At 34.5% G+C, this 72,089-nt stretch overlaps 2 long non-coding RNA genes and 1 pseudogene across 3 annotated transcripts; all 3 read left to right on the top strand.

Annotated features, from left to right (window-relative positions):
• The first annotated feature begins 1,613 nt into the window (after positions 1-1,613).
• On the top strand, positions 1,614-4,249 carry LOC148619428 (uncharacterized; annotated as a pseudogene).
• Positions 4,250-7,785: 3,536 nt separating this feature from the next.
• On the top strand, positions 7,786-11,326 carry LOC148619427 (uncharacterized). 2 transcript variants are annotated; one of them, XR_015921599.1, is made up of 4 exons: positions 7,786-7,815; positions 8,865-8,973; positions 9,468-9,571; positions 10,143-11,325. It is a non-coding gene; the product is annotated as an uncharacterized LOC148619427 (long non-coding RNA). The 2 variants fall into 2 exon arrangements; XR_015921600.1 differs by lacking the exon at positions 7,786-7,815 and adding an exon at positions 7,887-7,906 and having other exon boundaries at positions 10,143-11,326.
• A 49,469-nt stretch (positions 11,327-60,795) lies between these two features.
• Positions 60,796-69,737, top strand: LOC148619426 (uncharacterized). Its single transcript, XR_015921598.1, has 2 exons — positions 60,796-61,105; positions 66,795-69,737. It is a non-coding gene; the product is annotated as an uncharacterized LOC148619426 (long non-coding RNA).
• The last annotated feature ends 2,352 nt before the right edge of the window (positions 69,738-72,089 follow it).

The following is a 72,089-nucleotide window of genomic DNA, read 5'->3' as shown; positions in this document are numbered from 1 at the left end:
AATATATATAAATTAACTTTCAGTTAAATGATGTTTAGCTTATTTCATTTAATTATCAGTTATTTATGCTCCAAAATTGAGTTAATTCATTGATATTGAATTTGCAAATAAATAAAGAATATGAAGATTACATCTTTGTAATAAATACTTTGATAACAACTTCAGTAGTTTTATCCAGTCATATGCATATACACCCTTTAAATTTATTTGAAAATATCATATTCAATGTTTGAACTTAATTTTGTTTTGTTTTTTTTTTTTTATTATTTTCTTTAGTAGCCCATGAATTGTATTTGTACTAATAATTTAAATTTTTAAAGAGTTCCATTCAAGTTTCTAATCTACTCTCTTATTTCTTTTGAGAAATTAATAGCTTAAAATAAGCAAAAACAAACTATTATAAAACTTTTATAATTATTTTGTCTTAATCATTGTAACAACACCTCGTCTTGTTTTACAACAAAAAAATCTCATTTCGACTTAGTAAATTTTTACCTTTTTCAACTGTAATTCACAGCCAAGGCGAAATGGGAACGCACCCGTATGATGAGTGTATCAGCAAAGTAATTGAATTACAATTTAATAAGTTCTCCGCAAGTCTAAAAAAAAACTGTACAATGTAACATGTACATAGACAATTTCTTTAATGTCCTTAGAAAGTGTGATAAACAAATAAATAAGGTTATGGTGACAAGATTTCGCCTTGACACTGATAACTACCAGATATATGCACCAGTACGCAACTGCTAAAATAGCTGTCTGAAATAAGCCTCCACCAAATTACTGAAATGTGAATTATGGGTCAAATTGACCTAATTTCACCTTGACATTGACGGACTACTATAGAGGCACGTTTACGCAACTGAACATGACCCAAGTTCTATTACATATATTTGCAAAAATATTGCAAAGTTGAACGTAAACCTTGAATAAATCACTGAAATCGAAAATCCCATAGATGCACGTGTTTGCAGGTTTTTATGTTTGTTATATCCCTTTCATAATTGATATAATATCGAGTATATTAAACTGTATTAAACAATTATAAAAGCAAAACCTATACAAGGACTCAATTGTTGATGATCATTCATTGATGTTTGTTTTTGTTTGTTTGTTGGGGTTTAACGTCCGAGCAGCAATATTTCAGCTATATTCAGACAATGAACATGAAATGGATGATAAAATGAACATGAAATGAAAAAAAGAAAGGATGGGTCACAAGGATAATAGGGTCGACAAATTTTGATTGCCAATGGAAAAAGGGGGGATGGGTAAGGTCGGGCAATTTAGCCTCCTGTGGCGGAGCGCAAAGGTTCCTACTCCTATCGAATACCACAGCAGGGTTCTTTAACGTGCGAGGAACGTGGCATCTTTCCCAACACGGTGCACCACTATGGTTTGCGGTCAGGTTTTCCGTATTATAGCCTGACAACCCCAGCATGTAACACGCCAGAGGTACCCCATTCCACCACCTGGGGCACATATCCCAGTTGCTCTGTGGGCAAGAGCGCCTAGCCCCCGGCTAGGTTTCTGAGCACTATTTAGTCGCCTTATACGACAAGCTTAGCGCTGCTGCAGGCCTATTCTTTTAACACCCGGACCTGCACGGGGCCATGGCTGACCACTTTCAGTGTTCCGGGAAAACCGTCTACAAGAGACTCAAAGAGCAACAACTCCAACTTAGTACACTGACATTAAAAACAACGAATTAGACGACCGTGTTGCTGAAATGAAAGAATCGTTTCCTCAGTCGTGGGTTCAGATAATGTGTTAATCGGAATCGACATTCTATACAATAACTGCTGCACACTCAAGCGGAAAACCGATAATCTGAAGTCCGCAATAAACTTTTGCATTAACGGTAATTAGAAACGCAGCAAAAACAATAATTCTACGACGCTGACATGTATAGGATAACTTTGCTCCCTAGTCGAAATCCATATAAAACCAAATGTAACCATACATACCTACCCTACCCGTGTACCTGGTCAACACTCCCATTTTACAGTGGAGTCCGGGTTGCTCATCTTTTGTTTTAGTATGTACTTTTTTAATTCTCTTATGGTCTTTGTGGTTTGTGTCTGTTTTCCCTGTCTTATATATGTCCATGGACATCACCCTTCTATTCATGGCTCGCTTGATCCCTCCTTAATATGATAATAAATAATTGTTTAAAATTTCAATGTGGTGTGAAATCGTGTCTATGTTTTAGCACTAACACAGACATACAGAAGGACGGACAGATTGAAACTATAGAGACGTACAGATGCGCGTCCTTATCAGTCAAAACATCTATACTATAGCTAGTCCCGACACTGCTTGGTCACGGGTCTAACAACACGACCGTCAAATGATAAAACGAGGAGGGAGTCCGATGACAGTCGGTTAACATTGGAAAGCGGTCCGTCTATCGGTTAACAAACTTGGTCTCGTGATGTAAAAAACAAACAAGAAATTTTAGTTTTTCCTTTAAATTCATATAAAAATAAACGTTAAAATCCAAAAGCCTCAAAATGTTTACCAATGTTCCCAGACTCCTAATGAACTCCTCGGTTAACCATTTGACGGCCGTGAATAAGAAACGACATATCGATGCAAACATATGAATGCTTAAGAGTAATCAAGGGAACCAAGGTTATAGCGGTAATCAAAAGAATGTAATCCAGGGACAAAGACCAGACATGGAAAACAGACATACACAACAAAGAACATAAAGTAACTAAAATCATACATACAAAGTAACAAAAGTAAATAAGCGACTCGGACTCCACTAAAAACTGGTAGCCAGGAAGACACTTAAGACAAGGAAACGGATTAATAAATATATAAATCCCAAACATTTTGTGTAACTTGAATTCAATCAAAATTAAATTCTATCAGAAGGAGCACATGAAGGTTTTTCACAAAGGGTCTAATGACACAGTGAAATAAAAGCTATTTGCAGTGAATAAAAATAAAATATGTCATATTTTTAGATGATGCAAGGATACCTAGCAAATTCTCAGGTAAAAGTACAGCGCAGAAGCGTTCATGAATCGCTAAAAAGGGTAGATCCGGATGGTTGTGCTATTAGATGGTCCCGAGCTGTATATAGACTACCATACAATGTTCCAATCCCAAATGACCTTTGGCATCTAGATGGACATATAAAACTTTTCTTGGACACTACTTAATGTCCGAATGAGTTCTCGGAGATGTGTTTAACCTGACATTCACAGGATTTGTAACATAAGAGAATTAGAAACGGGCACGTAAATGAAAGTATCGCAAGTGCTTGAGTCTATGAGTTTAATTAAATATATTGTCCAAAATTCGACAAAAATGCCATTTTAACGATTTTTTTGTATGATAATATAATCCATGGCCCAAAACAAAAAAAAACGTGGTTTTTGTTTTGCCATACACTAAAAAACCGTGTTTTGTTCTTTGTTTTTTGTTTCTGTTTTTTAGCGTCATTGGCTTGAATCGTCTTGTATTTCTTTCCAGATGGGCATTTGTGACACATGGTTGCATCGATGGATTCAGTAGGATTATAACATTTCTAAAATGCAACGTTGACAACAGGTCTTCCACGGTTTTAACCGAGTTTGTAAGGGCATGTCCCTACTATGGTTTACCATCACGAGTAAGATCGGACCATGTTAATGAGAACACACAGATGGCTCTTTTTCTAAACCTCCTGAGAAATGGATCTCACCACATCACAGGGAAATCGACCCATGACCAGAGGATCGTACGACTGTGGTGAGACATGCACTTCCAAGTCAACAGCAAATACTATCATGAGTTTTTTTAATTAGAGGAACAGTATAATTTAGAGGACCCCATAGAAAGAAAAGCGTTACACTACGTGTATTTGCCAGCTATCAACGCTGATTTAGAGGCATTTCGAAAGGGCTGGAATGTCCACAAACTACGGACAGAAAATCATAAATCGCCACAACAAATATGGCTATCTGGAATGCTCGATAATATTTCACGGAGGTACACGTCACCTAATGAGTTTCTCAGTGCCTCACAAGATATAGGGGAACGACTCGCCACTGGTTTATCTCGGTTTGGCATTACGCTGGATGATCTTGGTGTGACTGGTGCCGATACGGAACCTGTAAGAATCGTAAATGACACAGAGCTATCCGCATTGCAAGAAGTTTTCGAAATCCGGAACGGTTCAAACAAGGAGAAACTTAGAAAATGCATCCAAGTTTTAAAGGAAATGTATAACTATGATGTTTTGATAAAATTATAGAAGGCATAAAAGAACAGAAATCGAAAGTTATCGTTAGTGTAGCCCTAAATTGTATGCCAATAAAATGTTACGGTTTCTTATGTTCAATAAACTGAAATTAATTAAAGTATTACTTACTAGTAGTCCCTCCATCATTCAGACAACAGATGGCAACTCAATTTGTTTTTTTGTTTTTTGTTGCGGTCTGGTTTTTCGTATTATGGCATAACGACCCCAACATGGAACATGCCAGGATTACCCCATTCCGCCACTTGGGACACACAACCCAGTTGCTCTGTGGGCAGATCGCCCTAGCTCCCGGCCAGGGTTCTGAGCAATATTTTGCCTCCTTTAACAAGCTTAAAAACAAATTTGTGAATGTTTTTTTAATTTTGCAACGGAGCGAGCGTGGGTATTAAATAGGTTTCACCCTGTCTGTCTGTTCCAGATAGCTATATATGTTGTCCAGAAATCTAATTTGTAATATTAGAAAATGACTTTGTAATATTGAAAAATCATTTTTTAATATTAAAAAAAAAACACTTATTTTGAAATATTAGAAAACATACTTTTTTATATTACAAAATAGTTTTTTAATATCAGAAAATATTTTGTAATATTAAAAATTCATTTACTAATATTACAAATTCCTGATTTAGTAATATTACAAAACATCACACATTTTGTAATATTAAAAAATGAATTTGTAATATTAGAAAATCACTTTGCAATATTGAAAAATCAGTTGCATTTTTTAATATTACAAAATGATTTTCTAATATTATAAAAATCGTAATTGAATACAACAAACCCATTTTATAATATTAGAAAATTAATTTCTACAGAACAAGTGATTTTGGGTAAGGCACAAGTCTTGCCATATTTAGCCTTCGGATTGCCAATATTGAGACGGAAATAGAACAAATTTTAAATGTGACAAGAAATTCGAGGGCAGCATTAGATAATAATTGATCTAGGTCACAATCCCCAAGAACTGATGAGGCCGACGATTTTGTAAGAGCCACCCAAAAACTTTTTCGAAAACCGAGAACCACGTGTAAGTTTTTGTTCTGATTTAATGCTCCTTACCATGCGGTCGAAAGGTCGAACCATGACAGGAATTTACCAAGAAATTATAATAACACAAGACAATTTAAATTTGCAAAACACTGAATTGCAAATCTTGCGCCGCTTTTTCTTCAACCTACCATGTCATGTGAGTAATCATTGGATGCAGATTTGCATGGGATTTAATAAAATGCATTTTGTTTTACAATATTTACTAAAATAAATTTGTAGTTACAATTTAAAATTCATGGGATTTTTTTATCCCATGGGATTTTCATAGAATCCCATGGGATTTTTTTGTGTCCCATGGGATTTTTTTCCTCCCATGAGATTTTTTTCTCCCATGGGACTTCTTTTCTCCCATGGGATTTTAATTTCTCCCATGGGATATCTTGTGTTAAAATACAATGATAGTCATAGAGAGTGTATGCCTTACATATTCACTTAGTGCATTTTTCTTCTGTGCAGTATGAATAAAAAAGCTGAATGACTAAAAGAGAGAGGTTTTTTGTATTGTTTTGGGATGTTTTTGAAATTTTTAATCTTTTATAGCTTTGAAATAAAATCACTTTGAAAATTCACTTATCAACCACAAATGTAAAACAACGAAATTGAAAAAAATATTCAAATACACTCTGACTATAAATATGCTGTTTAAGAATATAAACTAAGAATGCTGTATGATCAGTACTTTTATCTTAGTATTTAATTAAATTATAAAAATTCTAATGGAAGTCTAAATTCAGGTCCATAATCAGCTTTTTGGCACTTCTTTTTCTTCTTGGTCAGCTTCAACCCATGAAACATGCTTCATTTCTCGTCTCTGTAGAATAAAACAAGTAAAAATCTTTATGCAAACAAAATATATAAAATATTTTACAATACCATTTTATTTGTAATCAAAGTGATCTTATTTTTTCTTACTTGATATATGTTCATTTCTAATATCAACAGCTGAAATTACTTGCAATCAGACATCTAAAAGATAACATGAACAGACAAACAGACACACAGATAAAGTGCTTTCTATATAAGTTCGTGGCAGCACCTTTGATTTATTGTGCAAAGTATGAAGAACAGATGGACGGACACCAGTATGCCATAATATGTGCCGTCTCAAAAAGCAGGAGTACAAAAATTCTGGAGAACAGTGTATACCTGATATGATAAGCTATCAAGTTTGCATATACTGAATTAGTCATTCACCATAGAGGCAAGCAGGTGGCTGGTTCCTGAAATGGTGAAAAACAAATCTGCATGATAATACATATGGTACCTTTGAATTTAGTTGAATTAATTTTCATTGCAAGCATCCTTAAAGCAGTTATCTTGGAATGCACATAAGTAACATTCGATGTTAAGTCCAACATGCTGGGGGTAAGTTTAATCAAAATTAATTAAGAAATTGTGGAGAAAGCTGTCATTGAACTTTCAAAAAATGTAACAAGTTTAGTGTAGTCTGAGTTGCTCATTTGCTTGATTTTACAGTCCATGCTTTAATTTACATTACAAAACCGAATTACTGCAGCCCGTGAAAGAGGTTCGCTTGCATGGAAGTTATTTTCTGATATGGCACCATCCTATGGACGAACGGAAATGCCAGCATCTTACGTTAGATCTGGGTATTAAAATGTACACGTACTATGTTTAATCAAGACAAAATCCCGAGAAAGTACAGTTTCATTCGTTAGCCCAATGATTTATATTATACATAGCATTTACCTAAATTTAACTCCTTCGCTAGCTATGAAATAACTTTTTGTACAACTATTTACTACGTTACTGGAATGCTCATCTTGTGCGTTCCTGCATCGATATAACAACAAGTGTTATACGAAAGGATAATTACAGAGGAAATCTCAGATATGTATTGTCAGTCAGTGGCGAAACGGGGTGCCGAAATCACGCATGACACAAGACGCTTTTGTATACGGTTCATTCCCCGCTATGACATCGTCCCAGCAGCGAGATAAGTGTTGAGGTACCAGTATCGTATTGCATATCCCTGAGCGGGTGTACGTCAAAACATGGATGCCATAAAAATATAGTGCATTTTCTTTTTGCCTCTCTACAAACTAATGTTTTGTCAAAAGACATGAACAATGACTTAAAAAATAGAGCAAACATCACACTGTAAGATGAAGAACTTTTTTAAAAGAAAATCTAACATAATATCATAAAAATGTTCCACTGAAAAGGTTGGTTAGGTGAGTGCAAAACGAAAGTGAAAGTAGGGAAAATGGCTATTTATAGTTCAAGACTACTTTTCTGTCCAATCTTCGTGGACTCACCCTATTTTCTTTGCAGGAAATTATTTTTTCACATGTCCTTAGAAATGCTACATAAGTGAAAGTTTTATTGAATCAATTTACATATTTTTTAAAAAATCCTAAAAATATGCACTTCACTATAGAGGTCTATGGGAAAATTAATACGATACTGAGACCTTGATGCTGCAGTCGTTCAGAAACTAACGAATTCAATACAGCAATTAATGCATACGTCAAGTTCCGACTACAGTAAGTTAGGAGATGTACTGCTCCAGAAAATCTTCATGATTTACTCTGACTACTCTGCTCCTGAAACAGTTTCCTCCTTCCACAGTCACAGGTTGGGAACTACAGCTGAATTCTCGTGCGGTGTTTACCCATTATAAAATTAGAATTTTTTTAAAAGTATTTTATTTGAAGGGGGAATATTTATTGTATCTGAAGAATCCTTTTTTTCACTGTAATTGTAATATTTAATGATTAAGTTACCGTGGTCAGGGAATTTATATTACAGGGACTGGTCACTCCTTATCAAGTTTATAATATGGAGTAGGCATTTCCTAAATCAGCGAGCATCGTGAGCTTTACTGTATATGTACCATCTTTGCAAGGCTTATAAAATAATAATGGACATTACAAAGAGTGGGGGGGGGTGGGGGGGGGGCGACCCGGATGAAAATTTTTGCTTAGCAAGTGCAATATTTTTATTTATATTTAACCAGCAAGCAAAATCAATATTTCTACTTAAAAATATGTCTTGTTAAGTAATGGGGAGTTTTTTTCAGCTATACTTATTTAGTGAAAAAATGAACACCCAGCCCTTTTTACAAATTTCTGGATCTGCCCAGCATATAGCTACTTATCTGTCAAAGAAGAATTAAAGTATTTGTAATCAATTCAACCTCATTTGAACATTAATTACAAGAACAAGTCACAAGTTTTCAGTCAGTAGAATAGACTTATAATTTGTTTACTTACAGTACAAAACAGGCACTACCTGACAATCCTGCAAAAAGTTTTAACTGGATTTGTTGCTTAGTATGTGTTCCTAATACATGTTAGTTCTTAAAAGTTCTTAAATAGAACTTAAAATAAGATATGCTGTGTGCAAAGATTGAAATATGTTGATTGGCATTTGTTTTTTGTTTTTTTGTTTTTTGTTTTTTTTTGGAGGGGGAAGGTTCAATACCAACAGAAAATTTTCGACAGAACCATATTGAACTCCATCTTTACACATGTGGCTGGCATTTTAATACTTGTACAACTAAATTTGTCTAGCTGTACTTTTATTTTTTCAGAACTTTAAGTGAAGACTTGTATTTAAAAGAGAGACACTTACACATTTCTTAGAGAAGAATATTGACCAATTAAAAAGGGCGATTATCATTTGACACATTTACTGTAGCAGTAAGTACTTATACATGCAATACTCAATGATTATTAAATAATTAAACAAATTTTTTTCATCCACAGGTATACATTTTTAACATAATCTTGATGACATTGTAAATAGGCTGAAACAGTTTTGCTTTGAATATACAGGAAGCTTTCATGACGCACATTTTAATAGAAAGCACACTTAAACTCGTAAAATAGTAGTGGAGATGTTTGATTTTGTTTTTCGTTTATCAGACTATCAGAAACTTTCACACATACTGTTTGAATGATTAAAAAGTCATCTAATTTTTTATATCATTAAAATTGGAAAGTTAGGCTTTATGTAAAGATATAATATATTCACTAGACCCATAAAGGGAGATAATTAAACTGATTGGTTTTTAATGTGAAAACCTTGTTAGCACAGCTCCTCCAAAACCACTCAAGGTATTTAAAAATAAAAATATGTGAAGAAATGCATCAGTAGAGATTCAGTGCAGTACTTTTAGCTTTGTATGTTGTAGGGACAACCTGATAATACCAGATGACTATTAATACATTGACCAACCTGATGGATTGGGTTTTGGATCCTGTAGTGAGAGCAACATATGATAACTTGTAATTACAGGTATTCCTATATATGCATGGTAAAGCATTACTTGTACATGATTTTGATGTTTTTTTTTGGTAATCAGTTTACTTCAAATTGTTATTAATGTTGTGCACTCTGTTAGTTAATTGAGCACAAGAAGCATATTACTTGTAGTTAGATTTTCAACTTAGCACATTAAGTTCTGTCTTTATACATGAATGAGTTCCATATAAATCAGAATACATTAATAAGTTATAAATATTTGTAAGAAACCTTTTAGAGTTGAAGACCCACAGATTATGCTTTGCATGGCTTTGAAAAGTGAGGGGGTAGTTGTTGCCTGCTGAAACTGACCAATCACCCTCATAGTAATTAGTCAGCCAGTAACACAAATCATGTTTACAGTAGGTTGTTACTTTATTATCTTTCAAGGTAGGTTTTTGATAATTGGCATGTTGTTAAGCATTTTTAAGATGTATAGCCTTCTACATGCTCTAGGGTTAATTACCATTGACCTTGACATCACATTTTTGTGCTTTGTTTGCATTTTTTAAAATTAAAAATCTACCCAATACTATGACATTTTTAGTTCTTAACTATTTTTTAGGTATCATTATTGGTTGGGATTCTATGGTCAGAATAGCTACTGGTATACAGCAAGAAATTCCTGCAAAATTTTAGGAGGATTTTCACATTATATTTAAGAGCAACACTATCATGATCAGATCATCACTACAAAGTGTGCAGTACATAACATGAGCTTTTACTATTGTTACCATCAAATGAGAAATTGAGAATCTTCTTTTGGTGATACTGGAGTACAGTTGTAAAGAAATCATCATTGCTACCTAAATATGATACATGTACATACATGTACTTGTGACTGCTAATATTATTCCCACTGAAGCTAAAGTGTTGACATTCAAGAAATAGTTTAGATGTATCAGCCTCATTCACAGAAGGGTAAAATTGGAGGAAACTGTGGGGATTTAGACATAAGCAACAAACATGTAAATTTTGAAATAGGAATGTAGTTACACGTTTATTCATCAGAAGAAATCAATTCATTTTTTTCAAAACCCCACCATTGCAAAAAAGGTTTTAATTTTTTTAAATAATCATTAATAAATGTCTGCCGATTCAGGAAAAACTTAGAACATACATTATTGTACCTTACTATGATTTGATGTGCTGTAATGTGTATCAAGCATTCATTTTCTGTTTAAGTAATTTTATATCTGTTTACATTCATGACAATATTAGGTGTTTTTATTATGTCTATGTTAGCCAAATTGGAATAGTTTATATGAACGGTGGTTCTTGCCCATGATATAAGGTTCAAAATGAGTTAGACTTTGATTCAGACATTTAATTCCTGTCAAATTGCATGGGCATCTATTTCATATCCTTGGAAATTATGAAAGAAGGTTTAGGCGTTAATTTGCTCATTTTTGCCAAAATTTTGCACAAAATCAACCAAATTTTTACACTATAGGGGGTGTATTAAATAAAGTTGATTTTGCATTTTAACACTTTTTGTTTAAGAATGGACATAAAATGCCAAAAAATACAGATACTTCTGTGTTGAATGTGGATATGGTTATGAATTGTGATGAAAGACTAACCTTTTTGTAGTTTATCAACAATATCAGTACTTTTGCAATGCAAAAAAAAAAAAGAACTATATTTTGTTATAAAGCATGTTCAAGAAATAACACTTATCAAGATAATTTAGCTTCAGTTCTTTTTTAAGTTGAATAATTAAATACATAAAAACATGCATATTCCTTATAAAATTTAATAAAGTAATAAATATACTTACTAAATGTGAGAATGCATTGGTTATTACTTGCTTATAAGTAATAGAGATGTAAAATTATTTAAATTCTATAGCTTTATTCAATCTACACACACATTTGTACTTTCTGGTATCTTATCATAATACCTCTTCATACACATGTACCCATTTTTATATGTTTCTAACTGTATTGATTTACAAACAAAAAATCCTGTGGGACAAAAAAAATCCCATGGGACAAAAATAATCCCATGGGAGAAAAAAAATCCCATGGGACACAAAAAAAATCCCATGGGATTCTATGAAAATCCCATGGGATAAAAAAATCCCACGATTTTTAAATTGAAACTATAAGTTTATTTTATCAAAAATTGTAAAATAAAATGCATTTCATTAAATCCCATGCGAATCTGCATCCAATGGTTACTCACATGACATGGTAGGTTGAAGAAAAAGTGGTGCAAGATTTGCAATTCAGTGTTTTGAAAATTTAAATTGTCTTGTGTTTAATGCAGAAACACAAAATGTAAGAATGTAAACTACAAGAAAATGTACAAAATAGGTATATCTCGTGGCTAAAAAACTCATTCTGTTTTTATTTTACTTTAGTCTTGTGGTAGTTTAAATAATTAGGTCGTCTTGGGTCTTTGAGTTGGCAGGCTAACTTTTATTTTACTTAGTCGCCTCTCTTCGAACCATGTACCAAGTGTTGCTTCATACTAATTGGTTGCCTCTTTATATAATTACTTCATTTATATAAAAAAATCATAGAAAAGTGGAGTAATCCTTTTTTAGATCTTATTCAAATAGTGATGCGTCAACGTCAGACTACTATGAACGTAATAATATTCTGAACTATATAGTCTTGTTAGTCCAGATATCATGACGTTCACGGAGCATTTTTAAATCTGATATTCCGATGCCTTTCTCGAAGGTAGAAGACCAAGCAAAATAAAAATTAGCATCCCAAGCATTATAATTTTGACTAGTTCTGGTTGCCGATGCATGGTAAAGACGTAAAACAATACCAAGGACGAACAGCATGTCTTTCAATATCATCGAATAAAGATATGCTGCAAGTCACCAGCAGTTTTTTTTTAAGATATAGTTTTTTTCGACCTCAAACGGCACAATATTCACTTCCAGTTCACGTTTGGCTGAGTGTGCTTGATATTTTCAAATGTCTAAATGTTACACGCAAAGCAATTTTTGCACCTGCATTTAAATTCATATTCAACGATATCTATTTCACTATTCAAAGTTATCCCCCTTTGAAAGAAAGTTTTTTTTCTTCCACATCGAGAAGAATTTGTAATATTAAAAAATCTTTTTAATATTGGTTTTTTTTAATTTTTTTTTTTTTTTTTACATAAAATGCATTTTCTAATATAAGAAATTCATTTTCTAATATTAAGAGTAATCCAGGGAACAGCTTTATTTTGTAATATTAGAAAAGTGTAAAAAATCTATTTTTTGATATTTGAAAATAAATTTCTAATATTAAAAACCTATCTTTTAATATTAGATTGTTTGTTTGTTTGTTGGGGTTTAACGTCCGAGCAGCAATATTTCAGCTATATTCAGACAATGAACATGAACTGGATGATAAAATGAACATGAAATGATAAAAAAAAAGGATGGGTCACAAGGACAACAGGGTCGACAAATTTTGATTGCCACTAGAAAAAGGGGGGATGGGTAAGGTCGGGCAATTTAGCCTCCTGTGGCGGAGCGCAAAGGTTCCTACTCCTATCGAATACCACAGCAGGGTTCTTTAACGTGCGAGGAACGTGGCATCTTTCCCAACACGGTGCACCACTATGGTTTGCGGTCAGGTTTTCCGTATTATAGCCTGACAACCCCAGCATGTAACATGCCAGGGGTACCCCATTCCACCACCTGGGGCACACATCCCAGTTGCTCTGTGGGCAGAGCGCCTAACCCCCGGCTAGGTTTCTGAGCACTATTTAGTCGCCTTTTACGACAAGCTTAGTGCTGCTGCAGGCCTATTCTTTTAACACCCGGACCTGCACGGGGCTTTAATATTAGAATATCATTGTGTGATATTAAAAAAAATGACTGATTTTTTAATATTAGATATTTATATTGTAATATTACACATTCATTTTCTAATATTACAAAGTCAATTTGTAATATTACTAAATGTGTGATATTTTGTAATATTTCTAAATCAGGAATTTGTAATATTAGAAAATGAAATTTTAATATTACAACATAAATTTTTAATATTAAAAATGTTTTCTAATATCAAAAATTGTTTTTGTAATATTAAAAAATTATTTTCTAATATTACAAAATATTGATTTTTGTCCACTTTGGCTTGCCATAGAAAAGGCAACTTAAATATTGATCTTGAACTTTGCTGGAAAGATGCATCAAGTTCGTGATGAAAATAATTATATCAAATAAAATTTAAAGAGATATTTGCATCCATCATATAATTGTTTCGTCAGAAACTAAATAATTTCTCAATACGATCATTTCATTTTATTCCACTTTCTACATTATGAATGTGGATCGCATCCCATTCCCGTTTTCACATTGAAGTCATGTCTTTTGATTCTAAATCATACTGCTGTTTTGGTGCTGTGTTATTTTCCGAATTTGGACTTATTTCCAAAACAAACATTTTATGCATTGTTAGAATTATCCATGATTGTTTTCCTGTCGAGAACAAATCCTAACAATGCGTAACTAAATCTGTTGAAGCAAACCACGACAAAGGAAAATTTATAACGGTTTGACTGAAACAGGTTTCATTTTCGGGAGCGTAAATGGCTGTATTATCAACTAGGTCCTGCTTACTTTAATGTGGGCAGAAAAAGCATCAACATCCGGTTTGTGAAAGGACAGCCGTTTGAATTCATGTTTCTGTGGAAGCGTTTAAGGTTTCACCTTCCTCATATTTAATTTAAGAATTTGGTCCTCTTAATATGTATTGCCAGACACATTAATGCATATAAATCATACCATAAGTCTGTATAGTACGATGGAATTAGGACATTTAACAAGAATTTCCTTCGTCTTTATATGCATTGTCTATGTACAACAATAAATGTACTTTGAATCGATTAAAAAACTCATGTATTACATACTTTGAAAGATCCACTTCTTTCATCAAGAAGAAATGGCTTCCATTTTGTTCTCAATTACATGTCAATACAATATCTAACTAATGTCTGACTAGACATCAATGATTCTTGATTTCATTTACAGGTTGTCTGTATGAGACATTTTATCTTGAAGGTCTTCTAGACCGCACTTAATCGGTTTTCGACTAACTGTACATATAAGATATTTCGGAGGCAATAGGATAACATTTGTCCATGTTAACGTTATTCTTATAAACTGAAAGTGCTCCCTAAGTTAAAGAAATTTTCCTCTATTTCTTCTATTTCCTCTATTTCGATTTTCTTTAAATTTTTGTACATAATGTTACACATACTGTAGTACATCTTCTAACATTTTTAAAGAAATTTCAGCATGCATATTTTGAACAATAAGGACTGAAAAATTGCCATTTTTAGAAATCTGAAACGCTGGCCAAAGTGGACAATATCTGGTATTTTACGGTCATTTTTACAGAATATTTGAATTAACAACTGAATACTAAGGAAAATTCACATAAAATGATTAATACATTAGATATGATTTTTTTCAGCAAACGGTCGGCATTCCAATGGGAACAAATTGTGCTCTTTTACTTGCTGACCTATTCCTTCACTCTAATGAAGCTGACTTTATAGCTAATGAGATGCGAAAGAAAGAATATCGTTTAGCTAGATCCTTTGATCTCAGTTTCCGCTATATAGATGACGTATTATCTTTAAACAATCCTAATTTTGGGGATTTGATACATCGCATCTACCCAAAAGAACTTGAGATAAAGGATACTACAGACACTGTGAAGTCAGCCTCGTATCTTGACCTACACTTAGAAATCGATGTTAAAGGAAAACTATTGACCAAACTTTACGACAAACGTGATGACTTTTCATTCAGAATTGTCAACTTTCCTTTAATTTGTGGCAACATCCCTTCAACACCTGTGTATGGAGTGTTCATATCACAACTCATACGTCATGCCAAAGCTTGCCGAGACTACGCAGACTGTTGGTTTCGCGCTAGAATTCTAACAAATACATGTAGGCTTCTGGAGCAAGGTTATGTTGCTACAATATTGAAGTCATCACTTCAAAAGATTTATGATCGTCATCATGAACCAACTCGTGGATCATTACGATGTATCCCTCTCCGCCATGAAAACTGATTTATTCAAAGTGTCAGATTTTTTCTTTCCTCTTTCGTCTACCCCAGACTTGAATTTTTATGAGCAACTCGGCGGGTTTTTCTAGAAAAGCAGAGGACGCTTACCCTACCGGCGCACGTGGTCCATGCTCCCAGTTTCAGTGGAGTCCGAGTTGGTCATTTGCTTTTGTTACTTAGTATGTATGCTTTTAGTTACTTTATGTTCTTTGTCGCCCCGTGCAGGTCCAGGTGTTAAAAGAATAAGCTTGTCGTATAAGGCGACTAAATAGTGCTCAGAAACCTAGCCACGGGCTAGGCGCTCTGCCCACAGAGCAACTGGGATGTGTGCCCCAGGTGGTGGAATGGGGTACCCCTGGCGTGTTACATGCTGGGGTTGTCAGGCTATAATACGGAAAACCTGACCGCAAACCATAGTGGTGCACCGTGTTGGGAAAGATGCTACGTTCCTCGCACGTTAAAGAACCCTGCTGTGGTATTCGATAGGAGTAGGAACCTTTGCGCTCCGCCACAGGAGGCTAAATTGCCCGACGTTACCCATCCCCCTTTTTCCAGTGGCAATCAAAATTTGTCGACCCTATTATCCCTGTGACCCATCCTTTTTTTTTTCATTTGATGTTCATTTTATCATCCATTTCATGTTCATTGTCTGAATATAGCTGAAATATTGCTGCTCGGACGTTAAACCCCAACAAACAAACAAACAAACATATGTTCTTTGTCTGTTTCCCATGTCTGGTCTCTGTCCTTGGATTGCATACTTCTTTTGATTACATGTACCACTATAACCTTGGTTCCCTTGATTACTCATTTATTATATTTATGTTGTAGAAGAGTAACTTGGCTTTTATTGAACCAAAATTAAAGGAGGCAATTTTCAGCTATCTGTTCATACATAAACTTCTATTTTACAAAAACCATGAATTGAATTTTCATTCAAAAATGGTTTTATATGGACAATTTTAAAAAAAGTTCACCGTCTAGTTTTTTGTTTGTTTGTTTGTTTGTTAGGGTTTAACGTCCGAGCAGCAATATTTCAGCTATATTCAGACAATGAACATGAAATGAAAAAAAAAAGGATGGGTCACAAGGATAATAGGGTCGACAAATTTTGATTACCACTGGAAAAAAGGGGGATGGGTAAGGTCGGGCAATTTAGCCTCCTATGGCGGAGCGCAAAGGTTCCCACTCCTATCGAATACCACAGCAGGGTTCTTAAACGTGCGAGGAACGTGGCATCTTTCCCAACACGGTGCACCACTATGGTTTGCGGTCAGGTTTTCCGTATTATAGCCTGACAACCCCAGCATGTAACACGCCAGGGGTACCCCATTCCACCACCTGGGGCACACATCCCAGTTGCTCTGTGGGCAGAGCGCCTAACCCCCGGCTAGATTTCTGAGCACTATTTAGTCGCCTTATACGACAAGCTTAGTGCTGCTGCAGGCCTATTCTTTTAACACCCGGACCTGCACGGGGCTCTAGTTTTTTGTGACGTTTAAATTATCTTGAGGTACATCATTGGAAACATTTCTTTATCAATCAAATTAATGGCTAAAATCATGTTAGTATTCAATATTAAGGTTACCAAATATATGTATCAAATTAGGGTGTCTTATGATGAATAAAGAACATTGCAAAAGACACAGAATAATGCAAAATAAAGTCTCACATATGCATTCTCTGCATAATGGGAAAATTTGTATAATGGACAGTGTTATACATACTTGAAAGAGGCATATGTTGGACACAGTTACATTATACAAACAGAAAACTTGAAATCTCATAATGAATTTGAAAATAGTAACATTGTTTTACCTCTTAAAGGTTAAAGAATTATAAAACATGCTAGGTTATTAGTCATACTACCTCATTCATGATTGTTTATATTTCATATTTCAATTTTGAAAATTTTATCTAAAGGAATCCTTGTATGCAATAGATGGCTCTCAAACATTTTCTCACCAAATGATAGATATATATATTCCTCAATGTACACATTTGAAACATTTAATAGATACTTCAATTTCCTAGTTTATATAGTGCAAAGTTGCTTGAGGCTGACATTTTTGTCCTAAAAGTTGAACAGTTTATATAGTGCAAAGTTGCTTGAGGCTGACATTTTTGTCCTAAAAGTTGAACTCTTGCTTCCCTTTTAAGTCATTTCCCTTTTACATCAGTATCACTTTGAAACTTAAATATCAGGAGTAATTCAAACGTTCTAGTTAATGAAAACCGTTCTATTTGGATTATCTCCTTACCTAAGGTCTACTACCTTAAATAGCCCCGTGCAGGTCCGGGTGTTAAAAGTATACAGAAGGAGATGTTTCCAAAATGCTGGAATTTTCAATCGACAACATATTTGTCCAGTGTGGTGGACCCATTTTTTAACAAACGGTCGGCATTCCAATGGGAACAAATTGTGCTCCTCTACTTGCTGATTTTTTTCCTTCACTCTTATGAAGATGACTTTATAGATAATCTGATCCGAAAGAAAGAATATCGTTTAGCTAGATCCTTTAATCTCAGTTTCCGCTATATATATGACGTATTATCTTTAAACAATCCTAATTTTGGGGATTTTATATATCGCATCTACCCAAAAGTGATGACTTTTCATTCAGAAATGTCAACTGTGGCAACATCCCTTCAGCACCTGTGCATAGTTTCAAAACGAATACCGATTCCTACTCAAGATATCATCTTGAAACCGCCGTAGGACAGACAGACGGAGGGACAAGGAAATCTTCGGAGGGTATCACTACACCTCGCAACTTCGTATGGCAGTGTATAAAATTCGTTATACAATACACTTGCTTGCCACTATTTGATCAAATGTTCAACTTGCACCTTCATTTAAGGTAGTTTGTTTGTTTGTTGGGGTTTAACGTCCGAGCAGCAATATTTCAGCTATATTCAGACAATGAACATGAATTGGATGATGAAATGAACATGAAATGATAAAAAAAAAGGATGGGTCACAAGGACAACAGGGTCGACAAATTTTGATTGCCACTAGAAAAAGGGGGGATGGGTAAGTTCGGGCAATTTAGCCTCCTGTGGCGGAGCGCCAAGGTTCCTACTCCTATCGAATACCACAGCAGGGTTCTTTAACGTGCGAGGAACGTGGCATCTTTCCCAACACGGTGCACCACTATGGTTTGCGGTCAGGTTTTCCGTATTATAGCCTGACAACCCCAGCATGTAACATCCCAGTTGCTCTGTGGCAGAGCGCCTAGCCCCCGGCTACGTTTTTGAGCACTATTTAGTCGCCTAATACGACAAGCTTAGCGCTGCTGCAGGTCTATTCTTTTCACACCCGGACCTGCACGTGGCCGTTCTTCATTAAATGACCATTAAATGACCGTAAGCGTGAGGAAACAATGAATGTATACAAAATTAAAATTTTGGTATCGAAGTATAGTTTAGAGTAAAATTTGTCACTGGTGGCGGATTCGTACCTGTCGTCTTATCGAAACGATATATAATTAGGTGTATTTTCTACATTTAAAAAACGAGTTATGGCTTAAGCGATTCCTTATGACAAAACCTGAAGCAAAACAAAAACAAAAAATACAAACAGACACTAAGGTTTACAACGTTTTTTAGAGTCCAAACTAAATTAAAAAAAAACTCGTTTGAGCAATGATTAATTAAAAGCATTTCAGCACAAATATTCCATGCAAACCTCAACAAACGCTTCAAAGTTAATAATATCACAAGTTCTACGTAAGAACAATATATATGAAAGACAGAAATCGGTTATTTACCAAAAGATCGAAAAATATACTTTGACAGACGAATTTAAAAAAAAAATATTTGTTTTTCCTGTAAGTTCAAGCTCTCGTGGTATCTCATCTATCAGAAGGACGACTACAAAATTACCAGAATTATCATACGCTTTATGAAATAAGATTTACAGATGTGAAAAGGGAGATAATGCAAGTATAAAAAATAAGCAAACTTGGGAAAGCTGTATATAAGTGTCTTTTTTATTGCTGTACTTAATTCTGTCCATTCATGTATGAAACATACTGATGTCCATCTCAACTTCAAGGACAGTGTTTTACCGGATTAAATTTTAGAAACATTTTTATTTTCCACAATGTTATAAGTTGTTAGATTTAGAAATGACACAAGCACTGTTATCATTATCTTCTAATTTGTCAAATACATATCAAACCATTGTTGTCTTCTTCTAGTTTGTCAACAAAAGGGAGAACTATATCCAAGCCAGAGATGTCAAGCCTTGGGTCTACAACCAAGAAGTTAAGTACTTTGGTTAATTTTACAGCACGGAGAATAACTCTTTTCTTTCTATCTCAAACGTGAACGCCCCGTGCAGGTCCGGGTGTTAAAAGAATAGGCCTGCGGCAGCGCTAAGCTTGTCGTAAAAGGCGACTAAATAGTGCTCAGAAACCTAGCCGGGGGCTAAGCGCTCTGCCCACAGAGCAACTGAGATGTGTGCCCCAGGTGGTGGAATGGGGTACCCCTGGCGTGTTACATGCTGGGGTTGTCAGGCTATAATACGGAAAACCTGACCGCAAACCATAGTGGTGCACCGTGTTGGGAAAGATGCCACGTTCCTTGCACGTTAAAGAACCCTGCTGTGGTATTCGATAGGAGTAGGAACCTTTGCGCTCCGCCACAGGAGGCTAAATTGCCCGACCTTACCCATCCCCCTTTTTCCAGTGGCAATCAAAATTTGTCGACCCTATTATCCTTGTGACCCATCCTTTTTTTTCATTTCATGTTCATTATATCATCCATTTCATGTTCATTGTCTGAATATAGCTGAAATATTGCTGCTCGGACGTTAAACCCCAACAATCAACAACAATCAATCAAACGTGAACACGTTCTACAAATCATTCATTTACTATAACATAACTTATAAAAGCAAGTTCAATAAAAATAAACCGATACATGCGTATCGATATCTACAAACGAGCAACCAAGTATCTCCGTTTTTTTCAACAGCAGAATTATCAATGTTTATTATATAGAGATAGCATTTTTTGTATGAACATTGATTCGCTCGTACGGTCTTTACATAGAAATTAAAACACTATATTTTAAACCAGTTTCGGGCACGACATGGGTTCTGTCCTTATTGTACATCAATTATGATTTACCGTGATTCTCAACCCCGCATGAGAACAATTGGGATTAATTTCACATACAACGGGGCATGCATAACTTTTTGTATGTTTAAACTGGTCTGGTGCTGACATGTCAATTAACTGCTAGTAGTCCTAAGTAATTGTAGCAAGGGACTCAGACTGAACTGATGTTAAGATATTTTTTCCACAGCGGCCAGATTTTAAAGGGGGTTGTGACCTCCCCAAAGTACTTTAACCCCGCCGCATTTTTACGCCTGTCCCAAGTCAGAATTTATGGCCTCTTTATGTCTTATTTCTTTTTCATCTTCAGTTTATTTTTGAGTATATAGGGGCAAATTTGCGCTGTACCTGAGTATATTGATGTTTTTGGGCCAGCTGCAGCCTGTCCTGTGGTATGAGGATTTTCTCGTCGTTCTTTGAAGACTCATTGGTGGCCTTGGGCTTACATTTTTATCTCGGTGGGGTTGTCATGTCTTTGACATGTATGCCATACCTATTCTCGTTATATTAAACCATACAGGGACACATCCTACCCATCCTTCTCCTACTAAGGTTCATCACAAATCATTCTTCTTATACATATGGTTCCTACATTAAAAAATAGTATTATTTAAAAAAAAAAAAAACAAATCAACAATTTTGTGTCTTCTTATACTAGGAGAATATTGCATTCATGTCAGAGACAAGAAGTGTTGGCTCAACGACGGAGAGAAAAAAGTACCATGGTTTAGCACAAAGATCATTCCTGTACATTTTCCAGAAACACTGTGTACCCAAAGTTCTTCTGTTACAACAGAATAAAAGGTCATATTTCCACTACTAAACATGTATCTTATTCTCTATCTGGAAAAAACAATACAAATCATATTTCAACAGAAACGGGACAAGGAAAAATAACAATTGAGACAATCTAGTAATCCAGCCGATTCTGTTGAAGAATCAACTCCTCATGTTGGTCCTTTACTTCATAACATGCAATCTTTGTTGTATTACCTTAAACATATGATCTACTTTCTATTAGATTCTAAATTCTTCATATACGACCGGAATTTTTTGTATTTCATTGGTTTTGAACAAGATTTGATTGTGTGTTTTTTCATTTTTTCTTAATTTAATATTTTCCTTGGGAAAGAAACACATTGTGTTCAACTCTGCAGTTTTAAACGTAAAATACGACATATAGTTTGCAAACAGTAAGTATTGGGAACATGCTTACATTGTGAGCTCTAAACTTTGAGAAAACTGGGTTTGTCACAAGACCTTTGCGTGTTGTTTGTTTTTTGTTTTTAATATTACACATGTAGCTAGTGAAGTTTGAATAATATATTTAGCAGACAAAAGACGTGTGTTACACATGTATGTTTGGTTCTAGATGTGACACTGACATTTAATTGCGGTTACGCAGATCATTGTTAAAATTGTACAGATATTACAACTACAGTTATTCCCTAAAAATTATATATTTCATGTCTAAAATTGACTGCTCGGCAACATTTTATTTATGTATCAATGCTTATCATACTGTTGTATGTTTTGGTATTGACTTATCCCCCTTTACATAGCTGTCAGCGTTGTTTATTGCAAATAGACGGAATTATTCATTTTTGTTTTACGAGGAAAGGATCATTTCTGATTATTTAAGAACCGCTTAGATATCTGCTGCCCAGCCTTGTTATATTCCAATATTTTGTATATTTAAATAACACTATAACAAACAAAAAAATGAAAAAAAAAGATAACACTTGCCGTATACCCATTTCACCTTCATTTGTTCATTATAGAACAAAGACAAGCTTCGAAGATGTTTTACTGTCTGTGGATATAAACCACAAACATCTCCAAACATCTTACTTAACGCAGTGTTAACCAATCAAACGCACGACGCTGGCGATCAGCTGACTGTTCCTATACTTGATGTAATATTGCCGTTTTCGTGTTAAAAATATATACTCAGTACTTTTCACTCAATGTTATACGTCTGTGTACTATTTACAGCACGTTAGTTAACATTTTTTCTATCAAATTAAAAGTTGGAACCCGGTGGTACCCCTGTCCATCTCAACTGGAGCGGTTAAAACAATTCTGCGGAGGGGTTGTTACACTGTGTGTAAATATCTTTTAAGAAAGTTGAGTGTTTATAGTTTATATATTTTTTTAGTATCATATCTTCTAATATTTCATGTGATGTACGGTTTCAAGAGAAATACTAGATGTGTTCAATATCAGGCGCGTAGCTGCCGTTAGCCAAAAAAGCTTTTGCCTGCACTTAATTTTGCCAATTTTTTTTGTTTTGTTTTTTTAGATAAAATACATCCAGGGGAGGCGTAAATGATGCTCTAAAACGCTATTTCCGCTGGACCTGCTGGGGGCCTTAAGCGCCCCCAGACCCCGCCTGAATATAAATCTAACAATAGTCCCTCGGACACCTGCATATTCCAATTTAACACGTTCAGTTGTTAAGTGTAGTTTCTTTGCATCAATATGAGTCATAAACAAATTTAACAGGGTTGTTTATCATTTCTCACAATAAATTGATGGTTACATGTATGTGTGTTTTATTTCTTTTTATTTCATCATTTTTTTTTTCAAATTAACAATAAAGTGTTCATCGATCACCTATATCACTTATATGTTAGACTAACCCAGTATTGCGCGGGTGCGGTTAAGTAATGTTGCTCTGCTTGAGAAGAAGAGGATGTTACGGAAAAATTATGTAAGTTATTTTATTATTCAAAATGTGTTTAGTTTAACAAGAATTGAAAATCTTAGGTCTTATATGGTAAGACTAGGCAAAAGATTGCTTAAGTCATCACAAGGGTTTAATTCCTTCTAATATAAATATGCACATCAAGCAAACATGTTGATGAATATGTTGAACAAGCATTCACAAAATGCCGAAAGATCCCCACATATTGGTGCTGCAAGTGTACAATTTATTGGAAGCAATTGAGTGACTCAGATTCGCAAGTCGTAATTAATACTATTATTTGTTTTCATTTACAGAGGCCTATCCTAATACACTGGATATTTTGTAATATCCATATCTATATTGCTCTATCACAGGAATCGTATTATCAACTGAAAAGTTTTCTTTTTATACTTGAAGCTACTGCATGCATTACAAGAATTATGCATGGTTCTACTTAGAAAAATGTGCTTTCACATAATGATTTGACACTGTTCTCTGTTGTCTATACATGTACATGTGCGTGTGAAATTTACATGTAATCTAAGTATTAGTTGGTTGTTCATGTTTTCAAATCCAAAACGAAGGTTGGCATTGATTTTAGGATATATGACCTCAACCATTAGGGCCAAGAGCAAGCATTTCATATAGAAATGAACTACAGACATGCAACTCTAGTGAAAGCAAATGCATGTGTCTGATATTTCTCTGAAATTTTCTATTCAACTAAGGTTAGACTGATTTTGAACCTTTAAGGAATGACGGGTCAAACATTGACAAGAAACCAGTATTTTCCTAAGTTACCAGGTACAAGTAAATTGCAATCCCAACATTTACATATTCATTTGTTATAGAACAATACATCATCTTACACTGAATTATTATTTATTTTATAGTCTCTGAAGAGCCAGTACTGACGAAATGCACATGAAACTGTTGCTTGAAATAAAATATTGCTTTCAAGAAATTTCTCTGCGTTCTTTCCCCTAATGATACAAAATGTCAGGAAAATGACACCACCTTAATAGCTTTGATTTTTTACACAAAAATGTAAGTTCTATTACATGTTACTGAACAAGTACATGTTACAGAACAAGTACCCTCCATTTTGTCTATGTATTGTAAGGGGAAATATTCTCAATCATTTAATCGCCAATTGTTGGAATTTACAGTGATAAAACTTGCACATGACAAGAAAGTACCGATTTTTAATATGTAGGTACACTTAATGTTGTGACGTTGAATCAGTAGTAACGGTTTCAAACGACAGTGTTATACGAATACACTTATTCAACAAAGAATGTGTAGTTTCTTGCTTTGAATGATGAGAAACTGGTATGTTTGTTTTCGTGTTCTTTTATATTGTAAAACATGATACAGGTATACATCTTGAAATATAGTCTTAAAGAAGCTATATTCATGTTCAAACAATTTTGAATCCGTATTCGAACAAATTATATTTTAAAGAAAAGACAGATTTGGAGTATATGGTTCCATTATGACAAAAAAAATCTCTAATTGTCATAGCTAATCCTACTCTTTCACCGTAATTGACTCCCATCAAGCCGCACGATCCGATCTTGCAGCGAAGCATGTCCGAAAATATGTGTTTGTCATATTATTTTCAAAACCATTTGATTTTATGTAAGTTTGAATGCCAAAAACATATATTTTTCATACTGGTCTTAAACATATGTTTTCATTTATTTTAAAATCTAAGAAGCATATGGTGCACTCATAAAGTTACAAGTTCATTCGGGGACATTAAATCTTGGTATTCCTTGAAGCTGGTGAAGTTTATTCAGGGATAGTAGATCATCTATAATCGTCTAAAATCGAAGGAATGAGCTAGTCGCGCCTCTTTTCTTTCTGTTAAAGCCTATGTAAACAACCGCATTTCATACGGATATAGTAACAGATTGCGTACGAGTTGCGTACAGTTCAAATTAAATGCTTAATACTTAATATGCTTGTTGAGGTTTCAAACTTTTAACTTTACTGGAAAAGTCATAATGATAGCAGTTCACATCACAGTAATTATGATTAAATATAACAGTATCGGACAAAATACACCGTTGAGAATTGAATGAACTAAAAAAACGTACTAGAAACATTGTAGTCAATCCAAATTTCATTAGTGAAAGACGCTCCTTGAAACATGACGGCGACCCGTGGATGACAACGGAAAGTTCTGTTTCAGGTGATGTTATGCAGAATTGAAAAACAATGTTTATCGGCTAACTAAAGATGCTGTTACAGATAACCAAGGTACATTACAGAGAATACAAATTGAATTGAAAGTGCATTATTCCGTGATTTCGAATGATTAAACGAATCAAGGAAAAGACAATTATGTAATGGAATAAAATATCAAATGCAAATGAATTGTACCGACGTCGGGTTCAGATAACTTCTAAAATTAATGGAATAAAATGCATCAATTTCTTTGAGGCTCGTTTGTGACTACATAATGCTTTATCTTTTAACAGCGAACGAGTTATAACTCGGCATTTTGAAAATATTTAAGGTAGTGTGTAGGAGTTATATAAATTCATAATTCATTTTTTGATATTTTGTTGAATTAATAATATGCAATAGATGCTCACTTAATAACTGCAAAAATGGTGATAACAGGCAATAGTAAAAATAATTGGCGATTGCAATGAGGCAGAAACGGTACATTTATGAATTGTTTATACAAGATAAAGATTCGGTTCACAAATTTAGGTCTGATATTGAAATAAAAATAAACAAATCAAAACAAAACGAAACAAATGGAAAGAAAGGGGATAGATCTGTATATTACTGTTTAGTTGGAATTTCAAACGTATGTATTGGTTCTTTGATATTTTAAGTACTGATTTATCTTTACAAAAATGCCTTTTGTTCTGCAGCAACAATGGAAGTTCATATTAGGCTTAGCAAAAGCTGATAAAATACCTTCAATGCGTTTTTTTTACATTAAATACAGTAAAACAAAGACCATAGAGACATTTTTCAATCTATTTTTGCTTAACTGACTTATAAATCTAAAGATAAAAAAAAACAAAATTGATTTTGATGAATACGTACATAATGTTGTAGTGTGCGGGTTTGTAGGAAACGTCAGCGCTTCTAAGTCCATTTCCGTACTATTTTTGTGTGACGTGGATTTCCGTCTAAGGAAGACAAAACTTAGAAAATGGACACCGTACGTAATGGGACAAAAAAGTATTAGCTGTGATATATTGCTGACGTTTTCTTGTACAAATTTAGTTCTTCTTTAGTCCATCTCTTAAATAAATAATATTTCGTTAAGAATTCGTCATTACAGTATTTTATTGTGAGCTTATCGCAGCCTTCAACAAAGCTGACTACCCTTTTTCAGTATTGAGCCTCAATTGATTATAATTCTGCTTTTACGTTTCTTCCGTTATACAAAATGCTTGTATAATACACTGAAAATACACCCTTTTGGATAATTATATTTTATCAATGATACGTTTTATATTACTTTATGTCATTTTGGACCGAATTTACTACCAAAATAAGATGTACTATTTGTATTGTTAATTACACTGCACGGTTAAAAGAAAAGTTGGTTTTACCAAAACAAGACATTATTAAGATGAAAACGATATATTTGTAAAGGCTGACTCAATTATTAATAAAATGAATAGGTAACAACACACTTTTTTGTATTCATAAATATCACATTTTATGGATAGAAAAAATAATTCTAATCAGTATTCGAACGCAATTGGATGACAGTAAAACATTTATTTTTCTGAATCGATTATAATAAATAAGGGTAACAATAAAATTACCGAACATAATCAAGTCATATCCACATTAAATCCGACAAAATAGATATTACACCAGTGGAGTAGCTGGAACCGCAATGGTCCTGACTTGGTACAGGCATTTCAAAGAAATGGTCGGTTAAATCTACACGTACGTTTTACAGCGCGCAAAACCTTCCTCGTCCATTGCGACCTGAATAGACCGGTGGTGATTGCTTAGCATTTACATGCTATATTGTCTTAATCAGTGGTAACATCAACGCAAAGAATAATTTACAAAATAAATAAATAAATAAATTACTCATTGTTTTAGAAGAAACAGTATTTTTCAGGCAAGGACTAATATCTGAAAACCCGTGCAGGTCCGGGTGTTAAAAGAATAGGCCTGCAGCAGCGCTAAGCTTGTCGTAAAAGGCGACTAAGTAGTGCTCAGAACCCTAGCCGGGGGCTAGGGTGCTCTGCCCACAGAGCAACTGGGATGTGTGCCCCATGTGGTTGAATGGGGTACCCCTGGCGTGTTACATGCTGGGGTTATCAGGCTATAATACGAAAAACCTGACCGCAAACCATAGTGGTGCACCGTGTTGGGAAAGATGCCACGTTCCTCGCACGTTAAAGAACCCTACTGTGGTATTCTCCCGGAGAAGGAACCATAGGCTCCGCCACAGGAGGCTAAATTGCCCGACCTTACTCACCTCTCCCTATTTCCAGTGGCAATCAAAATTTGTCGACCCCATTGTCCTTCTGTCCCATCCCTTTTTCATTTCATGTTCATTTTATCATCCATTTCATGTTCATCGTCTGAATATAGCTGAAATATTGCTGCTCGGACGTTAAACCCCAACAAACAAACAAACATTGTTTGTTTGTTGGGGTTTAACGTCCGATTGTTTGTTTGTTGGGCTTTAACGTCCGAGCAGCAATATTTCAGCTATATTCAGACGATGAACATGAAATGGATGATAAAATGAACATGAAATGAAAAAAAAGGATGGGTCACAAGGATAATGGGGTCGACAAATTTTGATTGCCACTGGAAAAAGGGGGATGGGTAAGGTCGGGCAATTTAGCCTCCTGTGGCGGAGCGCAAAGGTTCCTACTCCTATCGAATACCACTAATATCTGAAAAGAATATGGTAAGTGACCTATTGAGACACATTTCCTCATACCCTTGATTCAGGAGTTTGTTACGCAGATATTGATGGCGTTCAAGGAAATCGGAGTAGTTAGTTCTTCCTTTAGCGAAGCGAATCAATCGTGAAATACAAACACCATATGCGGGAGATGAAGGTATATTGCTGCACAGGTAAGGGAAATTTATTATTTTGAAATTAAATTAGTCCTTCTATCAGGAACCACTGTTGTTGAATTCGAGATGAAGGTTCAAAATGTTGCTTAACTGGTTGCTTCCCCTTTATCTCGAGCTCTGGTGGATGTATTAAAGGTAACTTTTTACCGAAAGGATAGTACATTATCAATATATCTGTATGTGAAATTAAAGAATTGAGCATCTTTTATATCTTTATTTCTTACAAGATTCTGAATAAATTTTCGTGTGAATACAAAAGTAAGTCGGATAGGAGAGGAGCACGATCAGTGCTCATTGGAATGCAGTTTTTTTGCATAAAAATGACTCCTCAAATTGTGACGAATATTTTATCAATGGGGAAATCAAGCATGCTTCAAACCTGCTTTTCTGTGTAGCACACTTCACTCTTATGAGATGATTTAGAAAAATATATGTGGGCTTTTAACCTAGAACAACATAAGTTTACGATTCAACAAAAGACTTACGAATCAGTCTTTTCAATTTATCATTTGACTACATAGTGTAAAGATATTTCAAAAGTTTGAAGAGAACTTATTTCCGAAAAATTACCGGATTTTAGTTTTTCAAGTAAATCTTCATATTGTTAAAGTATTTACAAATGAATAATGCAACTACGAAAGTATGTTGTATTGCATCTAGCTTTCTGCCCATCTTTAACTGTGGACATTGTCTTTGTGTGGAAATTGACATCCTCTTCGTGGAGCAACATGTGGATCCGGCAATATACATTTCTCCGTGTTAATTTTTATGAAGTTTTGGAATCCAATACAAGTAATTCAAGTCCTCAAATTGTGTGCTGAGATGCTGAAAGAAGACGTGAAGGACATAATGTTTCAGGATTTCATCTTTGTCATAAGAAGTACGTTTGTATTTGGTATTACCTGGGAAATTCCTTGATAAGGCAATTTAGGTAATAGGTGTTCAAACAAAAACAATATTGACTGAAGCTTTGTCTGCAGAGGCGTTAATAAATTTGTCATGCAGTAAGGAAAGGCATTCATCTGAGTGCCTCGTAATCGTTCAATCAGACATGGGATGTTTATTGACAATTTTCTTAAGATTGTCAATACGATTTCGTTCAGGTACAAACAATCGGAAGGTACGTATCCACCCTGACAAGGACTCAACTTCTGGTTCTTGGCCCTTTTCTCTCTGGTTCCATGATCAGGCATAATCGTCTACAATATCCATTATGGTTTTGAAAGTAAGTTTCCAATTGAGGCGCTGTAGTTCCCTGAAATTTGGACCATGATAAACTACCTTGCATAGGAGTTCATTCTCAATTATATTCAAATTACCAGTGATGACATGACCAGAAGGACTGTAATTAAAGAAAGAAGAAGCACAGCAACAAATCAGAAGGGACTTTATGAGCAACTCGGACTTTGAAAACTTTGTTTTTTATAATCTTTTGCGATAAACTGTAAAATGATGACATGAAGTAAAACAAATTAACTTGTTGCATGTAGTTTTGAGAAGAGGTGCATGTATAGCAAAAAAGAGAACGACCTAAAATGATACGAAATTGTGTAGTTCATCAATACCAATTAGATTGAGATTTCAGAAGGCGAAACTCGTTTAATCAATAAAAAAAAATAAAGTTAAAAATTGGAAGTTTGCATTTTAAATAATGATTCAAACAACGACGGTTGTAATTCAGTCAGTTGTTTGGTATTAAACTTAACCGCTAGTTATCTTTTTAAACATTTTTTTTGTATTTTGTTTGGTTTCGTTTTTTTTGATATTATTAGTCTTCTTTTAACAATGTGCAAAACTTGGAAATGATTGAAGAGCTTCGTTTTGAAATGAAGTTAAATGCATTTTTTAAATGTATTGTAAAAAGCAATGGTGAATGAAACAAGGCACTATCCCATTGTAGAAAACTCATCTGTTCTTTTTTAGGACCGATTTCAAAGCATATAACAACTAAAAAATATATAGTAATGACGTTTCGGTCGAAAACACAAAAAGAATTTTAAAACATAGATTTTGTCATAAAGGTTTAAAAATGTACATAAATGTTATTTCTTTGTTGAAGTAAAATATATACAAAGTGAATAAAGAAGTAATCATCATTCAAATTGTGATAAATTTAATTAAATTTAAATGTTTGATGTTATTTTTCTAAAATAACTCTTTATACTTAATGGTACAAGTAAAACATATATTTATATAAGATTTGAACTTATGAAAGGTCATTGATGAAATCGAAGAGTTGCGTGTATTTGCTTTTGGTAACGCATAAGTATCGATGAAAGAATAATCAAGGGAACCAAGGTTATATCGGTAATCCAGGCACAAAGACCAGATATGGAAAACAGAATACACTACAAAGAACATGAAGTAACTAAAAACATATATACAAAATAACAAAAGCAAATGAGCAACACGGACTCAACTAAAACTGGGAGCATGGATCAGGTGCACCGCTAGGGTAAGCGTCCTCTGTTTTGTTTTCTAGAAACACCCGCTGAGTTGCTCATAAAAAGTCAAGTCCGGGGTAGACGAAAGAAGAAAGAAAAACTATGACACGTTGAATAAAGTTTTCATGGCGCAGATGAATACACCGTATACATAAAACGTCTGTAGCGATGACTTTAATCTTGTAGCAACATAACCCTGTTCCAGAAGCTTAACTGTAAGAGTCCTAGCGCGATACAGAATTTGTTTATACATTATTTAATTCAATAGGTATCTGTAATTGTGAAGATGCGTCCTTCTCCGTCAGAAAATCATCTATTTGAAGGACTTTTCCTTCACATCTCCACACAAGTTTCTATTCTAAACCATAATAGTTGATACATTTTATAAGTCTAGTGACAAATTCACGGAGTTTATAATCTGGAAAGTTAATTTTGAGGCTTAGGCTGTTTATCTAATGAGCATTTTCTATCGTTTCTAATCCCCCAAAGAAAATCTGATGAGATGAGTTAGTGTAGAATGTAGAAGGCAATAATTCGAGAATTTGGTTGTTTGTTTGTTTGTTGGGGTTTAACGTCCGAGCTAAAATGCCAAGTGAAATGTACTTCAAGAACTGACACTACTTACACGTACATGTATTAGTTTAACATTAAATACCGCGTTATATTAATAAACGAATCAAATTTGCAGACTTTTTTAGAATTATAAATACAAGTAAATATATGCACATTTTAATTAAAAAGAACAGTGATCTGCTGATCATAAGCAACATCCAACTCATGTGTAACCATAACAAAAGCTAATTTAAAGAGTAATCAAGGGAACAAAAGTTATAGCGGTAATCAAAAGAATGTAATGCAGGGACAAAGACCAGGCATGATAAACACAAATTAATCTTACCTATAGCCAGCTAAATTACGGTTTAAACAAAGTTTTGTTTCGGATCAAGATTATGCTATGTATTTCAACTGTCATTTCCCAACGTACGAGATCAAATGGTCCGAAAATCAAATCAGCAACCTGGTTTTTTCGCCGTTGTTCAAATTTAGGAACGGTCAATCTATAGATCTTATCATTACAATGGGATGGTGAGTATAGGTCTACGAGATTGCAATCAGAACCATAGAGATTTACAGAGAAATTGGATTTTGAGTTGTTTATCAACTAACTCAATTATTGAATAATTCTTATCAAAGAACAATAGAGCCAATTAGTTTCAATTAGATACTGCATGGTTACGTAATACAGTATAACTAAATTCAATAAAGAAAAATATAAGTCGTATGATAAATAAACGATTGAGTTATATTGAGATGATAGACTGTGCGTGTGCAGTTTTATTAATGTTTGTTTGTTTGTTGGGGTTTAACGTCCGAGCAGCAATATTTCAGCTATATTAAGACGATGAACATGAAGCGTATGATAAAATGAACATGAAATGATGATGAAATGAAAAAGGGATGGGACACAAGGACAGTGGGGTCGAAAAATTTTGATTGCCACTGGAAATAGGGAGAGATGGGTAGGGTCGGGCAATTTAGCCTCCTGTGACGGAGCCCTATGGTTCCTATCCCGGGAGAATACCACAGTAGGGTTCTTGCACGTGCGAGGAACGTGGCATCTTTCCCAACACGGTACACCACTATGGTTTGCGGTCAGGTTTTCCGTATTAAAGCCTGACAACCCCAGCATGTAACACGCCAGGGGTACCCCATTCCACCACTTGAGGCACACATCCCAGTTGCTAGGGCTCTGAGCACTATTTAGTCGCCTTTTACGACAAGCTTAGCGCTGCTGCAGGGCTATTCTTTTGACACCCGGACCTGGACGGGGCTGCAGTTTTATTAAGAATGATAGTGTATTTTTCAATTGTATTTGAGATGGTAACTTTGGAATTGAAGCAAATTACAGTGAAAATGTACGAATTCATAAAACAATATTGGTTTGGTTGTTGGTTGTTGGGGTTTAACGTCCGAGCAGCAATATTTCAGCTATATTCAGACAATGAACATGAAATGGATGATAAAATGAACATGAAATGAAAAAAAGAAAGGATGGGTCACAAGGATAATAAGGTCGACAAATATTGATTGCCACTGGAAAAAGTGGGGATGGGTAAGGTCGGGCAATTTAACCTCCTGTGGCGGAGCGCAAAGGTTCCTACTCCTATCGAATACCACAGCAGGGTTCTTTAACGTGCGAGGAACGTGGCATCTTTCCCAACACGGCGCACCACTATGGTTTGCGGTCAGGTTTTCCGTATTATAGCCTGACAACCCCAGCATGTAACACGCCAGGGGTACCGCATTCCACCACCTGGGGCACACATCCCAGTTGCTCTGTGGGCAGAGCGCCTAGCCCCCGGCTAGGTTTCTGAGCACTATTTAGTCGCCTTTTACGACAAGCTTAGCGCTGCTGCAGGCCTATTCTTTTAACACCCGGACCTGCACGGGGCCATAAAACAATATCAACATGTCTCCTAAACACCTCTCTTGACAAGCTCAAAGAAATTCTTTTACTGAACATAACATTTTCTTATTTCATGCGTTTCACCTTTTGTACCGAATGTTATTTAACTTACTAAATAAAGCCCTTGTAAAGGCCAGTCTATAATCAGAATTTAACATGACTCATAAAAACTAAGTTTAATTGACCACAGACATCGCAGATTTTTACATTATATTACTTCGGAAAGGGCACCGTGTCTGTGTGTCTGTGTTAATATTAAACTCTTCTCTACGCGATTGCCTATCATAAAGAAAATAGATCAACAAACAAAAAATGTAAGTAAAATCTGTCCCCTGAAAGAACGTTAGGGGATATAAGCAAATTAAGGCCTAAAAATATACTTCTATGATCGAAGAAGGAGATTAAAACTACATGATGTCAACTTGCAAGATTGTGATGATATGATGTTCATGCATAAAGCATAAGACTTATCCATTGAATTGTCGCATAAAGAAAAGAGTATGTACATACTTGTTACTCTCTAATTTTTTCGAACGATGTCATTTCGTCTATCAACGGATATTTTAGGATATAACAATCATGTTAAAGCTTAATAACTGTCCTTTAAATATGTAAACTTACGTCAGACCTCCCTTCAACACAAACCTATTTCCACTGAGACACTCAATGGTTTTAAATCTTTTTAACGGTTTAGATCTTTTAGAATAATAGGAAGCTGCTGTAATGTGACAAATAGATGTTAACTTAAATCGTTCTTTTTTTCTTTTATTTTATGCTTTTCCGTTTTCAGGTTTAAACATTTAAGTAAGTGCGTTACTATCAAGAATAAAATTACCAAAAAGGATGTAACTCCATAATTATTTTCGATCTATTTGTTTGATTCATCCTTTTTTAATTTTCCTTAATTAATATTAGTTATTGGTCGAAAATAGTCTTCGCCCTTCAACTTTTTTTCCATGTTTGTTGGGGTTAAACGTCCGAGCAGCAATATTTCAGCTATATTCAGACGATGAACATGAAATGGATGACAAAATGAACATGAAATGAAAAAAAAAGGATGGGTCACAAGGATAATAGGGTCGACAAATTTTGATCAATGTTTGTTGGGGTTTAACGTCCGAGCAGCAATATTTCAGCTATATTCAGACAATAAACATGAAATGAATGATAAAATGAACATGAAATGAAAAAAAAGGATGGGTCACAAGGATAATAGGGTCGAAAAAATTTTGATTGCCACTGGAAAAAGTGGGGATGGGTAAGGTCGGGCAATTTAGCCTCCTGTGGCGGAGCGCAAAGGTTCCTACTCCTATCGAATACCACAGCAGGGTTCTTTAACGTGCGAGGAACGTGGCATCTTTCCCAACACGGTGCACCACTATGGTTTGCGGTCAGGTTTTCCGTATTATAGCCTGACAACCCCAGCATGTAACACGCCAGGGGTACCGCATTCCACCACCTGGGGCACACATCCCAGTTGCTCTGTGGGCAGAGCGCCTAGCCCCGATTAGGTTTCTGAGCACTATTTAGTCGCCTTATACGACAAGCTTAGCGCTGCTGCAGGCCTATTCTTTTAACACCCGGACCTGCACGGGGCGACAAATTTTGATTGCCACTGGAAAAAGGGGGGGTGGTGGGTAAGGTTGGGTAATTTAGCCTCCTGTGGCGGAGCCCAAAGTTTCCTACTCCTATCGAATACCACAGCAGGGTTCTTTAACGTGCGAGGAACGTGGCATCTTTCCCAACACGGTGCCCCAGGTGGTTGAATGGGGTACTCCTGGCGTGTTACATGCTGGGGTTGTCAGGCAATAATACGGAAAACCTGACCGCAAACCATAGTGGTGTACCGTGTTGGGAAAAACGCCACGTTCCTCGCACGTGAAAGAACCCTACTGTGCTCCTCATTAGTTGCTTATGTGAAGCCTTTGATAAAGGTACAATCACCCACAGCGTACGCGATTCAGCTTCTGAATCTGTTTTGATCTTGAACTTTGTGAGTTTTATGCTCTTTAAGTTTTGTGAGTTTTATGCTGAGGAAGGATATCTGTTATCTGAAATATTCAATTGATATTTAGTGCAGATATATACATTTCTTATGTTGTTAAGTTAAGTATTTACTCTCACCTAAAACCGGTCAACGAAGATTTAACAGACGAAAAAAAAACAATTGTAAATCTTACTCCAACCTTGACATTTTTTGTTGTTAAATTTAACAAATGGTGTGTCTTATTGTCTACTTCACTCATGCAAACTACATAGAAAACTTCTTAAATTTTCTTTTTAAAAAGTGGAGAGTGCGAAGCTCAAGAGTAGTGTCTGCCATTTTGTTTAATGGACCTGGTTTTCCTTAACGACATTGTTATAAATATCTTGTTTTCCATAATGTTCCGCATTTCATAATAAATTGGCAAATCTTATGATAATTTAAGTTGGTTAATTATTCAAAGAATAACATGCCATTTTCAATATATCGATCGGAATTACACGCATGTTGGCTAGATAAACTCGGGCGAAATTTTCACTACACCTGACTATTTCTATGCATAACTTCTACGGTTGCCCAATTACTACTCTAAACACTTTCTGTATTAGTATTTTATATTTTATAATTGTATTCACATGTACATGTCCATGTGTATGTTTTTTTTTAATTGACAATTAAAACTGTATTTGCAACTTCAATATTACTTCTTACTGGGACAAGGATTTTCCAATCTAATGTGGGGCTCGTTGAAAACAGTGACTGTATATAGAAGAGAAGAAATATTAAATACTTTTCTGTAATGAACTTACTATTCTAAAGTCTAGATCAATACGAAAAGAAATTGAAATTCTATAAGCATTTAAGGAAGCCTCTGATGTGTAAAAAATCGCGATCTACTGGGACGGTTCTATATAGAGTGACTGATTAGCTTGACGAAGTGAAAGGAAAATAAATTGCGTTTTACGTGTTATGAATAATGTTACGTACAACTTCAAGGAAAGCCTTTATTTCAAAATAACGTTAAGCATTTCGTGTTTCTTATTGCCGTCTATGAATATTGATGTACACTTCAAAGAAAGAATTTCTAAGTGACACCTCGGGTGATAAAGAAAACAAACTACTGTCAAAATTGACAGTTTATTTATACAATCTAAAGATAAAAAAAAAAGAATGTAATATAAAGAAAAAAAACCCCATGTTCCTGTACATTTTTGTTTTTGTGCATTTGATGTTCAATATCACAATACTGTCCTATATCTTGTATGACATCAATATCCGTCAAGAACATATTAACATAGGGTTCGGAATTCATTTTGTCGTTGGTTAAACTTGTTTCTATTGTCTAAATGCAACGGGAATCGCGACTTGTCTTCAAATCAAACGTTTTTTCTCCATCATTGCTGTGGTCCAACACAATGTGTTTAAAACCCGTGCAGGTCCGGGTGTTAAAAGAATAGGCCTGCAGCAGCGCTAAGCTTGTCGTATAAGGCGACTAAATAGTGCTCAGAAACCTAGCCGGGGGCTAGGCGCTCTGCCCACAGAGCAACTGAGATGTGTGCCCCAGGTGGTGGAATGGGGTACCCCTGGCGTGTTACATGCTGGGGTTGTCAGGCTATAATACGGAAACCCTGACCGCAAACCATAGTGGTGCACCGTGTTGGGAAAGATGCCACGTTCCTCGCACGTTAAAGAACCCTGCTGTGGTATTCGATAGGAGTAGGAACCTTTGCGCTCCGCCACAGGAGGCTAAATTGCCCGACCTTACCCATCCCCCTTTTTCCAGTGGCAATCAAAATTTGTCGACCCTATTGTCCTTGTGACCCATCCTTTTTTTTTTCATTTCATGTTCATTTTATCATCCATTTCATCATTTTATGTCGGTTTTAAGGGTACAAACAACTCGCCTGGCTTACACTAGTACTGCATTAAGAATTTCAACTTCCTCACTGTAACAGAACTGCAGCTATTGTTATAAGTCACAAAAATTACGAAAACAAATCTTGACGATTGTCAGCAGGTTATTTTAACTTTAACTTCGTAACATTGGGTGAAATCATATTACGGTTCCAATTTTAGGAAATAATTAATAGTACTCTGAAAATTGAATACACGCAGCTGTGGTTAACCTTTTTCTAGCATACGGCTATTATGAGTTATTTTTATATACGAGTTTTTTTTGTTTTTTTGGAAAAGCCGAAAATGCCTAAAGATACATATGTCAGCAAAATGCCATTCTGTTTGAGTGTTTTTTAATCGAAGACTTCGATTAATATGTCATGAACTAACTGTTGTCCTTTTTAAAACAAGCAACTAAGAATTAAATGTTCATTTAGGTAGATCATACCTAATATTTCTAGCAGATGAATTTACCTAAATTAACATACTTTAATTTTTTATGTATAAATCATAGGTCACCGGACTTGATTTTGAGATATTTGAGCCTTATCGAAACCAGTATTGTACTACATTTTATATGGAGTATGTATGGAATTTTCAATATTTCAGAATTATAAAAACTGGTAGATAAAGTTTCTTATAACTTTATAAAGAATACTTAATTGACATTTGAACTAATTTAAATATAGTATTTTACATCATTCCAACAACTATTAGTTAATATATATATATATATATATATATATATTGAAAAAAATCATTTATCATTCTGAATGACTTTTAAACAGCACTAACATTTTTTTGCCGTCAGACGGGCAATGCAGGTTTAATCTCTCTTTTTTTTAATTGACTTATCAAAACCTTATGCATTAATTCATCTTTTCGTCTAGATTACAGCTCCATCGCAAAATCAAAAATACCAAAACTGTTCAATGTTATGTAAAAAACTATTGGGTATAATTTCTAGGCAATGGTGACATAACTATGAATTTTGTTTCAAATTTATTTCTTGCAATTTAATAATTTACATTATATCTTCAGACATGATTGAAATAAGCATAAATATTCATTTTCACAATTTTAAATCACAGTATTGTTTTCTTTTTAAAGAAAGTAATTAGAGAAAATGTTCCAAATATTATGCAATACATGATTAGTACAGTGCTGCTTCGAGAAGTTATACATGAGGGGAAACTAATAAATTAGATTTTATTACAGTTTTAATTCTAGAGTTTATCATTCATCTTTTTGCTGCAATAACCACATGTTACAGTACATTAGTGAAACCAGAGATTGTATTTATTCTGTATTATGACTTGTTTTGGAATGATTAATTAATTAAGTAAAAGCACGGTTATGTAATACAACAATCATGTATATGCTGATAAGAAATACCGAACCGACGTCTACTATTTACGGGATACGATCATAGTAGGATTGAATGCTTTGAATGTAAAGTTGATTTATTTTTTAAGAAATATTGTTTGTATAGCGCATCATAACCTTGGGTCGTTTAACCCTATTTTCAAATGAACAAATACAACTGACATTTAGATTTTAATATATTTCATACCCTCTTAGAAAAGGGGAAAAGAGAATGAACGCTGATTTGATGCACAATTTATTTCCCACTTCTTTGGTGTTATATTGTCAGTTCCGACCTTTATCACTTAAAATGAACAAAATGCATGTGCATTTTAATTCTTGACATATTGTACACTATGTTGCATGTTTAAACAAAAAATGTCTTTAAAATGTCCGTTCTAAGAAATTAAAAGTCCAACATACAATATAGCTTAGAATTTACAAGGACAAAACAAGTCTATGTACTTACTGAGGGGCCCCGTGCGGGTCCGGGTGTTAAAAGAATAGGCCTGCAGCAGCGCTAAGCTTGTCGTATAAGGCGACTAAATAGTGCTCAGAAACCTAGCCGGGGGCTAGGCGCTCTGCCCACAGAGCAACTGGGATGTGTGCCCCAGGTGGTGGAATGGGGTACCCCTGGCGTGTTACATCCTGGGGTTGTCAGGCTATAATACGGAAAACCTGACCGCAAACCATAGTGGTGCACCGTGTTGGGAAAGATACAACGTTTCTCGCACGTTAAAGAACTCTGCTGGGGTATTCGATAGGAGTAGGAACCTTTGCGCTCCGCCACAGGAGGCTAAATTGCCCGACCTTACCCATTCCCCCTTTTTCCAGTGGCAATCAAAATTTGTAGACCCTATTATCCTTGTGACCCATCCTTTGTTTTTCATTTCATGTTCATTTCATGTTCATCGTCTGAATATAGCTGAAATATTGCTGCTCGGACGTTAAACCCCAACAAACAAACAAACTAAACTTACTGAGGGACATAAATGTGCTACAAGAGTAAACCATGTTAATACACAGACGATATGGCAAATTGAAATATAGTAAACACAATAAAAAATGAACATTAACACACTGCAAAAGAAAATTAATAAAAATGTATGATAATATAACATGGTTAACCTTACTCTATAGCAATAGTTCTTTGAACAATGCATCTAATTTCTTCAGAGAAATACACAACTTTTCAATGATTGCTAAATAAAATAGTGACTGGATTCCTTTTATTTTACGTTCAGATGGGTTATTAGCGTAATTTGGAATATATTGGTTCCTTAAATTTTTATTACATTATTGTTACAAGTAAACAGATAGCGAGATTCATCTCCTATGTCTTGGGAGTCGCATATTAGATACTTTCTTTTTTCATGAGGTGTATGTTATCTGTAAACCTCAGTTAGTAGCTTTTAAGATTATCTGAATCGACAAATTATGTTACGAACTTGCTTCTTTAAAATAGTTTGATATTTTTCTAGATTGAATTCTATTTTTATTGACAAGTAAAATCTACCCCTCGAAAATTGCGCCATATATTGATCTACAAGTATTTGTTTGATCACTTTTGATAGATTGTACTACGCAGCCTTTTTGTATCGCGCTAGAATTCTAACAAATAGGCTTCCGGAACAGGGTTATGTTGCTACAAGACTGAAGTAAGACTACAAAAGTTTTATGGTCGTCATCATGAACTCGTTATGGCCCCGTGCAGGTCCGGGTGTTAAAAGAATAGGCCTGCAGCAGCGCTAAGCTTGTCGTATAAGGCGACTAAATAGTGCTCAGAAACCTAGCCGGGGGCTAGGCGCTCTGCCCACAGAGCAACTGGGATGTGTGCCCCAGGTGGTGGAATGGGGTACCCCTGGGGTTGTCAGGCTATAATATGGAAAACCTGACCGCAAACCACAGTGGTGCACCGTGTTGGGAAAGATGCCACGTTCCTCGCACGTTAAAGAACCTTGCTGTGGTATTCGATAGGAGTAGGAACCATTGCGCTCCGTCACAGGAGGCTAAATTGCCCGACCTTACCCATTGCCCCCTTTTTCCAGTGGCAATCAAAATTTGTCGACCTTATTATCCTTGTGACCCATCCTTTCTTTTTTCATTTCATGTTCATTTTATCATCCATTTCATGTTCATTGTCTGAATATAGCTGAAATATTGCTGCTCGGACGTTAAACCCCAACAAACAAACAAACAAACGTTATGGTGTATCCATCTGCGCCATGAAAACTGATTTGTACAACGTGTTATAGTTTTCCTTTCCTCTTTCGTCTACCCTGGAACCCCGTGCAGGTCCGGGTGTCAAAAGAATAGGCCTGCAGCAGCGCTAAGCTTGTCGTAAAAGGCGACTAAATAGTGCTGAGAAAACCTAGCCGGGGGTTAGGCGCTCTGCCCACAGAGCAACTGGGGTGTGTGCCCCAGGTGGTGGAATAAAGGTACCCCCTTGCATGTTACATGCTGGGGTTGTCAGGCTATAATACGGAAAACCTGACCGCAAACCATAGTGGTGCACCGTGTTGGGAAAGATGCCACGTTCCTCGCACGTTAAAGTACCCTGATGTGGTATTCGATAGGAGTAGGAACCTTTGCGCTCCGCCACAGGAGGCTAAATTGCCCGACCTTACCCATCACCCTTTTTCTAGTGGCAATCAAAATTTGTCGACCCTATTATCCTTGTGACCCATCCTTTTTTTTTATTATTTCATGTTCATTTTGTCATCCATTTCATGTTCATTGTCTGAATAAAGCTGAAATATTGCTGCTCGGACGTTAAATCCCAACAAACAAACAAACATCGTCTACCCCGGATTTGACTTTTTTATGAGCAACTCGATGTGGGTTTCTAGAAAAGCAGATGACGCTTACCCTATCGGTGCACCTAGTCCCAGTGGAGTATGAGTTGCTCATTTGCTTTTGTTACTTTGTATGCATGATTTTAGTTACTTTATGTTCTTTGTTGTGTATTCTGGTTTCCATGTCTGGTCTTGGTCCAAGGATTACATTCTTTTGATTACCGCTATAACCTTGGTTCCTTTGATTACTCTTGTATACTCGGAGGTATTTGACTTGGCCATAAATAGCTAAAACCACTGCCATCCCTAATATACCCTTATTATGATTTATCTATTTTAATTGTGCAGTATTATTTTGTTGAAAATTGAACATAATCGGATATATACTTGAACTAGATAACTTTCAGTTACCATCCTTTAATTGCTTTCTTTAAAAACGTAGACATATTCGCATCTATTACCAAAGGGTACATTCCAGTTTCTACATATACGTTTCTACATAGACCATATAATTAGGTGCTGTTGATCTTTCGTTTATGTTTTAACTTTGAGAATTTTTAATGAACATTTTCAATCACTTCAATATTTTCATAATTCATATGCCGGAATAATAGTAGAGAATACGAGTAACAAGACAATGAAACGGTTTTAGCTGAAGATCATTTGGTATGTTTACATTTCAAATTTTATAGTTTAATGCAAATATTGCCTTAGTAGCTTGAGCAACAACTTTCTTTCTAGCGGGAACAATCTCTGTTATAATTAAAGAATATACCCAAATAAGGGTTATAGGAGTTGTTTGATTTCTTCTCCTTTCATTTTAAAGATAAGATTTCTTCTGTCTTTTCAAGCCCCGTGCAGGTCCGGGTGTTAAAAGAATAGGCCTGCAGCAGCGCTAAGCTTGTCGTAAAAGGCGACTAAATAGTGCTCAGAAACCTAGCCGGGGGCTAGGCGCTCTGCCCACAGAGCAACTGGGATGTGTGCCCCAGGTGGTGGAATGGGGTACCCCTGGCGTGTTACATGCTGGGGTTGTCAGGCTATAATACGGAAAACCTGACCGCAAACCATAGTGGTACACCGTGTTGGGAAAGATGCCACGTTCCTCGCACGTTAAAGAACCCTGCTGTGGTATTCGATAGGAGTAGGAACCTTTGCGCTCCGCCACAGGAGGCTAAATTGCCCGACCTTACCCATCCCCCTTTTTCCAGTGGCAATCAAAATTTGTCGACCCTATTATCCTTTTGACCCATCCTTTTTTCATTTCATGTTCATTTTATCATCCATTTCATGTTCATTGTCTGAATATATTCTGGCTGAAATATTGCTGCTCGAGCGTTAAACCCCAACAAACAAACTGTCTTTTCAATAAAAACTATTTTTGTTTTATTCAGATGGACACTGAGTTTTTACTTGGTGCAATAAGCTTCAAGGCATTTGGCATTCTCTTCATTCCTTTTCTGGATTCTGATAAGATGGTATCATCCGCATATAGCAATGAAACAATTTTACATACATATCTATATAATCCATTACGAAGTCCCAGTTTCAACATTATTTTCAATCAAGAATTTCTCTAGATCATTTATGAAAGTTGCAAATAGTCTTGTCATCTTTCCTAAATCCAGATGACAGTGTCCTGATTTCAAAGCTTCTGCTGAAGTACAATTTTCGATGCTGACTTTCAATTATTTAAAATTTTAAATGCCTTTACAATCTTCTTTTAGAAAGATATTAAGAACTTGTTCTGCAGGTGGAATCTCAGGTTCAGTTACTATGGATGGTCTATCATGTTTTATTTAAATCTGTTTTTCTGTTTCTAACCGTTGTTTAGATGTTGCAACTTTTTGTGTTTCTTACTGTTGTTTAGATGTTGCAACGTTTGTTGCTGACTTGCTTTTCTGGAGCAGTTTTCTGGCTTGGCAGCATTCTAGTTTGTTGTAAGACTCATGTTATTCTGCCTCTATTGTAAGCTCCTCAGCATACTGTCCTGTCTACCATGCTTTCTAAGCTTTAGCTGAACTTTCCCAACAAGAACAACACGAAGACAGTTTATTTTTTTCATTTATAAACTATTTCGTTTTGTAACAACTTATTCTTACAGCCCTTAGTGGTCTTTTTTTATTTGGATCGTGTCGTCGTTTGTATTTTTGTAGTGTAAAAACATCCATTTGCAATGTTAGTTTTCGTAGTTGTGTTTCACAGTCTACCAAATGTAGGAGCAAACATTTTTTTAAAGATTTGCAAAGAACATAAAACAAGATTATATCGAAAATTATTCAAAAGCAACCAACTGCATTAAAATAAAGCTTTCAGTAAAAGATAATAAAGTCGCATATAATATTTGATGAAATGTAATTACCGACAAATGCTAAGTTATTTGGAAATATCATTCAAATGTAGATGACAATTACATTTACAGACAACGAAACATAACTGCAATGTTTATATAATCTGGTGGAAAATGACAAGAAACACCGGAAACGTTTACAAAGACAATACCAAGAGATCTCTCGTACTTCAAGTGCTTTGATATATGCGTTCTGTATTGTCTGCCCTTTTTTTCCGTTGTATATATACTTACGGTACTTGTTGTTTACATTGAGAATATAGATCGTCTCTTTTTACTTTCGTAAAGTATTGACCATTTTATTGGATTCTGAAGTCTCTAAAATGTCCTTTGTTTTTTTTTTACTGTGGAGGTATTCCTTTTTTCCTAATGTTTCGTGTTGCATGTTTGATTTGGCCCCGTGCAGGTCCGGGTGTTAAAAGAATAGGCCTGCAGCAGCGCTAAGCTTGTCGTAAAAGGCGACTAAATAGTGCTCAGAAACCTAGTCGGGGGCTAGGCGCTCTGCCCACAGAGCAACTGGGATGTGTGCCCCAGGTGGTGGAATGGGGTACCCCTGGCGTGTTACATGCTGGGGTTGTCAGGCTATAATACAGAAAACCTGACCGCAAACCATAGTGGTACACCGTGTTGGGAAAGATGCCACGTTCCTCGCACGTTAAAGAACCCTGCTGTGGTATTCGATAGGAGTAGGAACCTTTGCGCTCCGCCACAGGAGGCTAAATTGCCCTACCTTACCCATCCCCCTTTTTCCAGTGGCAATCAAAATTCGTCGACCCTATTATCCTTGTGACCCATCTTTTTTTCATTTCATGTTCATTTTATCATCCATTTCATGTTCATTGTCTGAATATAGCTGAAATATTGCTGCTCGAACGTTAAACCCCAACAAACAAACTGTCTTTTCAATAAAAACTATTTTTGTTTTATTCAGATGGACACTGAGTTTTTACTTGGTGCAATAAGCTTCAAGGCATTTGGCATTCTCTTCATTCCTTTTCTGGATTCTGATAAGATGGTATCATCCGCATATAGCAATGAAACAATTTTACATACATATCTATATAATCCATTACGAAGTCCCAGTTTCAACATTATTTTCAATCAAGAATTTCTCTAGATCATTTATGAAAGTTGCAAATAGTCTTGTCATCTTTCCTAAATCCAGATGACAGTGTCCTGATTTCAAAGCTTCTGCTGAAGTACAATTTTCGATGCTGACTTTCAATTATTTAAAATTTTAAATGCCTTTACAATCTTCTTTTAGAAAGATATTAAGAACTTGTTCTGCAGGTGGAATCTCAGGTTCAGTTACTATGGATGGTCTATCATGTTTTATTTAAATCTGTTTTTCTGTTTCTAACCGTTGTTTAGATGTTGCAACTTTTTGTGTTTCTTACTGTTGTTTAGATGTTGCAACGTTTGTTGCTGACTTGCTTTTCTGGAGCAGTTTTCTGGCTTGGCAGCATTCTAGTTTGTTGTAAGACTCATGTTATTCTGCCTCTATTGTAAGCTCCTCAGCATACTGTCCTGTCTACCATGCTTTCTAAGCTTTAGCTGAACTTTCCCAACAAGAACAACACGAAGACAGTTTATTTTTTTCATTTATAAACTATTTCGTTTTGTAACAACTTATTCTTACAGCCCTTAGTGGTCTTTTTTTATTTGGATCGTGTCGTCGTTTGTATTTTTGTAGAGTAAAAACATCCATTTGCAATGTTAGTTTTCGTAGTTGTGTTTCACAGTCTACCAAATGTAGGAGCAAACATTTTTTTAAAGATTTGCAAAGAACATAAAACAAGATTATATCGAAAATTATTCAAAAGCAACCAACTGCATTAAAATAAAGCTTTCAGTAAAAGATAATAAAAGTCGCATATAATATTTGATGAAATGTAATTACCGACAAATGCTAAGTTATTTGGAAATATCATTCAAATGTAGATGACAATTACATTTACAGACAACGAAACATAACTGCAATGTTTATATAATCTGGTGGAAAATGACAACACCGGAAACGTTTACAAAGAAAATACCAAGACATCTCTCGTACTTCAAGTGCTTTGATATATGCGTACTGTATTGTCTGCCCTTTTTTTCCGTTGTATATATACTTACAGTACTTGTTGTTTACATTGAGAATATAGATCGTCTCTTTTTACTTTCGTAAAGTATTGACCATTTTATTGGATTCTGAAGTCTCTAAAATGTCCTTTGTTTTTTTTTACTGTGGAGGTATTCCTTTTTTCCTAATGTTTCGTGTTGCATGTTTGATTTCGCCCCGTGCAGGTCCGGGTGTTAAAAGAATAGGCCTGCAGCAGCGCTAAGCTTGTCGTAAAAGGCGACTAAATAGTGCTCAGAAACCTAGCCAGGGGTTAGGCGCTCTGCCCACAGAGCAACTGGGATGTGTGCCCCAGGTGGTGGAATGGGGTACCCCTGGCGTGTTACATGCTGGGGTTGTCAGGCTATAATACGGAAAACCTGACCGCAAACCATAGAGGTGCACCGTGTTGTGAAAGATGCCACGTTCCTCGCACGTTAAAGAACCCTGCTGTGGTATTCGATAGGAGTAGGAACCTTTGTGCTCCGCCTCAGGAGGCTAAATTGCCCGACGTTACCCCCCCCCTTTTTCCAGTGGCAATCAAAATTTGTCGACCCTATTATCCTTGTGACCCATCCTTTTTGTTTTTCATTTCATGTTCATTTTATCATCCATTTCATGTTCATTGTCTGAATATAGCTGAAATATTCTGCTCGGACGTTAAACTCTAACAAACAAAACAAACAAATATTTGATTTCAAACTCAGTAAGACCATATATAGCGGATTCTATTAGACTTTGTTTTCATACAGGCACAGAGCATTTGACAATTTTGTTAACATAAATATGCATGTCTACGATTTGGGAAAAGGATAATGCATTCACGGCGTATTCCCTACATCAAAGAGGATTATGGGTAGTTTGTTAATGTAACTTGTATACGTATATACATTGCATGAGGTAGGCTGAGAGGATTTCAGTTAGGTTTTTTGAATTTTGTTTTACAATTGTTACCAACAAGTCGTCAATTTAGTGCATTATTGTGTTTTGAAAACCGTATTCATTAATTGATTTACGATTCATTGTTTCCGGTTGAACTTCCGGTTACATAAAACAGATATATGATGTCTGACTTACCGGAAACATTTTGATGGATAAACTGATTCATTCCCTTCGAGACATACGATACTTAATTTGAACGATAACGCGCAGCATTCTGCTTTATAGTAACCTATAGAAAATCTGTATCTGATAGCAATTATACATGACAACATTTACTTGGTATATCCTTACAACCATATACTGTAAAAGTAGAGAAACATCAGAAATGAATAACAAGCACAATGTCTCGTTTTCTGAAATATACATTACAAAAACTGTTGAATCAGAATCAATGAGAAAAATAAATTATATGTCTATAATGCAATAAAAATTGCTGACGTTTAGGGAATAATAGTCTTCAAGAATAGAGTTGTAAATATAGGTTGATTTCCTTAACGAGCACAGCGGAAAAGTAAATTACCTTTTGACGTGATCTGAATGGTGTTTTCGTAATGTTGGAAATTATTTTATAAACAAGACTTCCTTGTTCATAAAATAAACGAAAACACTTGGCTTCAATTTTGATCCGTGGAGCTTTTCTCATCATGCACTTTTTTGGCACACGAAGTTTATCTTTATTTTATACTATTTGAAATGTTTCCTTTCTTTTAGATTTTTCTTTATTTAAAGCGTATTTGTGCATTAAAGTTGCAAATCTGTATTTGCGTAATGTTGCCATTTACTGCGTTATTATTTGTACTCCATAGTTTTCAAATTTTCTATTTTTAATCATGGGGATAGTAAAAAAAACACTTTTAGCTACTACAGCTAACTATGACAACTAAATGTGTAAATAAATAACTAACAGTATAAAAATACATAGTATACTTATACCGCCGCATATTGTAAAAATGAGTACTTCAATGAACTGCGATACCCAGTCAAAGTCAAAAACTTTATTTAAAGTCGATACATAAAACATATACCAACATAAGCTCTTCTGAGTATAAATATTAACATATGATACCAGCACAGACATACAATTACAATGACAGAAGACATTGTCAAAGAGACTATTTAAAATATCTAATGTGTTTTAAAAACATTACCGGCAGGCAGTACATCTGCATTTGTTGCCATCCCATGTGTTAATAAGTTTTACAAGCTGATTATAATTTGTGTGCAATCTTAAATGATTTGGTAACTCATTCCAAATTTTTGCTGAAAGTATCCAAATGAATTTAAACCCTATTTTGTTGTTCGAACATTTAGTTTGTCAGCTGTTTGTGCCCCGTGCAGGTCCGGGTGTTAAAAAAATAGCTCTGCAGCAGCGCTAAGCTTGTCGTAAAAGGCGACTAAATAGTGCTCAGAACCCTAGCCGGGGGCTAGCGCGCTCTGCCTACAGAGCAACTGGGATGTGTGCCCCAGGTGGTGGAATGGGGTACCCCTGGCGTGTTACATGCTGGGGTTGCCAGGCTATAATACGGAAAACCTGACCGCAAACCATAGTGGTGCACAGTGTTGGGAAAAATGCCACGTTCGTCGCACGTTAAAGAACCCTGCTGTGGTATTCGATAGGAGTAGGAACCTTTGCGCTCCGCCACAGGAGGCTAAATTGCCCGATCTTACCCATCCCCCCTTTTTCGAGTGGCAATCAAAATTTGTCGACCCTATTATCCTTGTGACCCATCCTTTTGTTTTCATTTCATGTTCATTATTTCATCCATTTCATGCTCATTGTCTGAATATAGCTGAAATATTGCTGCTCGGACGTTAAACCCCAACAAACAAACAAATTTATTGAGAGTAGGTTTCAAAGTGGTACTTTTTATTACACGAAAAAAATAATAGCATGTGGGGATACCTGTAATTGGTCTTACTTGTGTTTGATAAGCTATGCAATTCAAAAAAAATTTTTTTTCTTAAGAACCGTGTAAATGGTATTTGGTGGTACATGTTTTATGATAGAATACACAAATACATCATGCAACATCCCTTTAAATGATTAACTGTAGACTTAAAACCTCTCATAAAATGGAACGCAGTGTATGATAAAAAAAACCCAAACAATTCGTCTTTATTCCAATAATATTGTGCGTTATGACTGTCCAATTATTCAAAACGTCAATCACTTATAATAAGCTACAACGACGAAAGAATTCTATCGACCAGACTGGCTTGAAGTCGTAAAGCAATATTTTTACAGGAAATATACAGTCCAAGACAATAAAAAAACATTATCAACGCAACTTTGGAATGATTAACGATTTAGACGAAATGGTACCAAACAAAACGTATTAGAGAGACTACGGAAAGGCGAGCATTGATGTATATTATGTCTTGAATACGAAAAGTTCAGAATTCATATGAGCTATTCACAAGGATATATGTATGCAACACAATATTTCATGATACTAATATGTTCATATGTCAAATAGATATTTTGGCTTCATTATTGTTTCTTTACCTTTTCATTATGAAATACATGTCAACACAAGACATATTAAAGTTACAATTCTTTATTGTCAGGAGTTTTCAGACTTGCAAAACTAAAGCCTACTTTGATTGAAAAATCTTCTTTTATCAGGAAAACTACACCAATTAAGTAACTGTGTGAAGATGAAACGGTAATGTCAAGTCTGAAAACAAATATTTATACGGTGAGTCCTTTGTTAGTGGGTAAGCAGAATTTCATTGAAAAATGAAAATTTTCAAATTTCATCTTTAATAATATATTTAACCTTCTAGTGGATTTTTGTAGAATTATGGCAGCTCATTCAGTGCGATATCATGTATTATGGACACACTTGACAGAGATGTGGATCGAGGTCCATGGCCGAAGTCGATATCTCTTTTAAGTGTTGCACCAAGCTGGCATAATTGTTTATTACATTTTTCTGTAGAAATTTTAAGAATAAGCAACTGAATGAGTTTACCGTCAACACGATTTAAATAATAAAAAAATATACATTTTGGTATTCATTTAATTTGGTCGAGTCAAGTATAACCAACCTTTGTATATTTGTATATATATATATACGTTTGGATGCTCTTTTTCGACTTAACAAATTTAGGCAAGCATAGTTAGAAATATTTGACCAACTGATATTCACTCTAATTATTTTGCTACATAAAACATTTTTATTCTGAATGTAAACAGCTGACGTCAGTCGCGTGCAATATCAATTGTGATCAATACGTGAATCGAGCAATATGAAAAAATATGGGTGGGTCAGAAATTTATTGTTTAAATGGAAACTAAAAAATAAGTAATGTAATAATAACTGTACTTATATTGTTTTTGATAGTGTCTTGATACAAATTTAGTGCTTCTTTTTAATTAGCAAAATAAGTGAGTTTGTTGATTTACAATAATCACTTCCCCAGTTAACAGAAATATTGTACTGTTTAAAAAAATGGTTTTGCTGGATTCCCAATCTACGTTTACCGTTCAATTGCCTTTGTACACGCATTATTTAAAAAAAAATGCCTTACTTGTTAGCATTGCTTCATATTTTCACAGCCAAATGCGATTCATAGAAAATGTTTTTTATACTACAAACGATATGAAATTTATATATTGCGTTAATTATATTCCATCTACTTCGTCGGTAGTACTGGTATTTATAGCTAATTAAGTTGTTTAGTTTTGTCGAATTGATATCATATTGCTTCCAGTGAGGTGGATGCGTTTTTCAACAAACGATCTGCATTCCACTGGGAACAATTGCTGACCTATTCCTTCACTCTTATATATAGCTGATCTGATCCGAAAGAAAGACCATCGTTTAGCTAGATCTTTAATCTCAGTTTCCGCTATATAGATGACTTATTATCGTTCAACAATCCAAGTTTTGGGGATTTGATACATCGCATATTACACAAAGAACTTGAGATAAAGGATACTACAGACACTGCAAAGTCAGCCTAATATCTTGACCTAAACTTAGAGATCGACGGTAACGGAAAACTATCGACCAAACTTTACGACAAAAGTGATTTTTTTTTCATTCAGAATTGTCAACGTTTCTGTCATCTGTGGCATCATCCTTTCAGCACCTGCCTATGGAGTTTTCATATCACAACTCATAAGTTATGCCAGGGCTTGCCGTAACTACGCAGACTGTTTGTATCACGCTAAATTTCTTACAATTAAGTTTCTGGAACAGGGCTATGTTGCTACAAATTGAAGTCAGTCATCACTACAAAAGTTTTATGGTCGTCATCATGAACTCATCCTTTTGTTTGTTTTTTGTTTGTTGGGGTTTAACGTCCGAGCAGCAATATTTCAGCTATATTCAGACAATGAACATGAAATTGATGATAAAATGAACATGAAATGATGATGAAATGAAAAAGGGATGGGACACAAGGACAATGGGGTCGACAAATTTTGATTGCCACTGGAAATAGGGAGAGTTTGGTAGGGTCGGGCAATTTAGCCTCCTGTGGCGGAGCCCTATGGTTCCTACTCCAGGAGAATACCACAGTAGGGTTCTTCAACGTGCGAGGAACGTGCCATCTTTCCCAACACGGTGCACCACTATGGTTTGCGGTCAGGTTTTCCGTATTATAGCCTGACAATCCCAGCATGTAACACACCGGGGGTACCCATCCCAGTTGCTCTGTGGGCAGAGCGCTCTAGCCCCCGACTAAGGTTCTGAGCACTATGTAGTCGCCTTTTACGACAAGCTTAGCGCTGCTGCAGGCCTATTCTTTTAACACTCGGACCTGCACGGGCCTCATCCTTATGATGTATCCGTCTGCACCATAAACACTCATTTGTTCAACATGTCATAGTTGTCCTTTTTTCTTTCGTCTACCCTGGACTTGACTTTTTAATGGCAAAAAAAAAAAGCAGAGGACGCTTACCCTACCGGTGCACCTGGTCTATGGTCCCAGTTTTTAGTGCTCATTTATTTTTGTTACTTTGTACATATTATTTTGGTTGATTTGTGTTCTTTGTTGTGTTTTTCTGTTTTCCATGTCTTTGTCCCTGGATTATATTCTTTTGATTTCCGCCAGAATCTTGGTTCCCTTGATTACTTTATGAAAGGATGAAGACATCAGTAACATTGGATTACCATATCGAGTCACATAAAAAGGTAATTTTAGCAAAAACAAAATAACATAACTATAGATACACCTGGTGGATATACCCGATGATTTACCCTGTTTTTACTACTATTCTGCATCGATCTTTTCAACCATAGATTTTTAACAAAGTATTTTTAACACTAGTAATAGAAAGTAGGCAGTGCTTAGTTTTTTTACTTCTACCTTCTACACAGCTTATAGATCGATTACTTTCTTTATCTACTTCATTTTTAGCCCCGTGCAGGTCCGGGTGTTAAAAGAATAGGCCTGCAGCAGCGCTAAGCATGTCGTAAAAGGCGACTAAATAGTGCTCAGAAACTTAGCCGGGGGCTAGGCGCTCTGCCCACAGAGCAACTGGGACGTGTGCCCCAGGTGGTGGAATGGGGTACCCCTGGCGTGTTACATGCTGGGGTTGTCAGGCTATAATACGGAAAACCTGACCGCAAACCATAGTGGTGCACCGTGTTGGGAAAGACGCCACGTTCCTCGCACGTTAAAGAACCCTGCTGTGGTATTCGATAGGAGCAGGAACCTTTGCGCTCCGCCACAGGAGGCTAAATTGCCCGACTTTACCCATCCCCCCTTTTTCCAGTGGCAATGAAAATTTGTCGACCCTATTATCCTTGTGTCCCATCCTTTTTTTTTTTCATTTCATGTTCCTTTTATCATCCATTTCATGTTCATCGTCTGAATATAGCTGAAATATTGCTGCTCGGACGTTAAACCCCAACAAACAAAACAAACAAACAAACTTCATTTTTATAAATGAATAAATGTATTTTTGTATTGCAATACCAAACTGATTTCGAGTGCTATACTTAGATTGATTTAAAAGCATTTAATTCCCAATATCAATATCAATTGTCTTCAGTAGTAAAATATCATTTAATGTCAAATATCTTGAGATATGATTTATGAGAATTTAAAGATAAGGTTCTTTAAGGCGAATCTAATGTTACGCATTTGGAAGATTGTGATAAACTTAAGTGGCATTAGTGTCACATCAAAGTACTCAATGCCAATAGAACTGACATCACGCAAGCTTTTGAATAACTTAGGAAGTGTAACTCATGCCATTAAAAAGAAGCAGGTAAGAAGTGGGCGAAAATATATTTAGTTAATTTAAACAAAAACAAGTTTGTCATTGAAATGTTTCAAATGACTTTATAGCTGATTTGATCAGAAAGAACGAATATCGTTTGGCTAGATTCTGCAATCTCAGTTTCGGCTATATAGATGACGTGTTATCTTTAAACAATCCTAATTTCAGGGATTTGATACATCGCATCTACCCAAAAAGAACTTGAGATAAAGGGTACTACAGACACTGTGAAGTCAGTCTCATATCTTGACCTACACTTAGAAATCGATGGTAAAGGAAAACTATTGACCAAACTGTACGACAAACGTGATGACTTTTCATTCAGAATTGTCAACTTTCCTTTCATTTGTGGCAACATCCCTTCCGCACCTGCATATGGAATGTTCATATCACAACTCATACGTTATGCCAGAGCTTGCCGAAAATACGCAGACTTTTTGTATCGCGCTAGAACTCTAACAAGGCTTCTGGAGCAGGGTTATGTTGCTACAAGATTGAAGTCATCACTACAGAAGTTTTATGGTCGTCATCATAAACTAGTGGATCGTTATGGTGTATCAATCTGCACCATGAAAACTGATTTATAAAAAGGGGCATAGTTTTTCTTTCCTCGTTTGTCTACCCCGGACTTGACTTTTTAAGAGCAACTCGGCGGGTGTTTCTAGAAAAGCAGAGGACGCTTACCCTACCGGTGCACCTGGTTCATGCTCCCGGTTTTTAGTGGAGTCCGAGTTGGTCATTTGCTTTTGTTACTTTGTATGTATGATTTTAGTTACTTTATGTTCTTTGTTGGGTATGTCTGTTTTCCATGTCTGGTCTTTGTCCCTGGATTACGTTCTTTTGATTACCGCTATAACCTTGGTTCCCTTAATTACTCTTTCTGGAGTTTGCATTATTATAGAAAGAAAAAAGAATGATTTGATAGTTCCGATGGAAGGTTACGGGGGATGTTTGCAGTCCTTTTAAGAATTTGTAATGTACATTTGTGGCAGATCTTCAATAAAATATGTAAACTTACAAGTCTGGTGACATAAATTTCCGTGTATTCCTATCGTAAATTATGCTGTCCTATATATTTACTTTAAAACGCTGAGACAAGTTGTGTTGCAACCTTTTCAACTCAAGGCTAATTACTTTAAATATGTCGTAGAACTGCTTTTTATGTGACATAAACTTCTGTAATTTATAAAGTATATCCGTATTATGTAGATACCAGAGGAGATAAGCTTTGTCAAAACATAACTGTTATTATAAATCAGAAACAACATAACTTGTTTTGGCAGTGTCTTTTATCCTTTTCTGTATTTCTTTTGTTTTTTGCCTTTTTCTACTTATTTTGTTTTGTTTTTTGTTTTGTTTGCATTTGTTTGTTTGATTTTTAAATTTTTTTAACTTTAGTTTTCCTTTTTTTAATTGGCGTTTTCAGTTTTCATGACCTTAATTTAGATTCTTGTTATCATTTTGTTTCATATTATCTCACTTGCAACGATCAATTGCAAAAAAAACCCAATTAATTTTGCAGATTTCATTACAAAACTACATCATGGGATTAATAGTTCTAATTAATGATGTAATAATAAGTTAACACAACCAATTATACGTAAAAGGTCATGACACAAATTGATTATTGCGTGTCGCTGCATCCTTTAACATGCTTTGATGCTTAACACAACGAATGAACATTGTAATGCATTGAACATAAATTAGATAATGTGATGAGCACAAAACAACTTTTAATTAAATACAATACCTTTACTTTGTAAGAACTAAATAAGGCTTAATTGATAAAACGGTAAATCAAAAAGAAAGAACTTGATAAGCAGAGTAATTCATTCCTAAGTAATTAATCTTATTCTAATGTACAAAATGTGTCATGTACTGCAATCACATTTTCTCTCGTTTGTTCGTTTCTGTTTTCATGCGGCGATGTCTTAGTTCTGTTATACACCAATAATAAACGCTTTACCACCAAACTGTAAGCCGAAATTCTTTGTAATACGATAAATCGTAGCCATCCTGTTGTGAAATAATGGGAAAAATATTTTGTACAGACTGCTTTTATTAACGGTATGGTGAAGATAGAAAGTTCTAAACCACTCATGTCGTATTTGCATTGAGACTATATCATCAAACACAATGAAATATTCACCGCTTTGAGAAGAAATTAATGTATTTATGAATTTCAAATGATTAAAAGACAGAATGCTTTGATGCAAATGGATATTGTATAAGACAGGATGTTAACATCGATATGAAGTGTAGCACATCTTTTTTTTTCAAATAGTACTTTAACCTCCAATTAAGTCACTAGGGAATACCGAGTTTTGTTTCGGTAAGAAAAAAATTACAATGTTTCAGTCTTAAGCTACTAATTAAGACGACTTTGATATATAATTGGTTTAGCAACTAGTCTCCTCTTTTTCGATTTTCTAACGTCTGTCATTTTATTCCCCTTGAAACATCTTGCAGACATTTTTTGTACCTATGTATATCATTACATTTTTACTGACATCAATTTACTGAAAGACTTTCCCTATAGCCAGGTCGTTTTAAGTTAATTATGGTAAAACCAGACAAATTCCTATCTAAGGATGTAACATTGTAATCTTTTATGTGATTGCATGACACACTACATGTAATCCCATAGTTAGTCTAGTTACCATAGGATAAAATCGATAATGATGATCAGAATTGCCTTGGAACCACAATATGGTAATACCACTTAGGGCACTGCTCTGACATTAGCTAAATTGTGTCCTTCAATTACATTTAGTAGAGCCCAGCCTATAACTACTTTGTGACTTAATAATGTCATATTGACTGCACTTTAAGTAGATTACTGGCCTCATCAACACATTGATATATCTATTTATAAGTAAAACAACATCGAAATTCGTTAGAATGATACCTGGACTTTTTTTTATAGTAATAATGAAATGTACGTCGACTGTAAATTTACAAACGGTATGGATGTTAAATTCCACTTCGTTAATATTCTTAGGTCATATAATTGAAATCATATATTGGAAATATTGAAAGGTTACACATGCACGTGCAGTTTTACTATGCATAGTCAAAATAGTTATGCGTTTGTATTTGATACTTTCATCTATATTATTCTTTTTGAATTCTACATTTTTGCGTATCAATTCCTCTTGGGGAATGGAAACATGTACTTAGGTTTCAAAAATAAGCCTGAAATATTTGAAAGTAAAACACAATAAGTAAGTTAATATCTATACAATTTGTTTTATTTACGTGTACATTTGATTCAAACCTTTGCAATGAACCATTCACTTATCTAAATCAACGGACCCTTCTAGACTTTATTGGGTCATTTGCACACAATAATTAGAATCGTGGAAAGTTGTGTATAAAGTTTAAAGCTAAAAATAATATTTTAGTAAATATCATTGTTTATGCATCATAAGTGGCGAACTTCTGGCAAATTCCATTATAAAAATGAGAATCGAAATTTATTGTTATTGATGTAATGATGGCTTAGCACAGTATATAAAGGACACTAATTTATATTGGTTTTCCATTAATGCATTTCATTTCAACATTAACCCGTTAATTAAAGTGTAAACAGACAATATAGCATGGACTGGTATTTTTGTATCAACCTGTAAAACTAAAATAATATCGAATCGTAAAGCCAAGCTTACAACTTTATACGAAATCTAACAAGGCTAGAAAAAAATGTTCATGCTATGTTTATAATAAAAATTTGTGCAATCGTATTTCCATGTCTTAAGTATACTGTGACAGTTTTATTGTATATGCTTTGCGTGCACTTGTAATCATTATTAGTCAAACCTTTATAAAATGCCGTTGAAACAAAATTAACCTTTCGCGATCGAAACTTTAAAAGTCATTACCAACAATACCAAACGCAAGATCTATTTTTAGAAGATTTAAATATTACGATTGGCACAAAGAAAAGGCCACAAGCGTACGAACACTTCCCATTTCAGCTGTTAGTGTCAATGGAACATATGAAAAAGGAAGTAAGTTTCAATAGACAGTATTCATGACAGTTGCTGGACGCAAAGAGTGGAGTTCAAATTATTACATATGCGTAGGACACCATATTAGAAGTATATGTAAAATGTATTGTTTCTAGTTTATCAGTTACAAATACAAAACATATTTCTTGCGAAAACTAAACCATTCGTCTCAAGAAATCAATGAATTTCATTGAAGTAGTTTACTCAATTTGCACCGAGAAAAAAGCGTACGTTTATGTACATAAAAAGATTATGGATTGCGAATGGCTTTGTCTCTCAACAAGTGGTCCAGCGAAGTACTGTTCATCCTATAGCTTTAATAATACGGTTTCAATATTTATGTCAGCAAATGTGCTTATTTAAAACAGAAAAAAAAACAATCTCCTGTCAGTATTTTTCTACGTAGAAATGCATTTCTCCAATCATGATTTGTCAATGTCATATGGTTTAAATTCACTTTACAGCTCGTGATATGATCTACTCGAAAGATCATTCAAGAAAAAAACCCAACTATTTTCATTATATCGTTACATGAACGTCTGGTCTTATTATTATTATTCAATTGTTTTAGTGTGTTGATTGTGCTTCGTTAGTGCGTAATAGTTCCTTCAATACTTGCATCATGCTGTTAGGATCTCTCTGTCAATTAATAAATCCTGCCAATAAATTCAACATTATTTCTAAACATTAAGTTTTTATCGAATATTATTAGATATTGAAACCATAATTATCATTACGATGTTGATTGTAGTGGTTTTATTTACATTATATACCCGGATAGATTTGTTGTGTTGTCGTTTATACATGTATAATAAATTCGGTAAATATCTCATTATCAAACTAGAGAATAAAATATTTCGTGTCTTAAATTCTGATTTTAGACTTTTATATGATCTCCTGGGTGATTTTTATAAGTTTTTCGTGATTCACATAAAAACTAATGTTTTAATCATTTATTAGATAGACCTACTCATGTGGTCTAGAGGGACTCTTCCCAGGCCTCGCCTGAAATTTTATAACCGTGCTTATCGTGTTGGCAGACAACGAATATTCTTCAATTAATCTCTATTTTATCATCATTCATGTCTATAAAATTTCTTCTATAGTACGAATTAAGGAAAAGATGCTACAAACATGCTAACAACTCGAGATACCACCAACATTTCCCCCAAATTTTTTTTTTTAATTTTCTACATATTATCACACTAACTGAAGTACATCTTCTGACAATTTAAAAACAAAAACGTACCATGCAGATTTTGAACAATGAGGACGAACGAAAATGCATTTTTAGACATCTGAACAATTTGCCCAGTTGAACCATATTTGGTATTGGAAGGTATTTTCAATATTTAAAAAAACATATGAATAATTAGTCAAATAATAAAGGTGTAGCCATTTGCCTATATAAAAGCTCTATTTGCCAAACCATCTCCCTCCCAAATAAACACAAAAAACAAAAACAAACAGAAACAAACAAAAAACACACACACGAAATTCAATTTTCATACTAAATGGTATTTAATTGACCCTTTCCATACAAAAATGTAAACAAAGTTTAGGAAATTTCACCAAGTATTTTTTAATGTTTCAATAATCGTTACACCCGTGCAGGTCCGGGTGTTAAAAGAATAGGCCTGCAGCAGCGCTAAGCTTGTCGTAAAAGGCGACTAAATAGTGCTCGGAAACCTAGCCGGGGGTTAGGCGCTCTGCCCACAGAGCAACTTGGATGTGTGCCCCTGGTGGTGGAATGGGGTACTCCTGGCATGTTACATGCTGGGGTTGTCAGGCTATAATACGGAAAACCTGACCGCAAACCATAGTGGTGCACCGTGTTGGGAAAGATGCCACGTTCTTTGCACGTTAAAGAACCGTGCTGTGGTATTCGATAGGAGTAGGAACTTTTGCGCTCCGCCACAGGAGGCTAAATTGCCCGACCTTACCCACCCACCCTTTTTTCTAGTGGCAATCAAAATTTGTCGACCCTGTTGTCCTTGTGACCCATCCTTTTTTTATCATTTCATGTTCATTTTATCATCCATTTCATGTTCATTGTCTGAATATAACTGAAATATTGCTGCTCGGACGTTAAACCCCAACAAACAAACAATAATCGTTAGGTTAGGCATTTGAAATTTTTTTTTTATCAGTCAATGTTTGTATAATACTTAAGAGGCTAAAATCATATCAATAAAATTACCCAATACCAAATTATGATGAAATATATTGAACAAGGAGCATTTCCGAGCATAACATGATGTAATTTATGATGCAAAAAAAAAAAAAAAAATCAAACAAATATTCATCTTCTGCACGAAAGGACAAATTTATATATAAAGGTCACAATTTTATGCTAGGTAAAATCATATATTATGAAAATAGAATTATTGAAATCTCATAAGGAAGTATACATACAAAGGTTTCTTTTCTCAAATTTTGAAGAATAGGGAGTAATGAAACTACCACGTTTATTGGTTAGTCGTACTGTCTCGTGCAATCATGGCAGAGAATATTCCATATTTCGATTTATCTGAATGAATCTTGATATGCAACATATGGCATCATTTCAAAAATATCTCCACCAAGTGAAATACATCCCACGATCTACTTTTTGATACATTTAATTTGTACTTTACTGCAAGCTGAAAACCTTTCAATATATATTATCTCCCTTACCCCAGGTCAAAAACATTTAGCACTACACCAGTTCCTTGACTAGAAATAAATGGTCAAAACAATGAGTGCATGTAATGTAGTTGTAACTTTGTCACACTTTTTTATCACACATTATTTCTTAATATACTGCTATATAATTATATAAATTAAAATATACATGTCCGTTTTTCATTGAAGGAAAGATTTTACATTGCTTCTTATCCGAAATTTATCTGACTGTTTTCTATGAACATGCAAAGTTCATGTGTATACGTCAACGCTTAAAAATTTAGAAGGCACTTATGATGAAGAGTTTCGAAATTCTTATTAAGAGAAGGTCTCAATTATCCGTTTTTACTTTATATGTTTAAAGACATTTTATGATCAATCCAGCATGTTTTGTTAAATGTATAAGCATTGAAACTCAATTTCAAAGTTTAGTTATAGACAAAGTATGCCATATCTATAAAATATTTAAATTCCAATTACAAGAAAATTTGTTGTTTTCAATAACAAACATATACGTCTCTTTATATCACAAACGTGGTGAAATTCGACGATTGTGTTGACTATACATTATTTCTGTAACTTTGTATTGAAATCACTATAGTCGTTTTGTCATATATATCAGATGTTTCTGATATGACGACAATAGACTAAACATGTGTATAATGATGTTTAAAAAATCAACTTTTACAGCACATTGCAATTACTTTGACAAGGACTCTGTACACATTATAACAGTAAGGTAAGATACATGACTTTTTCTCCCCATTTCATTGAATACTATTATTTTAAACAACATTTTTATGCATTGAATGGTTATCAGTTTTTATAAAACGGTATATTAAATTAATGTCGTTGAAAAATTCTTTACCTTCGAGATGTGCGTTAAATAGACAATCAAAACAAAATTCTAATGGAGTCCGTCAAAACGCAATTTCATGAACTGATACCACGGAAACAATCTCATGTCAATTTCCGTTATTTTAACCAGATCGACAATAATGTATTCCCCTAGCGAACAACAACTCTTTCCCATCTTAACTTCTCACTCCATTAATCCATATCGGCCAACAATAGTTGACATCGACGGCATCAAAATAAATAAAGACCTGTTGCTGTTCAGGAATTAAGCCTCTCGCTTTACGCCTGGAATCAACTTTTCTTCGATTAATGTATTGGGCTTACACTTCATTAGTTGGTATTGATGTAGGAAAAGAAGGAAACTGAGGTTTGCTGCTATTGGTAAACAGAGTATGTCTAATGAGAATCACGGTGTCCGTTTAAATTGGAAATCTCTTCGATAGACAGCTTGTGTTTTTGATTTCTTTGATTAAGGTAAGAATTTTACTTGCTTCTACGAAAGGATGTGTTGAGTATCAGACATTCGGACGATGTCGAATATGTTATTCAACAATCGGAAGCGATAGCAGAATTATTTTATTACAAGTTTTAGATTTACTAAAATTACTTTGTTTCTGCATTCGTGTACTTGAAAATTCTAAACATTTTAGTTATATATCGTAGTATAGAAACTATATGAAGAATTGTTAAATCTTGAACAATTCATTTGAGACCTGCAGATAAAAGAAACATGTACGAAACCGACCTTTAGTATGTACTCTGCTAACGTCTGCGTTTATGAGTATATTACTTATAATATATATATGTGTGTGTGTGTGTGTGTGTGTGTGTGTGTTTATATATATACAGCTCAATGAATACTTGTGACAAGACAAAAAAAAAACAATCCTTTTGTCATTATTATTTTTTTTTTGTTTTTTTTTGTTGTTGTTTTAGTTTGTTTTTATTTGATCTAATTACCTTTTTTGCTCCTTTTTTCAAGTTTTTATGTATCAACTTTGTTTGTATTTGTTTTTGTTTGTGTGTGATGTCTGTTGATTTCCTGATAATACACTGTGTTATGTTACATCATGTAGTTGAACATTTGAGGGATGTAATATAATTTATTTTCAATAAACCAAACCTCAAATTATCTTTTAGTTAAATGTTTATTTAAAACAATTGATATGTTTTCAAAGCCATAACTTAACACATTTATGCCATTAAACAATACAACCTGAGTCAAATTTGCAGATCGCAAAAAAATAAATGAAAAAGAACAAGTACCTTTGAATTACTTGTCATATTAAGGTGACTGCACAAAGATAAAATGATAGAAGTAAAACGAAAATAGTGATTTAACTCATCAAAAAAGATTACTTTCAATTTTGACATTCCGTCTCTCTTACGTAACGCTCCTGATGTTTGTGTTGCTCATCTTAGCCATTCATTTTACTGCCGTTATTCTGGATCTGTTGACCTGAATAGTGTGACCTATATTATATTTTCACATTTCGTTTTCTTTATATTTTTTTTTTCTCATTTGTCTGTTGTTTTTTTTTTTCTTCTCGTAATAACTACTTTGATATTTTATTATTGCAACAATTGCGTTTCTCTAAATCAGCTTAATTTTCATGCTTAAATTCTGATATCCCCAAGCCTCAATATAACATATCTAATTGTTAAAGATTTCCAAGATTGCCTTATTTTCTCTTGGCTACATTAAAAGTGACCAGGCCACGTGCAGGTCCGGGCGTTAAAAGAATAGGCCTGCATCAGCGCTAAGCTTGTCGTAAAAGGCGACTAAATAGTGCTCAGAAACCTAGCCGAGGGCTAGGCGCTCTGCCTACAGAGCAACTTGGATGTGTGCCCCAGGCGGTGGAATGGGGTACCCCTGGCGTGTTACATGCTGGGGTTGTCAGGCTATAATACGGAAAACCTGACCGCAAACCATTGTAGTGCACCGTGTTGAGAAAGATGCCACGTTCCTCGCACGTTAAAGAACCCTACTGTGGTATTCGATAGGAGTATGAACCTTTGCGCTCCGCCACAGGAGGTTAAATTGCCCGACCTTACCCATCCCCCCTTTTTCCAGTGGCAATCAAAATTTGTCGACCCTATTTTCCTTGTGTCTCATCCTTTTTTTTCATTTCATGTTCGTTTAATCATCCATTTCATGTTTATCGTCTGAATAAAGCTGAAATATTGCTGCTCGGACGTTAAACCCCAACAAACAAACAAAAATGACCAGTGATAATATGTAATTAGGCTGGTTCTAAGCAATGGATCCATTAGAATATAAAACATATACAAGGAAAAGCTAAATTTCTTTTCAGATCCAACTCTTTTGTATTCCGATTTCGATCGATACATTAAGCAACGGCAACAGGAAAGGAAAGGACATAATCAAAGATAATAAAAAATACATTTATACATAAAATGTAATCTAACAAAGCAGTCTTATGTATTATATAGGCAGTAAAATCCAGGGTAACTAGACTCACGTGTAGCATTGTTTCTCTTGGAATAGATATGAAGTATTAAGGATATAAAACATTAACTATGCTTAAACTCTTGGGAATCAAATAGAGAAAAATCGAATGTATAAACTATGCATAATACGTAACTAAGTTAATTTTACGACCACCAACCACGCTCAATGAAATTTTAAGACAATTACGGTAATCGTTTTTCAGATTCAATATTAATTAGGTCAATTAACTATACAGAATTTTTTACCAACTTTTTGTATCTGTTACCACGTACATGCTAATTAAAACACAAGTTCTTGAAATAGAATCTCCCTTATCAAAAGTCATGGTGTATGATGTTTCGTTCACGTTTTTGTAAGAATCAGACAAAATGGTAAAATTCAGAAACATGCAAGTCAAGAACCCACCGATCTGACAATATAATTTCACCAAAGGATTATTTCTCTAACTAAAAAGATCATAACTGAATTTGCTCAAAACTCTTTTGACTGGGTTATCTGCCCTTGAAATGTCCCGACTTGGTACAGGCATTTCAAACGAAATGGTGGGTTAAATCTAGGTTTTACAGCGCGCAAAACAACACTCTTTTATTGCGGCGTGAATATACAATTGGTGATTAAAAAGCATTTGCATGCTATTTTCATAATCGATAAATCATCGGTCACATCAGCTTAAGAAACAATTTATATATATAAAAAAAAACAAGCGTTACTCGTTACTCGAAATACGATATACATAAAATAGTGATAAAAATCATTCTTTTGTATTTTTTGTTTGTTTCATAATTTGTGACTCCGCCTTGACAAGTATGTCGAGGACCTACTTTATTATAGAATAATTCTAATCATGAGATTCTTCATGCTTATAGCCGTTTTTGATTGGTCGTTGCCAGAAAGTTCATACATACATGAACTTCGCTAGATTGTTCATACATGCATGCACTCCAGTCAACTTGAAACCAATATGGCGGCCGTGTAGTTCGAAAGAGTGTGGACTGAACGGTATAATATAGCCGTACGAATAGTTTTGTACATGCACATTGATTTTACCTGTCAAGTTTGTTTACAGAGAGTAATTTTCAGCTCGGGAAAATAAACTTTTAACTGAGTCTGACTGAACCCTTGAAAACACCTTGTTGTAATTTTCCTTCTTTCTTGTTGTATTTCTTTAATAATTATATTCATGTTGAATTGTTTACATCTCGTACTTTTTAAGGCCAACTATCACTTCCATGTCGCCTTCACTGTCGTTGTGCAGCGATTATGTGTAAATATTCGTCCGCGCTCCCATGTATACGTGTGCAACGGAATGTGTGTGTATTGAAGCGTAAATATAACCACAGTGTATCAATATAACCGACTGAGGCTCTCGGAAGGTTACTTACTGTCAGATAGAATTATAAGGATTAAACAGCTATTTTCGGTCATTCATGCATGTATGAACGGATCTCTCCACTCCGAAATCCGTTCATACATGCATGAACGACCGAAAATAGCTGTTCAATCCTATTATGACTCTAACCTGAGTCTACACATTTACATTGTGACACGTATCACTGATGGGCAGAACATGCTTACCCTTCCAGTGTATCTTATACCATACCGGTATTTTTATTGGAATTCATATTTAAGGGTCGTCATTTGTTTTGTGTTAAGTCTTGTTTTCTTTTTCTTTATTACGTCTGAATGTGTTTATGTGTCGTATTAGTTTCTGTTTTCACGTTTAGCCAATGTATTCTAATAATATTTATATAATATAATATTTTAATATTTCTGAGTTGTCATTCTAGATTTGAAGTTTAGACCCTTTGTTCTAAAATCTCTTAAATGTGTATTTGAAAGTGGGTGTCTAAAAGGTAAAACAAGTTCCCAACTCGTTAATCTGATACGGGATGGTTAATATTTCATTTCCATGCGTTTTGAACGCTTCTTCTGTAATCATTATCAATTTAGGTTGACGATGATGACAATATCCGTTTTACTTTGATCAGTGTCCATTACAAACATTATATAACAGTTAATTGAAGCTGCACTCACAGTTACACTTATAGCTGTCTAAAGCCCATTCATCTAAATTTATCTACAGCCTTAATTGGACTTTTAAGTGCAAGTGTTTGTAAGAATCAGGCAAAATGGGAAAAAATCAGAAACATGCATGTCAAAACCCTACCGATCTGACAATAAAATGTCACTCAAGGATACTTTCTCTACTTAAAAAAAAACAAAATGTCTGCATCATTGGATTTACCCAGAAATGTTTTCAATAGAATCTTAGAAAAATAAGATTATTGACAGAGTCATCTGCCCTTGAAATGTTCATTTGCAGTGCATTTCAATGAAATTGTAACTCAATGGGCCAACACGATATGGGAAATCTTTTCTGTTTTCCTTGCTTCTGATTGTGCAAATAGTCAAATTATACTATCAAAATGATGGATTTTTCATACCATGTTTCACCTTTTGTCTGATTCTTACTAGGACTGACGCTCAAATGCTTGTAGCAGTGTGATACTTTATACTCATTGTTAACTTATTTTTTCAGATATTCTGCGTTCAGACAAAAACACATAATTGTCTTTGCTATTTTTGGTTTCAGCAAGTTTTGAGACAATAACTTAAAAAAAAACCTTCACCATGATTATATTCTATATTGTTTACTATTTGTCATCAAAATACCGAACTAGTACAAACAAAATTGTTAGGTTGGTTATCTCGCAACAAAAGATGAATGCAGGAATTATCTAATACGATTAACAAGATTCCTCCGAAAAATTCATTCGCAGATACTTAACAAGCTCCAAATAAACAAAATATACAATTACAAAAAATTTCTTACGAATGCAATATTCTTATTTGTTATAATAATAGGCAATGAAGTAATGCATTATTTTTTTTCGGTCCATTAACAACAATGATTGCTTTTAAAATGTGCATTAATCGTAGTAAGACTTTGATAAAGAAAATGCTTCGGAAACAAAAGTAAAAACTATTTTTCATTTTACATGACAAAATGGATTAAAACATATACAACTAATGACTTCCAGTTTTTTTTTTAGCTATGATATATTTACTAATCAATTAAAAGTGGTTTACAGTATTAAGTCCGTTCAGTTTGTTCTTGAGTTATATGTAGAGTATCCAATGACAAGCAAAACTGTTGTTTGCCATGTACAACTTCATGAAAGTAGAATGAACATAAATCAACACTTGAAGCAATGAATGACAAAGGAAATGCTTGTATTCCGTTGAAGTGATTACTCCTTTCATTTTTAAAAAGTAAACAATTAAGAAATATATCAAATTATGCAATAGCCACATTATATTCTGTGGGAAGATAAAATTGAACCTTTACCTCGTCAAATCGCATTTGTCTAAATTAATTTCCAGTTTCCATATGACTAGTTCAAGCTTAAAGCAATATGATACTGTATTCTCTTTGTGAAATCGTTTAATTGCTTGCATGAATATTGCACTAAAATTGGTTCTAAATAATTAACAGTGATGTGTTATGACTGAATTGAAGTAAAAGGAATATTCGAATAAAAACTTCTGAACTGATGCAAAGTTTTTAACTGTGTAAAAGTTGTAGTTGATAATTGTGTGAAACTGTAATAACAATCACCTAAAAAAATTAATTTGTTCAAACTGAATATAGAAAACATTTCATTCAAAGTTTTCTTTTTTTAATTGCAGACTCTTCTAATAATGTAACAAGATCACAAGTACAATAACCGGTTCAACATCATGGTGCAACTGTTTTATTACGAAAGTCGAGGAAAATGTTGCAGAAAACTTTTCAGTTACCATGGATACCCTGCTAAAGTATTGCTGTTCCCATATGAAGGCTGGGCGCAACCTGCCTTAGTGACTTATTGGATTCTGAAAACTTATTTTTGGAGTCGGAACAAATGTAAAATCGTCGAGGTGTCTGGAGCTACTAAACGAACAACAAAAGGTAAGATGATGGACAAAGGGAAAGACGCCATGCTAATTACAGGAAGGTTTAAAGATGAGAAAAATCCCGATTTCCGCATGACACTCACAAGTAACGTTAGTAATGCGGATTTTCAACAGGGCTACTGTGTTAGCGGAACTCTGGAAAGGGGCGATAAAAGGAAGACCGAGTTTCAATTGACTCATTTTGCCATGGTTCGGAGAAAGGGATATGATGAAAAATCATGAAAAAATTCCGACCAATAAATGTATAAAATGTTTACAATGTTGTCAGAGGCTTTTCCCAAGTCTGTCGAATGCTGATTTTGTTTAATGTGCCAAGTGAACAAATGTCTAATAAATGTGATGCTATTTTTGCTAGATCCGATAATTCAATTTGTAATCCTGGCAAAATAATTGCTTCCAGTTTGTATCTGTGAATTGTACATCAGAAAGGACATTACATTACATATCATATAGAAGAAGCAATACATCATCAAATCCTTCGGTACTCAAATCGTCTATGGCGTGATGGTTTTTATCAGTTATCTACTTATCGATAGATATTGGAATAATTCAACTTCTTGTCTTGAACATCCCAAGAGAATGATATGTGATCAAAAAATTATTTCGTTTGAGGATTTCATAGAATATTGTTCGATGAATGTGTTTTTTTCGCAAAACATTTGGCAATTGATCCATTGAAAGCATTTGTGTTTGGCATCTTATTTTTATATCGAACAATATTGTTATACGCAATAAGTTATTAAATTGTGATATGTTATGATAAACCCTTTTTCATTAAATTGGAAATTTTAAGTAAGACAAGCAACATTTAATATTTTTTCATCATGTGTTCCTTTCGCTAAAGGGGTATTTCATGAACTTTTTGAGAAAGATCATAGATATTTCTTTTTTGTTTTTACCCATATTTTTGTAAGTTAAAATTTTTATCGTTTTCTTTTTTGTGTGTGTTGATTTAAGAATAACATGTAACAAGCAATAAAAACACCAATACTGTACAAAAAGATGAGTAGGTTTTTAACTAAAACCGAACAATAGTATTGTACATCTAATATAATAATGTGATGTTACAAATATGGAAAACGGATAAGACTGACTATATACCATTATAAATGATCAATTCCAGGCACACTGAAACTAAACTTAGGGTATAATTGACATTTCTGTCATTAACAATAACTGTTCATGTGTCTCGAAGAGAATTCTGTTATTAGAAGCTGAGTTCTGATATAGAAAACTTAATCTGATCTACCATCACATGCTGAGATCGTTAACGTTTCAAAAGACGGAATCGATTTTCCTAGATCCTTTCATTTTAGATCGTAAGCATCGCCTGATTGTAATTCGACAAGCGTCTTAACTTTTCATTACTTAAATCCCTACCATACTTGGTTGATATCGTATTGATTCTTTTAGATAAATGACAGAAGTTCTCCTCGGTTAATTGCCGCGATATGTTTGACAAATACTCTTTAATAATATCCAGACTTGAATTTCCCTGTGGTATAAGGTTGATTTTGTAATTTGAGATTATCTGCATCTGTTGTTACGTGATTTTGATGTATTGAGAATATTTGCATTCCATTTAAATTAATTTCGAGGAAGACTGACAGTTTTAAATTTCATTTTGTTAGTACACAATGTTTATTGGTGTATGAACATTGTTAATCTTATCAATTTAACTGTTATGTCATGTAATTAGTAGTTGTACCATAAATGATTATTCTGTACATCAGATATCTAGATAATTGACCAATTATCAATCTTCATTGTTTAAACTGTATCATGTCACTGGTTTCACTTTGTAACAGATTTAGTTATTGCATACTAGTTCACTAAATTGATAATCCAGTTATGTTACAAACTGGATTATCAATTCATTGAAAATACATTTGGAAACCTAATATAAGAATATTTATCAAGTAATAGATATTGCTTAAAACAACCTCTATTCATTATGGTTAAATTATGTCTCATAATCATGCATTAATATTGTGCCACATCCCTTATATTTTTAATTTGAACCCTTTTTTGAACTTGTAAACTAACGTTTTTGATTGATTTTTTGCAAAACTAAATTGATCTAAACATATAGCAGACATTCCAAACATTTTGCATAGAGTGTTATTAAATAACATTGCACCTCAGAAAGGTCACAACTTGTCGTCTTCTTTTATAATACGTCTATACATGTATGACAAATTATCGTTTAGAAATCAAAAAGTGTATTAAGACGTTGATGTTATTAGTTTATCAATGAAAATCAAAACAGATTAAAGATAATAAGATAATATCATTCGGTAGCGTTCCAAGAACCAATGGAGGAGACACTTCATTTCATTGTATATACATCATCCGCCTTTTGATAAAAGAACACGCATTATACACAGCAGAAATCAGATATCGAATACATAGCTAATCATGAGTAAATGGCAATTGTTCAGTGTTTTACATTCCGTGTTCCAGTACGAATTTACAATGTTTATTGTTTTCATTGTTGAGTTTTTATTTAGTCATTATGATTTATTAACGGCATTGTTCAGTATGTTATGGTATGTAGAAATTCAATAGGTGTATTGTTGACCATGTATGAGTTAGCTATATTGTTCTAAATTTTATTTTTTATGCTATTGAAATACTCATTGTTGATGTTTTGGATTAAAATTGCTTTGTTTTGGTTTTTGTTTGTTTTATTTATTCAAGTAAATAATACATGTATTATACATGAAAGCTATTGTATAACAACTGTTAGAATGTTATTAAGCATATAGTGAACGCATTTTCATTAAAACATTTATTTATTTATTTATTTATTATCTTTTTATTTATTTATTTATTTATTTATTTATTTATTTATTTACTTATTTATTATTTCGTCAATCATTCAAATACTTTGCAATAACTATTTTTCGTTCCTTTGAAAAAAAATATATGCGCCTTATAGTTCTTTATTTCATTTTTATCCACTACGAAACGACGAACATGTTTTCATCACGAAAACAAAATTCCCATTTACATGTAGACAAATATATTGATATCAGGTTTGCTAATTGAAATACGAATGTTCATTAATAATAATTATTAGTATCGATAGACTCAACAAATACCAAAATAGGAATCGTACAAATATTGTGAACTTCGTTATATTGTACAAGTGTTGTGTAAAACGGGCGTCAGATCACCAGTTCTTATGTCTTAAGATACATACTTCTACCATGTTAAGTAAAGGGTTTCCAATACATTTTTAGTGTTTTCACAAGTAAAGTTATCCCAATAATGCACTAGCGCTAAAGAAACCTGATAAACATTTCATGAGCTAAGAGCAACTGTTTTAATTCAATAAACATGAAAATGTCATATTTACAAGAATTTAATTTCGCAAAGTTAAACGATACGAACAATTTCTAAAATACATTCGGATTGAAGCATATAGAAATGCCACCATCTGATCCTGTCAGCCAGATGACACTCATTTTTCTCCAGGATGCGTCATTTCATGTTCTATTTTACAAGTTGACGATACAAATTATCAATATCAATCAAAAAGTTTTATTCGTGTTAATATTAACATGTAGGTGTTATATACAACAACTTAAGCACAGACTGTCTGTTATACTAAGTTGATCAACCTCTAATTGTCAACGAAGGAAACGTCAAATAAGATACTGCTAGAACAGAAAAAACCCACTTGTTTACTGGAATAAAAAAACAAAATGGCCTTCATCTGAGAAGAGAACACAAAAGGACTTAAAATACACACACACACACACACACGCGCGCGCGCGCGCAAAACATGCAAACCCAATTAAATCCGCTGTTGGACGCATGGGGTTCGGAAGAGTAAGTTTCTGGCATTACATCTGTCGTTCTGTAAATTGAAGGTCAAGTCTGGTGAAAGACGAAGGATTTCAAAGACAACTGAAAGTTCTTGATCATGTCGAAAATGGCATATGGGTCACTCAGGTCAGCGTGTCAAGCTTCGTACTTTTTAAATGACCGATTACTTTGAATTCCAATTGACATCATATGTTAAGATAATTAGCGTTACTTCGAACCATCATTTAAAAAATATAAGTTACGTAAGTCTGTGTGAATCTTAAAATTCCTCACAGGTTTGCTTAACTTCATGGATTAACAAAAGATCCCATCTTTGTATTACATTCGAAATTTAAATATTCAGCTGATGAGTGGGATAATTGTTGAGAAATGCAATAAGTAAGAGACTTTACATATTGAATCCTCTTTCATTATAACCAGAATATCCTTAGTTAAATTAAAGGAAATCTATAAATTTCAAATTTAGCCTTAGATGTTCGTTTTAAAAGTGAGAATTTGCAGTCTTTAAGATAAATTCAACAAGATACTTACGACATTACATATTTAATATGTTTTGACATATTATCCTTCCTTCATATGGAAGGTCCACTTCAAACAGTAGTTTTGATTGCTTGTTTAACCGTTTCCTACTTAAATAATTGAACAGAATATTTTAACTGTAATAAATAAATGAAAGAGGAAATAAAAAAAAAAAGCAAAAACTAAAAGAACACCGACAACTTACGCAAAAAAATATGCAAAATTATGAATTAGTTAAAAGACATTTTGAACTAAAGTTTCACAAAAATGGTTTTGGTACTGTGAATTTCTTTTTAGATTTGGTTAAATTCATATAACCTTTGCATAACTAAATACAACTCCTTATAATTCACAGATACAGGTAGTGGTGGAGGTTATACGTGGCGTAATTCAAGAACAATTCATTGTTTAATCTTAACGATATATTGACCTTGAAAACGGCGTAAGGTCGCATTGCATATGAATTGAGACACGAAAAAGCCATACCCGGGAATCGCCAGAGTTTAATCAAAAATTGAAGAAATAAAATTCGACAAACTCGACAGAGTCGTTGCATGTATCATTGCGTTAAGCTTTAATCTTTTCTCCTCTGCGAGTTTCGAGTCGAAGGTCAAGATTAAGTACAGACTTTAATGGTTTTATAGTGTCCCTTATCTTAATTACTTTTAAGTAGAT

Source organism: Perna viridis, chromosome 4 (assembly GCF_037379345.1).
Source record: "Perna viridis isolate PV_CMFRI_1.1 ecotype Kerala chromosome 4, ASM3737934v1, whole genome shotgun sequence".
Lineage (NCBI taxonomy): Eukaryota > Metazoa > Mollusca > Bivalvia > Mytilida > Mytilidae > Perna > Perna viridis.
Note: the sequence above shows the minus strand (reverse complement) of the source record. Positions and strands in the feature narration are given on the sequence as shown.